Below are 72,089 nucleotides of genomic sequence, written 5' to 3'. Positions count from 1 at the left end.
AAGCAGTGGCTGTTATTTGCGAGGTTTTGTCTGTCTCCAATGCTTCCTTTCCTCAGTCCTTTGGGACTACTATGAGGGAACATTCTTTCCACAGCCATGTTTTGTTCATACAACATTCCCAGCCCTGTTTGCCTTTATAAGTTAGTGAATGATCAGGATTGGAAATTATTCACACTGAGAAGCCCAGCTCTGTAACTTTTAAAGATCATTTCTAGATCGTTTGGAACAGGAGTTAGTCTGCTTTGTGTCATGGAATCTTTCAGCAGTCTAATGAAACGTATGGATCCCTTTTTCAAAATAATGTGTTTTTAAATTTCATAATTGAAGGATGGGCTAAATTTTATTTAGAGGTCAGCAAAATTAAAATATACTTTTCCCATCCAAGCTTATGATATTATTATTATATTACAATATCATTCATCTATCCATGAAGAACCAGGAAGGAGAGGAGGTCTGTGGATCTCAGGTTAAGAAGCCTTAATTTAAATGGTTGGTGCCTGGGAAAGACCAGAGGCACAGAAACAGAAGACCCCTCCTTTTCACCTGAAAAGATGATATTTGGAAGGAAGCTCTGACACTTTTACTCTTCATGTATGAAAAAAGGATCTCTCTTGAAATATGGGTTCTGATCCCTACTAGGACTGTATCCCCAAGAGATCATAAAAATGGGAAAGGGTCCCACATGTACAAAAATATTTATAGCAGCACTCTTTGTAGTTGCCAAAAACTGGAAGTCAAGGGGATGTCCATCAACTGGGGAATGGCTGAATAAAGTATGGTATATGAATGTAATGGAGTACTATTGTGCCATAAGAAATGATGAACAAGAAGACTTCAGAGAGGCCTGGAAGGACTTATATGACCTGATGCTGAGTGAAAGGAGCAGAACCAGGAGAACTTTGTACACAGCAACGACCACAGTGTGCGAGAGTTTTTTCTGGTAGACTTGGAATTTCGTAATAACGCAAGACCTTCTTAAAAAAAAAAAAATCCCAATGGTGGTTCTCAAGGCAAAATGCCTTCCACACTCAGAGAAAGAAATATGGAAGTCACTCACATATGTAACAGATCATGTTTGTGTATGTGTATGTTTTTGTGTATCATGTTTTGATTTGTTATATGATTTCTTCCATTTATTTTAGTCCGACTACATAGCATGACTATAGTGAAAATGTACTCAATAGGAAAGTATATGTAGAACCTATACAGAATTGTATGCAGTCGTGGGGAGGGAGGGGGTTAGTGGGGGGTAGGTGGGGGGGATAAAATCTCAATTGTATTGCAGTGATTGTTAAACATTAAAAAATAATAAAAAAAAATAAAGTATATCATGAAACCTCAAAAAAAAATTTAAAAAAAAAAAGAAATATGGGTTCTGGTCACAACTTCCAAGTTTCTTTGGCTTTTGTTTTGTTTTGTTTTGTTTTGTTTTTGTGTGTAGTATAACTTTGGTTTGATTTTGTCTAGGGATGGGGGCAGGAGGGAAGGAGAAGACTTTGGAACTTCTGGGACAGAACTAGGACTGAAAGTACATAAATTCTCACATTTCAGAATACAAATAATTTGCATTCAAATTAGTCCTGAAAATTAGACAGAACTTTATAGAAAAGGAAGAAAGGGGAAAGCTTGTTTTTCAGTGAGGGCTTGCCATACCAATACCAAACAGGAGTGTGTTGTGACAAGGTATCACACAACAAATGAAAAAGTGCCTTGTTCAAAACTGAAAACAGTCAGCAAAAAATACTAAGAGCAGCCTGAAGGAAAATGCCTCCGATGGAAATGTCTAGAGGCAGGAGATTCAATGGGCTACAACTGATGGGGGGGAGAGGGGGATGTGGGGGGGGGGGGGGGAAGGCAAGGAAGGAAAATTTACCTTCATTATTATAAAATACTATTTAGTCCCTATATGTACAGCCTAAAGCTATTTATATAGATAGCTATAGCTACAGACATGGATATATATGAATATGGACATATACGTATAAGCACATATATGTAAAATATAGGATGTCTTGAAAGTTAGTACAATTTTAAGTTTTAATAAGACTTTTGAGATATCTTGTACACATTTAAATGCATATATCTATATAGTGTGCACACATACATGTATATATAAGTGTATATATGCATAGAGAGAATCCTAAACACCTTTGTGCTATACTTTAGGATACTGTGTATATGTTTACATACATACATACCTTTATGTATATACATATATATATGCATGTGTGCTTATATCTATATATGTGTGTATGCAAATACATATACACATATACAAACATATGGATATAAATCCTCACCTCCTAGGAATTTGCATTGTAAAACAGATGGCAATACTGTGAACATTACAAGTACCAAATACATTCATTATATTAATTAATAATGAATGTCTTATAGGTTTCCCTGAGTCTTGAAAGGACTCTATAGGAGTTAAAGAAGGAGAACATTCTAGGCTTGTGCAAAGGAAGAAATTTGGGTGATAAAATGTTGTATATAAGGAGTATCAAGTAGCCACCTTTAGTTCGGTTTCATGAGAATGGAGGACTTTAATCCAAGAAATAGGGAGCCACTCAAACTTCTTGAGCAGGACAGTGACTTAGATCTGTGCTTTAGTAATATCAGTTGAGCAGTTGTACAGAGAAAAGATTCGTTGGTGGAGTGGTGGAGAGATTGGAGAGTGGGGATCTTCAGGGGGCTGCTGCCTTAGTCCTAGGGAAGAATGTTAAATGCTTGAACAAGAGTGGTAATCAGGTAAGTGGAAAGAAAGAGATGGAGGTGAGAGGTGTTGTAGAGGTAGAGTTGGTAAGTTCTGACAACTGATAGTAGTGTAGCCCTTGTCTCAAAGGATTAATAGCATGAGAGTCTCTTCCCATTGGTGGAGATTGATAACTCAATCTTCCATGCCTGCCTGTGTGAGGCAGAGTCTATGAGAGATGCTTTCAGCTTTGAAAGAAGACATGGAGTTCCAAACTTACTTCAACTTGAAGGGAGAAAGACTCTAGGAAAAAGCTGACATATAGAGATTCCAGAAGTTTGATCATGCCCCTACTCCTAGCTTACTACAATAAAGATTTCGGGGATTTTTTCCTTGGGTAAGATCTGCAAGTCTGAGTTAAACTGAGGTATCTTGTTCCCAGTGGGAGAGCTCATTCACTTGGCATTGTCTGGTGCATTTTTTTCCTTTGTATACATTCTCTAATTTCTGTTCGGCTATTAGATAAATATATCTCAAAATGGATGTCCAGGAGACATCTTAAACTCAATATGTCCAAAACTTAACTCATCGTCTTTATCCCTAAACTCTCCTCCCCTCTGACCTTGCCTATTACTATAGAGGGCAATGTCATTCTCCCAGTGCCTCAGATTCACAACCTAGAAGTTATCCTGTATTGCTCACTCTCACCGCTCACCCCCATAGCAAAATTATTGCAAAGACCTGTCAATTTCACATTTTCAATTTTCACATCTCTCACATAAGCCCCAAAACCCCTCCTACCTTTACAGTCTTCTGATGTTGTACTCAATTCCAATTAATGACTTCCCTAGATTCCTTTAAGTTTCAAGTAAAATCCTACCTTCTACAGGAAGTTTTCCACAACTCTCATACTTCCAGTGCCTTCTCTTTCTTAATTATTTTCTATTTATTCAGCATATAGCTTGTTTTGCATATATTTGCTTGCATGTTGTCTTCCCCATTAGATTATAATATGCTAACTGAGGGCAGGTCAGGGACTGTCTTTTGACTCTTTCTTTGAATCCTGAGCTCACTTAGCACAGTGCCTTGCACATAGAAGGTGCTTAATAAATGTTTATTGACTAATCGATGGTGTTTCCAAATATTTGGTCATTATTAATAATGATAATAATAGTTCGTATATTTAGAGTTTATGAAGTAATTCTCATGATAACATTGTGAGATGGTAATTCAAGGGTCATCATTCCCATTTTTATAGATAAGGACATTAGACTTAGGTTAAATGACTTCCTCATGGCTATATGGCTAGAAAGTCTTAGAACCAAGACTTGGAGTCAGGAGGTTAGACTAGATGGCCTCTAGATGGTCTCTGAGATCTCTTCTATCTCTGAGGTCTCTACATCTAGTATCCTATGAACCTGTGATTCTAACTCCAATGCCAGAATCTTCTTCTATACCCAAATTATCCTTCTTCAATTTCTTTTTTTTAAATTAATTTACTTATTTAACTTTTAACATTCATTTTAACAAAATTTTGGGTTCCAAATTTTCTCCCCTTTTGTCCCCTTCCCCCCCAAACACTGAGCATTCTAATTGCCCCTATTACCAATCTGCTCTCTCTTCTATCATCCCTCTCTGCCCTTGTTTCCATCTTCTCTTTTGTCCTGTAGGGCCAGATAACTTTCTGTACCCCTTTACCTGTATTTCTTATTTCCTAGTGGCAAGAACATTACTCGACAGTTGTTCCTAACACTTTGAGTTCCAACTTCTTTACCTCCCTCACTCCCCACCCCTTCCCTTTGGAAGGCAAGCAATTCAATATAGGCCAAATCTGTGTAGTTTTGCAAATGACTTCCATAATAGTTGTGTTGTATAAGACTAACTATATTTCCCTCCATCCTATCCTGTCCCCCATTACTTCTATTCTCTTTGGATCCTGTCCCTCCCCATGAGTGTCGACCTCAAATTGCTCCCTCCTCCCCATATCCCCCCATCCATCATCCCCCCCACCCTGCTTATCCCCTTATCCCCCACTTTCCTATATTGTAAGATAGGTTTTCATACAAAAATGAGTGTGCATTTTGTTCTTTCCTTTAGTGGAATGTGATGAGAGTAAGCTTCATGTTTTTCTCTCACCTCCTCTCTTTATCACTCCACTAATAAGTCTTTTGCTTGCCTCTTTTATGAGGGATAATTTGCCCCATTCCATTTCTCCCTTTCTCCTCCCAATATATTTCTCTCTCACTGCTTGATTTCATTTTTTTTTTAAGATATGATCCCCTCCTCTTCAGTTCACTCTGTGCACTCTGTCTCTATGTGTGTGTGCATGTGTGCATGTGTGTGTGTGTAATCCCACCCAGTACCCAGATACTGAAAAGTTTCAAGAGTTACAAATATTGTCTTTCTATGTAGGAATGTAAACAGTTCAACTTTAGTAAGTCCCTTATGACTTCTCTTTGCTGTTCACCTTTTCATGCTTCTCTTCATTCTTGTGTTTGAAAGTCAAATTTTCTTTTCATCTCTGGTCTTTTCATCAAGAATGCTTGAAAGTCCTCTATTTCATTGAAAGACCAATTTTTCCCCTGAAGTATTATACTTAGTTTTGCTGGGTAGGTGATTCTTGGTTTTAGTCCTAGTTCCTTTGACTTCTGGAATATCCTATTCCATGCCCTTCGATCCCTTAATGTAGAGGCTGCTAGATCTTGTGTTATCCTGATTGTATTTCCACAATACTTGAATTGTTTCTTTCTAGCTGCTTGCACTATTTTCTCCTTGACCTGGGAACTCTGGAATTTGGCCACAATGTTCCTAGGAGTTTCTCTTTTTGGATCTCTTTCAGGCGGTGTTCTGTGGATTCCTTGAATATTTATTTTGCCCTCTGGTTCTAGAATCTCAGGGCAGTTTTCCTTGATAATTTCATGAAAGATGATGTCTAGGCTCTTCTTTTGATCATGGCTTTCATGTAGGCCCATAATTTTTAAATTGTCTCTCCTGGATCTATTTTCCAGGTCAGTTGTTTTTCCAATGAGATATTTCACATGATCTTCCATTTTTTCATTCTTTTGGTTTTGTTTTGTGATTTCTTGGTTTCTCATAAAGTCATTAGCCTCCATCTGTTCCATTCTAATTTTGAAAGAACTATTTTCTTCAGTGAGCTTTTGAATCTCCTTTTCCATTTGGCTAATTCTGCTTTTGAAAGCATTCTTCTCCTCATTGGCTTTTTGAACTTCTTTTGCCAATTGAGTTAGCCTATTTTTCAAGGTGTTATTTTCTTCAGCATTTTTTTGGGTCTCCTTTAGCAAGGTGTTGACCTATTTTCATACTTTTCTTTCATCTCTCTCATTTCTCTTCCCAGTTTTTCCTCCACCTCTCTAACTTGATTTTCAAAATCCTTTTTGAGCTCTTCCATGGCCTGAGCCCATTGAGTGGGCTGGGATATAGAAGCCTGGACTTCTGTGTCTTTGCCTGATGGTAAGCATTGTTCTTCCTCATCAGAAAGGAAGGGAGGAAATGCCTGTTCACCAAGAAAGTAACCTTCTATAGTCTTATTTCTTTTCCCTTTTCTGGGCATTTTCCCAGCCAGTGACTTGACCTCTGAATATTCTCCTCAACCCACCTCGCCTCCTGATCCTCCCAGCCAGCGTTTGGGGTCTGAGATTCAAATGCTGCTTCCAGCCTCAGGGCTTTTGGCGGGGGCAGGGCTGCTATTCAGTGTGAGATTAAGTTCAGGTGCTCAGGTGGGGGCAGGGCCACCTCACGGGCTCAGTTCCCTCAGGGGGTTTATGCAGAGACCTTCAACAATGGATCCAGGCTCCTGCCTGCTTGGGGAGCCCCTGTCTGCTCCTGCCTCCGCTGTTGCCTTCCGAGGGGGCCTGAGTATGGGGGCACCCCACTCCCCTCTCGACCCGCCAAAGAGACTCTCTCACCGACCCCCGTCACCTGTGGGTGGAGGGACCCGCGTGGCTGCTGGAGACTCCGTCCCTGAAGCCTGCTCGGATCTGCTCCTCTTGGTGCCATGGCCGCGGCAGGGCTGTACTTGGCTGCCAGTACGCGGCGCAAAGAACCTTTTGCGAGAGGTTTGCAGGTCCCTCTGGAACAGAAATCTCCTTTGCTCCAATGTTCTGTGGCCTCTGGTCATGCAGAATTCACAGTGAGTTGCTATTTACAGATGTTCTATGGGTTGTGGGTTTGGAGCTATGTGTATGTGCATCTTTCTACTCCGCCATCTTGGCTCCCCCCCCCCCTTCTTCAATTTCTATATGTATGTGCATGTACAACTAATCACTTTTTTCCAATTTTTTAACCATCTTTATTTAAGTTTTTGAATTCCAAGTTCTATCCCTGCCTTTCGCCTCTACCTTCTCCCCAAGACAATCAGCAATCAGATATGGGTTACAGATGTACAACCATAGAAAACATTTTTTTATTTGTCATTTTATACAAGAAGACTTGAATAAAAGAAAAGAAGAAAAAGTGAAAAATAGTATATTTCAGTCTATATTCAATCAGTATCAGTTCTTTCTGTCAAGGTAGATCATCAGTCACCTTTGGGATTGGCTTAGATCATTGCTGAGAATAGTAAAGTAATTCACAGTTTTTCCTTGAACAATATTGTTGTTGCTATGTACAACCTTCTCCTGATTCTGTTCACTTCCCTATGTATCAGTTCATGTAAATCTTTCCAGGTTTTTCTGAAATCATCCTGCTTGTCATTTCTTATGGTTCAATAATATTCCATTGCAATCATATACTATAGCTTGTTTGGCCATTCCCAAATTAATTGGCATCCCTTTGATTTCTAATGCTTAGCCACCACCACAAAAAAAAAAAAAAAAAAAAAAAAAAGAGCTTCCCCCCTCCTTGCCCTTTTTCTTTTTGATGTGTGTGGGATAAAGATCTAGTAGCGGTAGTATTGAATCAAAGGGTATGCATTTTATAGCCCTTTGGGCATAGTTCCAAACTGCTCTCCAGAATGGTTGGATAAATCCAGAATTCCACCACAGTGCATTAGTGTCCCAGTTTTGCCACATCCCCTCCAGCATCCATTACTTTCCTCTATTAGTCATATTAACCACTCTGATAGGCATGAGGTGGTACCTCAGAGTTGTTTTACTTTGTATTTCTTTGATCAACAGAAATTTAAAGCATTTTTATATGATTACAGATAGCTTTGATTTCTTTGAAAACTGTTCACATCTTTTGATGATTTATCAATTGGGGAATGACTTGTATTTTTTAAAATTTGACTCAGTTCTCCATATATTTGAGAAATGAGGCCTTTATTAGAGATACTTGTTGCAAAAGAAAAATTTCCCCAGTTTTCCTTATAATTTTGATTGCATTGGTTTTGTTTGTGTCAAAATGTTTAATTTTATATAATCAAAATTATCTATTTTACATTTTGTAATGCTCTCTATATCTTTTCTGGTCCTAAATTCTTCCCTTATCAACAAATCTGACAGATAAACTAAACAGATAAACTACCTCTCTTAATTTGCTCATTGTATCACCCTTTATGTGTAAATCATGGACCTATTTTGACCTTTTCTTGATATATGGTGTGAAATGTTACTCCAAAAAACTGTTTTCGAGTTTTCGCAACAGTTTTTGCCAGATAGTGAGTTCTCATTCCAGAATCTGGAGTCTTTCAGTGTATCAAATAGATCACTGACAGGGTCTTGTGTACCTAACTTATTCTACTGATCCATCTCTCTATTTCTTAGCCAGTAGCAAATACTTTTGATGATTGCTGCTTTATAATATAGTTTTAGATCTCATATGGCTAGGACATCTTCCTTTGCATTTTTCATTTATTCCCTTGATATTCTTGACCTTTTCTTCATCCAGATAAATTTTATTATTATTTTTTCTAGCTTCATAAGACAAATTTGGATAGTTTGGTTGGTATGGCACTGAATAAATATATTAATTTCAGTAGAATTATTTTTATTATATTGGCTCTGCCTACCCATGAGCAATTAATATTTTTCCATTTGTTTAGAACTGGCTTTATTTGTGTGAAAAGTATTCCTATAGTTCCTGGGTTTGTCTTGGCAGGTAGGTTTCAAGTATTTTTTTGGGCTACAGTTATTTCATTTTATTTTTGTAACTTTTTTTTTGTTTTTGTGATTATGGGGGGGTATTCAGTTAACAGAACAACAATATATGCTGCATCAAAGACAACTGAAGATGATTCTCATATATAACTAATTTGTTCTGTGCACCAACAAGAACCTGATTTAAATTTCCATATCAATTTGCAACCCCCATACTGTACCAAGCAGGGTTAGTGGCTATTGAAAATATCACTAAAGGACAGGGCTATCTAAAGACACATTTGGTAGTATGTTAACTATACAAAAAAAAGACACTATAGTTTAAAAACAAATCTTACACAGTCTTATATTTCATTTTTTTTCTTTAAAAGGAGTGAGTTGTGTACAGGGGGGTTAAATGTTTTATAAACAAGAAAAAAACTGCTCTAGAACCAACTTATTCATTGTTGTCATGATCTTCATCCTCATCATCTTCTTCATCCTCCTCCTTGTTTTCTTTGTCTTCATCCTCCTTCTCTTCCTTCTTTGTCTTGCTCTTCTCAGCCTTGACAACTTCTTTTTCACTGGCATCAGGTTTCCCATTAGCCTGGTACGTAGTAAAATTCTTTTCATGTTTTACCTTCAGTTTAGCTGCCTTCTTTTCATAAGATTGCTTGTCATCTACCAATTTTTTTTTTTGCCACATCTCCAGTGGAAAGACCAGGACGCTCCCCTTTGATTTTCAGACGATACTCAGCTCAGAATAAGAAAAAATGTTGGAAGAGGCTTTTAGGTGCATTGGAATCCTTAAACTTCTTTTTTGTTTCTCTGTCAGGTGTCATGTAGGTTTTTATTCCTCTTTCATAATGAACCTTATCAGCTTTTACCATGTCCTCAAATTTTCCTTTCTCTTTATCAGACATTGTCTTCCATTTTTCTGAGTCTTTTTTAGAAAAATCTGAGAAGTTCACAGAAGCATCTGGGTGCTTCTTCTTGTGCTGCTCTTGACAGGATTGCACAAACAAGGCATATGAAGGCATTTTTCCCTCTTGGCTTCATAAGATCATCTTTGCCCATTTTGATTGCTTTTCCCTCAGCACCACACAGAGTAGCCCCATGCCTATCTGGTTTTTACTTGCCCTGGTGCTGTCTCTATGGAGCTCAATGTACTGCAATAGCTGTGAGAGCAAGCCAGATCCAGCCTCCTCACTTTTTCCATTCTGTAACATCTGTCTACAGTTATTTTAAATGGAATTTCTCTTTCTATATCTTGCTGCTGGACTTTCTTGGTAATATACAGAAATGCTTGATGATTTATATGGGTTTATTTTGTATCCTGAAACTTTGCTAAAGTTGTTAATAATTTCAAGTAGTTTTTTGATTGATACTCTAGGATTTTCTAAGTAAAATATCACATCAGCAAAGGATGATAGCTTTGTTTATTCTAAATCTTTAAATTTTTCTTCTCTTCTTGCTACAACCAACATTTCTAGTACAAAATTAAATAACAGAGATGATGATGGGCATCCTTGATTCACCACTGATTGTACTGGGAAGACTTCCAGCTTATAATAATAATGAGTTACAGGAGGAAATAGTAATAAAACAATACTAGTGGGGGACCACAACTTTCCCTTCTCAGAATTAGTAAATCTAACCAAAAAATAAACAAGATAATGTTTGCTGAGAGTCTTAGATAAATATTACCTATCATTTTAAGGTAAGATCTATTTATTCCTATGCTCTCTAGTGTTTTTAATAGGAAGGAATGGGTGCCGTATTTTGTCAAAAGCTTTTTCTGCATCTATTGAGATAATCATATGATTTCTGTTGGTTTTATTATTGATATGGTCAATTATGCTGATAAGTTTTTCTAATATTGAACCAGTCTTACATTCTTGGTATAAATCTTACCTTGTCATAGTATATGATCTTGTGATACATTATTGCAATTGCTTTGCTAACATTATTTAAAATTTCTGCATCAATATTCATCAGGGAAATTGGTTTCTAAATTTTTTTGTTCTGACTTTTCCTAGTTTGGATATCAGCAAAATATTTGTGTTGTAAAAGGAATTTGGTAGGACTTCACCTATTTTTCTAAATAGTTAATATAGTATTAGGATTAACTATTTTTTTAAATGTTTGGTAGAATTGTAAATCCATGTCATCCTGGGAAATTTTTGTTAGAAAGTTCATTGAAGGCTTATTCAATTTCTTTTTCTAAGATTGTGTTATTTAAGTACTTTATTTTTCTTCTGTGAATCTGCTGATTTATATATTTGTAGATATTCATCCATTTGATTCAGGATGTCAAATTAATTGGAATATAATTGGACAAAATAGCTCCTAACAATTGTCTTGATCTTCTCCATATTGATGGTGAATTCACCCCTTTCATCTTGATAATAATAATTTGGATTTCATCTTTTTTTTTTCAATCAAATTAACCATTGGTTTATTTTTTTTTCACAAAACCAGCTTCTAGTTTTATTACTTCAATGATTTTCTTACTTTCAGTTTTATTAATCTCCTCTTTGATTTTCAGGATTTCCAATTTTGTGTTTTCTTGAGGATTTTTAATGTGTTCTTTTTCAAGTTCTTTTAGTTGCATGCCCAATTCTTTGATCTGCTTTTTCTCTATTTTATTGATGTAAGCAATCAGAGGTATAAATTTTCCCACAAATATCACTGTGGTTGCAACCCATAAATTTTGGTCTGTTGTCTCACTGTTGTCATTTTCTTTAATGAAATTATAGATTGTTTCTATGGTTTCTTCTATGACCCATTTTTAAAATTAGATTATTTAATTTCAATTAATTTTTAATCTCTTTTTTCATTGTCCATTATTCATACAATTATTATTGCATTATGATCTGAAAAGGCTTACTTACTATTTCTGCTTTTCTGTATTTGGTTGTGAGGTTTTTATATCCTAATGCATGATCAATTTTTGCATGGGTGCCATGTGCTGCTGAGAAAATGATATAGTCCTTTCTGTTCCCATTCACTTTTCTCCAGAGATCTGTCACATCTAACTTTTCTAGAATTTTACTCACCTTTTTAACTTTTTTGTTTATTTTTTGGTTAGATTTACAAATTCTGAGAAGGGAAAGTTGTGGTCCCCCACTAGTATTGTTTTATTACTATTTCCTCCTGTAACTCATTCAACTTCTTCAAAAATGTAGACACTATACCATTTGGCACATGTATGTTTAGTATTGATATGACTTCATTGTCCATGGCACTTTCAGCAAGATGTAGTTTCCTGCTTTATCACTTTTAATTAGATCTATTTTTGCTTTTACCTTGCCTGACATAATGATTGTAGGAATCCCTGCAGTCTTTCCTTCAGCTGAAGCATGACAGATTCTGCTCTAGATCCTTATCTTTACCCTGTGTGTATTTCTCTGCTTCAAATGTTTCTTACAAACAACATATGGTAGCATTTTGGTTTTTAATCTATTGTGCTATTTGATTCTGTTTTATGGGTGTGTTAATCCCATTCACATTTATAATTGTGGATAGCTAATTGTGTATTTCCTTCCATGCTATTTTTTCATTTGTTTCTCCCCCTCTCTCTAATCTGCTACCCTTTTCCTCCTCACAAGTGTTTTACTTCTGATCACTGCCTTCCCCAATATACATTCCCTTTTATCAGTCCCTCCTCCCCTTCTATTATCCCTGCCCCTTTTTACTTCTGTATGGGGTAAGATAGATAGCTATATCCAAATAAGTGTGTGTGTTATTCTCTCCTTGAGCCAGTTTTGATTAGAGTAAGGTTTAAACTTTGACCGCCACTTTCTCCCTCCCCCAATCTTCCCCTTCATTATAAGAGCTCTTTCACTCCTCTTTTCTGTGGGATAAATTGCCCCATTCAATCTCCCTCCTCCTCATTCCAGTGCAACTTTCTTTCTCACCCCTTAATTTTGTTTTTGGAGGTATCATACCATCAAAGTCACTTTATATTCACACCCTCTGGCTACATATGTTCTTTCTAATTGCTCTTAGTAATAAAGTTGTTAAGAGTTACAAGTATTATCTTTCCATATAGACATATAAACATTTAACCTTATTGTTACATTTTTATGTTTCCCCTGAGTCATTATTTTCTTTTTTTACTTAGCTCTGGTTTTTTAATTATAAATGCTTAAAAGTTTCCCATTTTGTTAAATTTCCATTTTTTTTTCTGCTGAAAGATTATATTCAATTTTGCTGAGTAAGTGATTCTTGCTTGTAATCCTTCTGGGACATCATATTAAAAGTCCTCTGGTTCTTTAATATGAAAGCTGCCAAATTCTGTGTAATCCTGACTGTAGCTCCACAACATCTGAATTGTTTCCTTTTGGTTTCTTGCAATACTTTCTCCTTAATCTGTGAGCTCTGGAATTTGGCTATGATGTTCCTCAGAGTTTTCATTTTGGGATCTCTTTCAGGCAGTGATCAGTGGGTTCTTTCAATTTCTATTTTACCCTTGGGTTCTAATATGTCAGGGCAGTTTTCTTTGATCATTTCTTGAAAAGATATTGTCTAGAACTTTTTTTTAAATCATGGCTTTCAGGTAGTCCAATAATTCTTATATTATCTCTCCTAGATCTATTTTTTTACTTTTTAAATTTTGTTTTATTGTACCTTGATGTCTCATAGAATCATTAGTTTCCACTTGTTCAATTCTAATTTTTAGGGAATTATTTTCCTCTGTGAACTTTTGTACTTTCCCATTTTTCAATTTTATTTTTATGGAGTTATTTTCCTTGGTAAATTTTTGTACATATGTTCCCAAAATGCTATTATATTTGTTCATGATTCTCTTGCATTACTCTCATTTCTTTTCCCACTTTTTCCTCTACTTCTCTAATTTGCTTTTTAAAATCCTTTTTAAGCTCTTCTAGGAATTCTTTTTGTAACTGAAATCAAATTACATTTTTCTTTGAGATTTCACATGTAACCAGGTTGACAATATTGTCCTCTTCTAAGTTTATGCCTTGATCCTCCCTATCACCATAGCAATTTTCTATAGTCAAACACTTTTTTTTTTTTCACTTATTTTCCTGCCTTTTTTGTGACTTAATGTTTTCATGTGAGAATTGAAATCTGGTCCTGCACTGTCAGAAGTTTTTTTATGCTGGGACTCTGGGTCTTACTGATGGCTTTCACTGGGCTTCAGGGCTTAGCTGTTTGCTTTCTCTGAAGGGTAGGCTTCCCTTCAGGCATGTACTGAGGTTGGGGCCTCCCTGTTGGCCTCCCCAGGTGTAGGGTTTAGTTCTAGGCCTGTTCCAGCAGTGGGGCCTTGCTGCTGGGTTGCTATGCTACTCTGCTAGTAGGCCCTTGGGACAAGGTCTCACTGTTAAGCAGCCCTGGGGAGGGGGTTTCACTACTAGTCAACAATGGGGTCAAGACCTCATTTGTGACTTGTGCTGCGAATAGGGTTCATGAGGATGGGCCTTGCTGAGCTGCTCAGACTGTTCACTTGCCAAGGGGGCTGCTGGTTTGCAGGAGAATGGGGCCTCACTGATGGATTGCTCTAAGCTTGGAGACTTGTTGCAGTCCCCTTGCAGTTAGGATGGCTGCTGCTGCTGCTGCTGCTGCTGCTGCTGCTGCTGCTGCTGCTGCTGCTGCTGCTGCTGCTGTTGGACCTTGCTCCCTTCCTACCTGAGCGAGACAGACCTTTCCAACTGAACTGGTAAGCTACTTTCCTGATCCTAGATCAATTTTGAGGTGATTTTATACTTGTTTGGAGGGGAATTTGGGAGGGTTTCAGAGAATACCTTCCTCCTTCAGCTATTTTAGCACTGGAAGTCACAAATAATTCTTAAGTATCCATTAGCATTCATGGTATGAGTGCTTTTTCTATGACATAGATCCATCCACAATTTAGCTGATATTCTACAAGTATTGTTGGGGCTAAAAAAAAATGTCACCTTAGCCCAATTTTATGATAAGCCACTCCAAATATGACCAACCTAGTCCTTAGTCTGAGATACATAGAGAGGATAGACGTTGTTATCAGGCCCAAATTCCAAATCCTGCCAAATTGACAGAAATTGCCAGTAGTTATTATCTGCTCACATTCCTTTTGAGAGTCCAGGATTATTATATGATAAGGTAGTAGAACAAGAATTTAGTGGAGGAAGGAAATATAAATGTGCAATTTGCATACTTTGATCTATGGGTAAAAAAATCATCTTTTTTAAAATTTAATTTAATTACTTTCTCTGATTGACAAGTATTTATTTTATCTCCCCAATTGTATTGAAAAAAGAAAATCCTACTAAAATATGCATAGCCAAGCAAATGAAAATCCCACACTGTTCATGTCCAAAACTCAATGTCTCCTTCTGCATCTTGAATCCATCAATTTTCTGGCCAGAGTTGAATAGCTTCCTTTATTTTGAGTCCTCCAGAATCATGGGTTTTCATTATATTGACCAAAGTTCTAATCTTTGAAAGTTGTTTTTTTTTTCTTTATGATAATGTTATCATTGTATCACTTGTTTTCCTAGTTACGCTCACTTCTCTCTGTATCAGTTCATACAGGTCTTCCCATTTTCTTCTGAAGCTATTTCTTCATTCATCTACCATAATATGCTTAGCCATTCCCCAATATTTAAGCACCCACTTAGCTTCCAATTCTTTGTTACTATAGATAGAACTTAAACTAGTTTTCCAGTAGGATGTATTTATTATCAAGAATAAGTAAGTAATAAGATGAAATTTCTTTCCTAGTACCCTACATAAATATACCTTTATCTATTAAATTAAAAGAGAGCATTAATTCTGTAAATACCTTCAGAATCATTTAAAGTAAATGAGATATACAATCAACAAGTAAATACATATTTATTAAGTGCCCACCATGTGCCAGGCGTTTTGCTAACAGCTAGGGATATACATTCAAAAAATAAGACACTTCCTGCCTTCAAGGAACTTACAATCTAACGGGAGAAGACAATACACAACGGGAAATTGAAAAGGCAGGAGGGAATGGGCAGAGGCATGCCGGAGAAATCCAAAAGAGTTTGGTCAAGTGGGAAATGAAGAGAGAGTCAGCCTGGGCTACCTCAGCAGGGTAGAGGGTATTGATCAAGTGTGAATGCCAGTGCTAATGGGGTCTTGCAGGATGGCAAGACTTCCTGATCATGGAGTTTCTGAGACATAATGGAATAATAAAAAAGAAAAAAAGAGATGGTTGTCCTGGGCCCATCCTGAAATAAAAGTTGTAGAATTCATAGTGCTCCAAATCAGTATCCAAAGCAGTAGGCACATTATCCTTCCTAGTGAGACTCTCTTTATATGGGTCTCACTGTCAATCATATGCATTTAGATCAGGGCTGTATTGTGGAAAGTATAGAAAAAGCTTAGACTTGGAAGGCCTGAGGTGCAAATCCCTTAAACTAAGCAAATAATTTCAACCCTTTGAGTTTCATTTTCCTTATCTGTAAAATGGTAGTTTAGGACATTTCTAAAGTCCCTTCCATTTATAGTGGTTTATCAGAAAACAAAGCAAATAAAAAACAACCTGTTCTCACAGACACAGGTTAATTGAAAGGGGAAAAATAGATTGAAGGAAAAAAAAGCAGAATATTAAGTTAACGCATTTGCATACAAACATTACAAATTTATCTATTCATTTAAAAAAAAGTGTTCCAAAGTTCTCCATGAGACCACACTTGGCCTGTTCACAGTCCCCATCATGCATGTGCTAGCCAAGGACAGTAACAGTCTCAAAGAATTAAAACAGGCATGTATCTTCCACTGAACACGGAAGGTACAAGATTGTCATAAAATACTCAGAAATGGTGTTTATTGTGCCCAGACTCTAGAGTATCATAACAACTTAACTATAGACATGAGACACCATTCCTAAGGGTTATTATGCACACCATTTGCTGTCCTGAATACTTTCCCAAAAGCATCTATTCTCCAGAAGAGAACATGATATAAAACAGTTGCAATAACATGCATGTGGCTACAACCAGCATTCTTTCTCTGCCTCTCTGCATACTCTTGTTCTCTTAGTGAACAAAATTGTAAAGGGCCAAGTTCCACGTGCAAAGGTTGTATTGCCATTTCCCCTTAAATACATGGACCATGGGCTTTCTGTGTAAGGACAGAAATGTTAAGCAATCTACCAGGGCAAACTCTTACATGCTCCCTTCCCCACCCCCTGCAGTACTGCTGTGTTGTCTTACCTAGGAAAGGGAAGTGTGTATGGCTGAAAATAATTAAATTCTTCTTATTTTTCATTATTTTAGAATTCAAATTTTTCTTACCCCAAATAGTCTGAATGACAAAATTTAATCATATACCCAAAAGCAAATGACAATTTGCAACGTTGGTCAAAATTTTAAACTTTTATGAGTACAGAAATATTAATCTTGTCCACCACCAAATACAATGTAATATAATTTACATTTGATTTGGAAAATGGACACAGGCTTAAACATGGTATTAAGACCACTTGAGCTACTGAATTCCAGATTTCAAAGGATCATACGTTGGCAAGAACAAGGAGCAAAAGTTGCATCTTGGAATGAATAGATCTTGAAAGCAAGCAAATTTTATAAAACTTTCAGCAAGAGGTTATAAAATATGTGAGGAGAAAATAGGATCATCTATCTATCAAAAATTATAAATAGAACAAGATGCATGGTATGGAAGTCCTGGAATCCCAGACTAAATTCAAAGGGTGGGGGAATAGAATGGAACATCCCAGACCCCCCTGGTACGTATGTTTTGATGTTTTCCTTTTGTGTACAGTATTGATGAGTGTGTAGTATGCTCATTGAAAAACCAGCCCTCAGTAATTGTCAGGGATCTTCATTCTGAGTGCAGACTCTACTGGAAATTAATTGCTTCGGTGCAATCTGAACCACATCATAAATGCCATGTAGAAGTTGGAGGGAGTGAGGAGGCACTGACAGCTCTATCCGCGCTGTTTCATTTAAAGGTGGGTAAAACACACTGCGACAGAAGTGCTCTTCATCAATAATTTAGTCCGCAGTGTAAAGCCAAGCCGTGCCAAAGATGCCAGGGGAGCCGCTACCTCCCTGGTTTTAATGACACCAGCAGGGAGGGGTTGAGGGGCCAGCTCAAATCAACATTCACTGCACATCTGGGCATGTCGGCAGATGAAGATATCAAGGACTGAGCTGACAGGACAAAGGGTTGAAAAAAGAAGTGTAACCTAGAAAACCTTTACTTTGAATTCTTTGTATAAATTCAAGGGAGATGACAGTTCCTAAGGTCATCTTATATGATAAAACTTCAGTGATCTATGTAGACAATTTTAACCCTTTCCACAATGTAATCAAAGAAGCCACAAGTTAAGTTTATATTATTCACTTTGGGACTAAAATATTCCTGTTAGTTCTCCAAATAAGACTTCTTTTTAATGAGCCAAATGCTAACATGGATGTGTCTGACTTCATCTCAAAAACCCTAATTATAGTGCCTCAGAAGCCCCACTATAGTTGAGGTTCACTTAGAGTTTCTCCTACCGTAGAGGAGCTTAATATCTTTGTTATTTCACTTCTCTGCACCAAAAACTTAGAGTTTTGTTTGGGAAGTCCCATTGTAAAGAAATAATACAAAATTATGTTAACACCCTCTTTTATATCAAATTCTCTTTTTTTTTAATGGACACTGATTTTTCAATATTCAGTTTGGCTAGGGGGTGTGGAGGTAGACTCCATACGAAAGTTTAATGATGGTTTAGGAGACATCAGGATAGATATTTATAAGAAGAATTTTCTCCTATTCTTCTGAGGACATCATGCATTCTCACTTTGTGGTGTTCTGAGAGCCCAAGAGACCTAATTTAATTATCCTCTCTTGTGTTTTATATATTTAAAGGATATCACAAGCTCACTTGTGGCTGACTGCATTCTCATATTAGGAAAGATTCAGCCAATCCTTATTGAAGAAATTTAAAACATTTCAAATCCACCCCCACCATGGTTTTCACTCATGATTCAGATAAAGTTATCTTTTATAAAAAAAAAAAAAACATTAATATAGTTGATATTTAGGGATTCAAGATATTTTGTTGTTAATGTAATGAACCATATTTGACCAATATTATAGAATATGTGTAGGTTACAAGTGAGATCAAAGTGATATTTAATTTCAATTTTCTAATAATGCTTCCTCTCAGATAAGTAAAGTTCAAATTATTATATTTTATAAACCAGAAGTGAGAAAGTACTATTCACATTTCATAGTATAAATTCATATGACAGTATAGAGTAAGATGTTCCAAGAGTTTAGTGATACCAGTTGGCTAATCTTTCTGGCAGGATGAGAATTGTGTAACACATATTAGAATAATTTCTTTAAAAATACCTTTGCACAAGTCAGTCTGGCTATAGAATTCTACTAACCACACAGAAAGTTTATAGCAATAATGTTCAATACCTGACTTTGATGATTCCTTGAATGACTGATTCTCTACTATCAAGATCTAGTAGTATATAGCATACCTTGACAGTTATTGGGCCTATTTCTAAAAACAAACAAATGATTGAACAAAACTCTATCCACTTCAATTAAAGTATTGATTGGAAATCCTAATGCCAATGATAGTTTAGCTAACCCAATAGGGTTTGGCTATAGCCACCCAGATTACCTTGCTTGGTTCCTATCAATATTTTCAGTTTAAAATTAAGGAATTCTAAATGTGTTATTTAGCAGAAAGAATTGAGGACTTAGAAAAGACCTGCCACTGGGAGAAAAAAGTGACTTTTTGGTCAAATCCACATATTAAAGAAATTTCTCTAAAGTAACTGATTGGCACATCTGACCTATATAAAAAACTAGTTAGTTTGCTCTCAAAGCAAAATCCCTAAACTACTTAGTCATAATTTTCCCATTTTTATGACTGAAAAATAGGTAGAAGGTGGATGAATGACTTGCTCAAAGTTATGTGCCAGGGGAAAAAATCTGAGTCAGGATAATTTTATAGCCCTTGGCTTTCTTCATTGTATCATTGCTGCCTTTCTAGATACAATAGATAAGTGTCCTACTTAAAGAAAAATCCAACATACAAAAATCCAAACTTGAAATTACATCTAGGAGAAAATTTACCTTATCAACTAAACCTTACCAAAAAAATTTATATAGGAGTTCTACATTTAAACATTTGTTTACAGATACATTTATTAAGGCCAGGGAGTACTGTACTCATAGATGACTATAAATTGCTTGTAGAATGTTAGTTGTTCAAAATCATTCTATGAAATTTCATTGATAATTAAAGATACAAATTAGCATAACTTTGAGGTATCATCTTTCCCCCATAAAATTGGTCAAAACAAGGAAAATCAGTGAAATTCAATGCCAGAAATATTATGTTTTTTAAAAAAGGAACACAAACTCACTGCTGGTAGGATTACAAGATAGAATCTTTTGGGAAATCAGTCTAGTAGCACACAGTGTAAATTTCAGAACAATCAAGCCCTTTAACCTAATAATTCCATTGTAATTCCTAATAATTCCAATACCTTGAAAGTATTACCAAAAACAAACAACTCCATCATCTGTGATCTATGCAAACGTTTCTCCAACAAAATTACACGCAATTACAAAAATCAAGATATCCTAAATAATCACCAATGGGGAAAGGTTAAATATATTTAATGCTATTAATGTAATGGACTTCTATGATGATATCAAGATCAACAAGAGTAGAGAATAAAAAGAAATTTGGAAAGGACTTTATGAAATAGTGAAAAATGAGAAAATCAAAATCATGAGAAAGCTATGCACACTAACTATCCCCAATATTTTAGAAAATGGATAAATAATTCTGATATAAACTGGTAGTATTTGAACAGCTGTGATACTTTATGTATTGAAATTAATTTGGATAGATATAGTTACTAAGTAAGTCTGGTTGATTATGCTATTGGCTAATATTACATTTTTAAAGTAAATATTTCATTTTAAAAGTTTAAAAATTGATAAAATGTTTCAAGAATACATTTATTATATATACCTGTATAAGAAATCGTTCTTACCTACTACCCCAGATTGGTTGAACAGTGAAGAGAAGCCTGGGAGAGGAGTTTTTATAGACTAAGTATTAAAATTATATATGGCTCGTGCCATATATTTCTCAAGTTAGAGTCCACAATCCAAATCAAAGACGCTAACAACCTCTCTAGGTTAGCAAGTAGGCACATACTATTTCCCAATTCCCAGAATAGAAACTGATGTAATAATTAACACTAGCCTGTTGTCATCTTAAATAGAAGTAGAAGATAATGTATTGGAGTTCAGATCCAAAGGATGACATTTTTTAAAAGCCATTAAACAGTGTTATTTGGTTTAAATAGTAGCACCATAGGAAAAGATTTGAAAATGTAGCTGCCAATTGTGCTCTGCTGATTTGCAACTTTCTTTGAGGAACTAGAAAACATGAGTTGTTTAAAATACCTTTATAAAAAGCTCCTAATTTCTTTCTGACTGAATATCATTCTTTCTCCAAAGAGGGGGAGGAAGTTCAGGGAGCTGGAAGTTGGATCACTCTTTAAAATGAACTTAGATTATAAGGACAGCCTGCCCTATATATGCAAAGGGAATGTGGGAACAGTCAAAGGTATGGATTCCAAGTCATAAGTAATAGAATTTCCATTCAAAACTGCAAGGATAAGCAGAATGAGCAGCGTCACCTCCAGAAGCTGATGAAATACACCAAGAGGAGCATATTCCTAATGAGAAAAGGAATTCACATCAGAAAAGTCACCAGGGCTTGAGTATAACATGGTATTTCACAGACCTCAAGATCAGTCTGTTTATTTTATCTACACTCTTCCCCTAAGACACAGCAGTCCATAAAAGTGACAGTAATGGGCATATTTTTAATTAAGCATTCTTTTATCTAGAGCTCCACAAAATTAGCTTCTACCTCCCCATAAAAGTTAGGGTGACAGCTTTTTTTTCTTACTCTTATTAACGAGGTAAATGATGCTCAGTTTACCTCGGACCACCATCAACTGCTCTGAGCTAGTCATTAAAGTTCAGGGGTAGCCAAAGCCCTGCCTGAGTACATAATAAGGAGAGAATGGAAGACAAGTTGCTTTCTTTCCATTCTAGAACCTGCCACAAAATTCACTCCTTCTTTTAATGGTAGGAAGCATTTACTTCATTTTTGCATTGTATCATGGAAATTTCTTGGGATTAAAAATGAATTGTAATGATCTTTTGCCCCCAAAAGGTAAAGATGAGCTTCTATCTTGCTCAGTTTCTACTTTTTTTGCCTTATGTTTTAGAATTGTAGGTTTCTATAGGCCAAATAAATTTGTCATACAAGTTCAAAGTGAAGCAAAAGACAGAGTTTGGAAAGATGACAGATGAGAAACAAAAAGAAGGTGAAGAAGGAAGAAAAGGGTGGGAATGTTAATTGCAAGAAGCAACTCTTTCTAGATTAATCACTTTGTATCGAGCCAGTATATTTAATAATCTGAAATAAAAACCATATATGTACATAATTGAGAAATTTTCTATAGGTTAAGCAAACAACTTGGGACTCTAAGTAGGTGTAAACCTCATTAGGCTTGGACTTATTAAGAGTCAAAATAAAACCACTTAAACATGGCATAAAGAGTAATAGGGTATGTTGGAATGCTGGACCCCCAAACTAACATCTACCACAAAAACCAATGGATTTAAGTTCCTATAGAAGTCCAGTGCCTCTCAAGAGACAAAATCATCACTCTGAACATTCAGTCCCCTCTCTTTTTCCTCTGTATCCATGGTGGAAAATTACAAGAAATGTTCATGACCATAAGTTGTGTAACTAGAAGAAAGGGTGCCATTACGAAATGTAAATGGCAAAGATGACTAAGTTCTCAACAGCTTGGACCATTCTGTGAGGCCTAGGAGAAAGCTGGCATTTTGGATTTCTGTGAGAAGGTCAGAAAACAGTGCAAATTGAAAGGCTAAGGGAAAGAAGAAAGCGCAAGGGAGCAAAAAATTTTAAATACACTCTTTCTTGTTCACATAGATTTGCACAACATGTTTTCTTGAGTTTGAAATCCAATATATAAAAAGCTGACTATTTATATATTTGATTCTTTAAAAGCAATTAGGAATACAAAGCAGATGGTCCAGCATTGTAGATTTCCCTTTTCATATTGCTTAAACACTAGAGATCAATAAGTCTAATATAAACAGATGATTTCCATAGCAGGGTTTATAATTAGCTGGCACTGAATGTGTCCAAACTCTAAAATAATTAGCAGAAGCATGTGGCACACCATTAAAACCTTGTGGCTTGTCTGCATTTACATTTATAATTATTAAAGTTAATTATGATGCTTGTGGTGTGGTTCCAAGCTCCTTTACAACTTAGATTAAAAAAAAATTTTTTTTAAATCCTATAACTTCTTTTCTAACCTTCCTTGAGCCTCAGGAAAACACTGATCTCAGACCAAATTAGGCAATGTACAGTAGGGAAAAAATATTTTTGGAGAATGAAGGCTGACTTTGTCATGCAGGGGAGTCTCTTCTTCAAGAGCCAGTAGCTTTCTCATCTGATAGAAAACATTTCTATCCCCAGTCTAAATTTTATTCATAATTATGGAGATAGCTAACATATCAATACATGCCAGCTTTCAAGGTAAAACATGATTTGAAAAATTGGAAAAATATCAAATGTATCTTGCAGTCCATATAAGAAAATAATTTTGCTCATATTATATTGGTTCAGAAATGGACCACCCTCAAATATATGCCACATTCTGTATCAATGTTCATTCTAGTCTGCTGGCTCATCTAATAGATAAGACACCCCAATGTATAAAGTACTGAATAAAAAGTCCTTGCTAAATGTTAACCTGTTTACAGAACTTATAGCATGATTTAAGTCTTGTGATGGACTTAGGAGAGATAAGAGTTGAATCAGAAACAAATTTAGTAGCATTTTTATACTTCGTATTGTCCTGAGGTCCTTTATGAGGTAATGAGCATCTGTATTCATACATAAGCCCTTGGGATCTGGGAAAGTTTCCTAGAATTCAACTTAAGCCATGAAAGCAGCAGTCAGTCATCCAGTGACTCATCTCCCTCATTCATCCTCTCAACTATGATATCCAAAGATCATAAAGAGCAGAACCATAACTAGAGATGACATATAATAATGTTGCTTTCCCCAGGAATCAGTGCCCGAGAAATCCTAAGAAGTAATTACAACTGGTTAAATTCCATTGATACAGGTCAGAGACAGAGCCATCTATCCACTCCCCTATCTAAGCTATCCACTCCCCTTCCCTCATGAGTTGATCTGACAGACTTAAAGTTTTGTAGCATCCCAAGCCTCCAGTTCTCCTTCGACTTTGGATAGCTGGAAAAAAATCTATCCTTCCTAGAACTTATTTAGATATATAGATTTTATGTTTGAATACTCTTTTCTCTTTACTAGTGCAAACATTTATTTATCACTAAAGTCACTCATTTAGAGAAGCATTTGCCACTCAATGTAGGAGGCAAAATGGATGAGAACACCTATCGGTTCTCCATTATATTAATAATCCTATGTGTTTCAAAGCTATTAATAATTCGTATCCCTAAAAGAAAAATTATTTGAAAGGGGAAAATATAGATATATATATATATATATTGCTATTTGCATAAAATAACTATCATATAATTGGAATATTACACACAGCTATCACTGATCCACAGCTACCTCAGTCAGGGCAAAAGGGAGACAACCTGCAGACCACAGACAAACTTTTAGACCAAGTTATGGGGAAAAGTTCAGTGAGGACCAACTACAAATTCCATACTCACCCCTTCTGTGGAAGGCATCTGCTGAAATAAACAAGACAGAAAGTAATTATATGTTGCTTTCAGATATTGGAAAAGCAAAGTATGGGAGGAGAAGAGATGGGGCAGAAATTAAAGCTTATTTTTAGACCAATATACTGTAATACTCTTCATCTAAAATCTCAAAATAATTGTCACTTCAGGGTGCCAGTAATATCTCCCCAAGGTAAAAACAAACAACTTTTTTATAGGAAAAATTTAAACAATGAAGGAAGATTTCTTACTTAACATTGCCTGACAAGGCATGAAAGACATTCTTATTCTCATGTCCAGGCATAGAATTTCAAATAATTCTCTGATCGTCAAGCTTATGCTCAGGTGTTGTATGATGATAATTATAAAAACCAATGACTTGGGGGTACATATATTTTTAAATTTGAAAGAACCGACTAGTGTTAAATAATCTTGCACTGTCAATCTTTATAAGAGCATCAGGTCTGATATACACTTAAATATTCTAAATCAATGTTTCTTAAATTTCAGTCAGAAAGTAAGTAAATGAATTTTAATGCATTATTTTCTCCCATTTGTCCTTTACATATATATACCTGTACTAGTCATTTATTCACCACTCATTAATTCCTTCATTTATTAATTCCTCCATTCAATCAACCATTGAAGAAATACTTATTAAGCACCTACTATGCACAAAAATTAAAAAAAAAAACAAAATAATTCTCAATCATAATATTCATTTTCCAAATACATTTAAATGACTTATAATTCTAATAAAATATCTAGTGGCTTCTAGTTATAAGACCATTAGTTAGTTATTTCTATTACTGCCTTTGAGTTACTTCACTTAAAATTTTGATTCTTCCAAGACCAAGTTGCTCCATGAGTTGTATCCACCAGTATCACTAGGAGAACACTAAGGTCAAGGGATACCCTTCTTTAGCAGTGAGAATTTGGGGTCATTAAAAGTTTTATGAGATTTCCCAAATGCAATAAAATTTACTCTCTTCCTGATGGTCAATTTTGGACCTAGCTCACTATCAAATTGCAGTATACATCCATCACGTTTAAAGTGATGGAATAACACAAGGTACTATCCATCCATCCGGTGACATTTTTCATCCAATTGGCCTTTCCAATGTAAATGGTTGGCTTAATCTTTTTTGCATTACTCTGGATCACATTGAGAAAGTTAAGTAGTACATTAGAACTCTATGTAATTAATGTCACCAGCAATTAGCATTTGGAAAACCTCTTCATTAACAAGGAAATTTTGTATTTGAACTCTGCAGGTGATACCTTCCATGACACTATCAAGAACTTTTGATAAGAACTGTTTTATACTTTGCTTAATATTATTACTCAGTGTGTTATTGAATAATATTGCTGTTGTAGTAACAATCATAAAAAATAGTAAAATTCTAATATATGTAGGAAACAACTCACTGAATGAGGTGCATTTTATAATTTTTTTTCCAAAAAAATAAAGTTAAGAGATGAAATACAGCAGGATTTTATATTCGATATAATATACCCCTTAGCCAGTTATAAGACTGTGAAGATTTGGTCTGCTATGGAAAACCATCTTCTTATTCTCTTTTTATATTTTCATTGAGGATTTTCCCAATATATACATAGACTATCCTCATAAATATTTTTTAGCAATAAGAAAGTAAATATGTGGAATGGTAGTATTGGGTCAACTTTATTTTTGTAAAATAGTATTCTGTGATCTTTTCTTTTTTTTTTAAGAATTTCTTCTTTAAGATTCAGAAAATTAATCCCTGGGTGCCCTTAAAATTGTGTCACCATAAAAAGAGTTATGCTATGTTTTTCTTTAATTTCATCAATTGCTAAGACTGAATGTGCATGGTAAGAGAAGAGATAAAAGGGGAAAAGATGAATCAAGAAAATTCTTTCCTTTGTAAACTAAGAGAAATGGACCAAATCATTCCTAAGATATTTTTTGACTATAGAGTCTATGTGATTCTAGTCCAGTTCTTTTATTTTACAAATGAGGAACCTGAAGCCCAGAAGACTAGGTGTCTTGCCCAAAGAAACATTAACATTAAGTGACAGAATCAGGATTTAGATCGATAGAAAATATGAGCAGGTACAGACAGTTGCATTCTTAGAGAGAATATCTATCTACCAATAAGAACAAGGCAGTTTTCTTTCCATTACACCACACTCTCTCACTAGTATCTTCAACAACAAGGGTTTCCTAAATACCTGCTATGAGCAAGGCACTTTTCTAAGCACCAGGGGATTCTAAGGTGATTTAGATGTGGTACCTCCCCGCAGAAAACTTACAGTTTACTTGCAGAGCCAATGTATCCATACATCCATATGCATATACAAAAAAAAAAAATACATAAGAGCTGACACACATGTAAATACATGCATATAAATGATTTATACACACATATGATATCACTTTGGGACTTTCAATGTTCTTTACATATATTATCTCATTTGATCTTCACAGCAATTCTTTAAGGTAGATGCTATTACTACTCCTATTTTACAGATGAGGAGACTGAGGCTCACAGATGTTAAGTAACTTGCCCAACGTCACACAGAAAGTAAATGTTAAATCTTGCAAGCCTAGGTTTTCAAAATTCAGCATTAGATGTACACTAAGCACACACAGAGAGGCAATTACAGGTGCACACACATATATGCACACTAAAAATGCAAGTTAGAAAATGACACCTGACTATTGAGTGGTATAGGCAATATGCTTTATCAGAATTCAGATGAATTTGGCTAAGACGGCGAAGGCTTCATGGATTTGAATGAGTCTTGAAAAAAGTCGGTAATATAAATTTTATATCTAGTAAATAGAAGAGTATAAAGAAAAACTGGATGGCAAGAATGGACATTAAACTTCTGGGGTTGTGGTTAACAGAGTAGATCATGTTGGTCTTAATCATGGGCTAGTACTGGGAAGCATCAAGTGAAATTAGGAACACACTATGAAGGGTAATGAATTCAGGGTTTAGGAATTCTGGTTTTATCCCTACAGGCAATAGGGAACCTTTGTAAGTTTTCAAGAAGCAAAAGTGGTAATAAGAGACACAGACTATTTTTTCCCACCCATATTATCTGGATAATGATTTCAACTGTCAACATCATTCTGCCTGTGTTTGACACAGCCTTATTCTTTAGAAGAAGAAAAAACTGAGGTCACATCCTTTGCTTGGGTATTTCCATTTCTAAAGCCATCAGGAGAAAGGCATATCTCTCAGCAAGCAAATCCCCACCTTTCTCCCACCATATCTGGGTATATACCATGTCCATCATACACTTTCTGGCCCACACTCCTGTTTCCTCTGGCTCAAGCCAGACCAGGAGATGTCTGGAATGTAACAAGGTAGCATTAGCCTGCCAACTCTATTCTGTTAGCAAATTTATTTTCTTCTCTTAGACTGATGATAAAAATGTCACGGTATGATGCTTTAGCAGGCCCAAGAGCTCCCACCTACAGCTGCGGGGCTCGAGTAGAACTCGGAGCCAAGAATGCCATAAGGAGAACAGACACTGAGTCTACCAACGCTGCTCCTTCTGCACTGCTCATTCTCCTGCTAAATGATGCAATGGGACCCCCTCAGGGATTCTGAGTCTGATCATGTTTTTCTTGCTATTTTTTTCCTGCTTCCATCTTCCCTTTACTAAAGCAACCCAAACTGCTGAATTTTTCATGAAAGAGATAATATCATTGTACACAAGATAATGGCATTCAAATACATCCATCTGCTTGTTAAGCTCTGACTACATTGATTGCAATTCTCCTGAAAGAATATTTATAAAAATGTTTTTTCTGCATTTGTGGTGTAAAATATTCACATTTTCATAAGTGAACTATAGAGAGACCCTTATATGTACCTAAGATAAGAGGGGAAAATGAACTGAGAAATTTAAAAATGGATCTTGGGATTTACCCAAGAACAATCATTTACACCATTCTACATGATGAATTAAAAAGCCAGGTGAGTTTTATGACCAAATGATTTTGTTCTCCTATTAGTTATAGAAATTATAGTAGAAAACTGAATTTTAGCTCTGAGAAATGAAAACTCTTATATGGTTCAATCAAAGTGGTGGGCACTTTAGAGAGCTGTGTCATTTGCTAAAATGACAAGTAACACATGCAAAGGACAGTTCTAAGCTTCAGATGAAGGGGAGGAGGAAGACAGAAAGCTTCCCCAATTAATCTTTGATAGTGACCCTATGTCCACAAATGTTATAGAGGAACTAGGAAGGAATTCTATAGGCGGGGAGAAGCCAGTGTATCATATCTCTCTCTGACCTAGAATTTGGTCCCAGCTTTTAGAACGGTTAACCATCAAACTGAGTTAATTAATTAATTTCCACTGTATTGCATTTGAAAAGTCAGAGTTTCCTGTGTCCCCAACCTAAGATACAATGATCTAACTCCAAAAAACATCCATCCCCCACCCACTGTCTTATATACACTACTCTTGTTCATTTATTTCACTCACTGTTCTAATTCTTGTTCTAGACTTCAGAAGTCAAACAGAAAATTAATTTTGCATATTGGTAAAATATCCAGCCATTATGCCATAAGACATTGGTTTCTCTGCATTTTTTTTTGTCCTCTTCCACCATAATCATGTTGTGTTAACCAGACTAGATTCTTATTTGAATAATTGATAAGACATTTTCTAACTGGCATGAGATTTTTAATTGAATGTTCAATTAATTCAATTACCCCTAGCATTCCTAAATTCTAGACAAAGATATTTTTTGTCCAGTATGAAAACAGAATAAGAAGTTCATTTCCCTGAGTACTGTTTTCAATCCTTCAAAATAAAGAGATGACATGTTGTACTTAACCTAAGTAATCTCCCAGTAAGAAACTCCATTAGGGTCTTTAACACTCACTGACTATCACAAAGCATTATACAAATTTCTTTTTAACCATTCAAGAGAGCTTCCAAGGAGCTATTCATGTGTCTTATATCCAAGAGTTCCTCCATTAAGGTGAGATGATTTAGAAGGAAAAAATAGGAAGTATTACAGGAGCAATAATCATGCATATCTTTTTGACTGACATACAGAGCAAGACAAGGGAGGGAAGGGAAGAGAAAGAATACATGTTTTACACATACTCACTATTAGAAGCTCTGAACTAATTGATCTGCATTTGTCTTAACCAAAACTCAAGAGCAAGAAAGAGAAAAGACCTTTGATGCCATGAATTTGTCTTGCTTGTATTTATGTGTACGCTTAATTAAAAAGAAAATTACTTTTGGCCATACCAATTTCCTTTTATTCTTTCAAATGGAAGCAAACCTCTTTTTCTTTATAACATTTTTTGATCTTTCATGAAAGAAAAAGTGTCCAAATAACTGCCAGTGATTTAAAACATTTTTGATGTTGATAAATATATCTTTTTACTTTCATGAATTTAAAATTTTAATGGGGGTTCTATTTAAGACTACTTTTTGGTCTAAGTTCTCCAGTTTTTCCAGGAGTAATAAAGACCATATGGAACATGAAACCCTCAATGCACAACACATAGTTCCCATTACTGCTAATGGCAGCTCTGTACACCAACTAAGGGAAACTAAGTCCCCGGGACATTTGTTCATATATTTCTATTTAATGATTCAGCATTATGAGCAACAGATTCCCCTGGCATTGCACTAGATTCAAATAATGCCCCACTACTTAGTCCAGAAGCTTTGGTCAAGGCAGGAACTGTCAGTATACATTTCTGTTAACAGATTTAACTGTCATCGGCTCTAAACTGAAGAATCTAGGTGACTGAGACTGCAGTGGCAATAAAATGTTTCCATTTTATTTTAAATGTCAGTGAAAAGTATAGTAATAACAATAAGAGCACTGACACTACACATCCGGAGGTTAAAAAAACAAAAGTAGAAGCCCTGTGAAAAGAACGTGAAAGGCAGCTACTGAGCTTATGCCCACACATGGAATGCAGAAAAAGAATGCATCTGCCATATTTCCTTTTCAGCTCTGAAGCACAATGTAGGCAACGATATAATATAAAATAATGAGGAAAACTCCATTATTCTTCCCCTTCACATACCGTGTCACGTTTTAACCACTAACCAAGTCTTAGCACATCTCCTAATCCCGTCATGTCTTTGCTCTTATTCATCTCCCACAACTAATTTTCTCATATTTTCCATCCCCAACCAGGATATAGTGATGTGTAAATTACTTATGGCAAGCAAATTTTTTTACTTGGTTTCATTTTGTAACAACTCTTCACTTTGGGAGAGCAAATAATAGAAATATGAATATAGAAATACAGCATCGATGGTGTTATCAGCCAAGAATTATCACCTGGACAAAGAGTTATTTTCAGAAGTGAACTTTGGGACTTCAGCCCAGCAGAAGGACTCAACCAGTATGCAGAGCACATGAGGACATAAACTGTAACCGATGCCATGCAAGTTCTGAGCTAAGTTTTAAGCCTACTTCCTCAGAGATCAAAAGGGTAGGGGGACAAAATACAGCAAAGAAATATTGGGGGGGTTGTATCCATGAAACAAATATTCCTTTGTGAAAAAAATTCAAGTAATTAAATGGACCTAGGGTGCTACTCATTGGCATGCTAACAAATATGGTAAAATAGTGAATGGGAACTGAAGCAAACAGCCAGTGAGGAAAAAGACACTTTACACTCATCAGGGTGAGCCAAAGGGATAAAAATTTTCCACATGCTTCAGGATATATTCTCCCATATACTCTGTATTAAGTTACTCCTGAAATTAAGTCAACAAGCATTTATTAAATACCTACTATGTTCCAGGCACTTTGTTAAATCTTAGGGACACAAAGAGATGCAAAAATAGCCCCTGCTCTTGAGGAGCTTACAATCTAATGGAGGGAACAATATGTAAACAATGACATATAAATAAGATATATACAGGATAAACTGAAGGTATCTCAAGGGGTATGTACTAGCATAAAGGGGGATTGAGAAAGGCTTTTTGCAGAAAATTAAATGAAACTTGAAGCCAGGCAAATCATGAAATAGAGGCAAGGAAGAGAGAATTCTAGACATGAGAGATAGCCAGTGAAAATGATTGGAGTAAGGAGTGTCTCTCTCATTACTGGTGAGAAGACCACTGTCCCTGGATATGCAGTACCTATAGGGGAGTAAACTAGGAGAAGAATGGGAAGATATGAGGCAGTCAGGTTATAAAGTCCTTTGAACAATATACAAAGGATCCTGGAGATGACACAGAACCACTGAAGTTGGTTGAATGGATGGGGTGACCTGTACAGAATTATGCTTCAGAAAGAACAATTTGACAGCTGAGTAGAGGCTGGACTGAATTAGAGAAACACTTGAAGCAGGGAGAACAAGCATCAGGCTACTCCAATAGCCTAGGCATGTAGTGAGGAGAGTCTACAAGAGGGCAGAGGCAGTGTCAGAGAAGAGGCTGGCTAGGTGGGACAGTAGATAGAGTGCAAGACCTAATTTCAAACCTGGTCTCAGAGACTTACTAGCTCTGTGTCCCTGGGCAAGTCACTTCACCCTGTTTGCCTCAGTTCCTCCTCTGTAAAATGAGTTGAAGAAGGAAATAGTAAACCTAACTGGGGTCACAAAGATTCAGAAACAACTAAAAGCAACAACATATATAAAAGATATTATGACAGCAGGTAAAATTGATAAGACTTGGCAACACATTAAATAGGGAAAGGGGGTGGTCAAAGGCTAAAGACCAGGAGATTCCCCCTGGATTCCAAACCTAAGTAACTTGGAGGACGATGCTCGCACTGACATTAGCAGGGAAGTCAGAGAAAGGGTAGGGTATTGAAGGAAAGACATTAAACTTGGTTTTGGACATACTGAGTTTAAAATGTTTATAGACCATCCACTTAGGGGTGTCTAACAGGTAGTTGTAGACATGAGACTAGAGATCAAGAAAGAACTTAATGGATCTGAAAATCATCTGTGAAGAAAACAATAGAATCCATGGGAGTTGATGAGATCATAAAGAAAATTTTGGAAATAGTATAAAAGGAGAAGAGAGAGGAACAACCACTGTCAGCAAGAAGAGTCTGGACAAAAATCTAGCCAAGGAGACTAAGAAGGAGCAGTGAGATAGGAGGAAAACCAGAGAGAAATGTCACAAAAACCTAGAGAACAACGTATGAAAGAGCGGATGGCAACTGACAGTGTCAAAGACTACACAGAGTCAAGAAGGATGAGGACTAAGGCAAAAACATTGGTAAATTTGAAGAGACTATTTTAAGTTGAATAATGAGATTTGGAAGTCAGCAGAGAATTAAGAAGACAGTGATATGAAAGGAAGTAAAGGTACAGAGTGCAACCATGCAAGAGAGGATAGATATAAGGTGATGGGTACCATGGATGAATGAAACAAGTTAGTGTACTTTGAGGAAAGAGGTGGATATGTTTTTATATAGGATCATTCCTTGCTTCTCAGGGCATAGATAGTGAGCTGGTGGCAACACCTGATCTCGATTCTGACTCCCAGATCACTGTGGGTCATTCTTTCAACTATAAGAGCTAGAGATTCCAGTCGCTGCACCTAGAACAGAAGGTAAGAGAAGGAAGGCAACAAACATTTACATAGTGCTGCTATGTTCCAAGGGTACCTTGGCGGTGTGAATGGAGATAGCTGGCCTGGAACTAGGAAGACCTGATTTCACATCCAGCGTCAGACACTTACTAGCTGTGTGGTCCTGGGAAAGTAACTTCACCCTGTTTGCCTCAGTTTCTTCATATATAAAATAAACTTGAAAAGGAAATAGCAAACCATTCCAGTATCTTTACCAAGAAAACCCCAAATGGGGTCACAAAGACCGAACTGACTGAAAAATGGCTGAAGAGCAATAACATGTACCAGGCATTGGCCTAAGTCTTATGTAAATTTTATCTCATTTGGTCCTTAAAATAACTCTGTGAGGTAGGTATTATTATTATATTCATTTTATAGACCAGGAAACTGAGGCAACCAGAAGTTAAGTGAGTTGCCCAGGGTCACTAGTGAATGTCTGAGGCTGAATTTTAATTTGGGTCTTCCTGACTCCATGCTCAGCATTCTAATTACTGTCCTTTTTGTAGCCTCTAGAAGAAGAACAAAACCACAGATAAAAGGGGAAAAAGAAACAGAGAACAGAAAAGAAAAATCAAATAGGTCAATAGCAGAACTCATTTCTGCGCTCCATTTGGCCTTATATAGAAAGAAATCTCAAGGCCCTTCCCCTTACAGAATAATTTTTAACAAGATATTTGAATAAATGATTTAACACACTCCTCCATATCTATCCTAGAAAGAACCAAAGCAGTCTCATACTCTTTGCAGACACTATTAGTTATGACTACATACCCTGTGTGAAAAAGCTTCCTTCAGATCATGCAGTTAGATAACCAGAACCACTTACAGAATATCCAAATGTGCTCCAGTTTTTCCACAGCACTTGCCTTACACATCACTACTATTTCCCTAGAAGCTATCTCCTCAGCATCCTCCACATGAAGAAGTGCCAATTGTGCAATCTGATGGGGTCTCCACATGCACCAGACCTCCATTACAAATTAATATTACTACAAGGAAACATGCAAAAACTGTAACTCCTAAAGAGCACACTTCAATGACTGTTAGAGGTATTGCAATAGCTGTTGGTATGGGGAAGTGAAATGTTTCAAGGATCATTAAAGACCATGATGAAAAAAGATTAGTCGCACTAAAGTGCAAAGGGAAGTATATTCAAAAGTTAAAAACAATAAAGTATTTAAAAACCAATTGAGCAAAACATTAATTAATCATCAGAAAATATACAAAGGTCTTCATAAGGACCTTGTAGCTGAAGGGAGTATCATCCATCCCTGTACAGTAAGGAAAAGGCTTCTTGAAATTTAGAGAACAGTAAAAAAGATTATTAGAAAATAGCTATTCATCATTAGTCAAGAAAAAATCGTCAAGAAAAATACAAATACTAGAATATTGAAGTTTAGAAAAAAGGTATTTTTTACTTTTATTTATGAAATTCACTTTCCATTCAAAGATATACCAAAACCATTATCATAAGAAGTCCACGTGAGTCTGCAAGATCATGGTATGATTATTCAACTATAAAACGTCCACCTCAAAAATGTTTGGGAGATTGTTTGCTTCTGGATACCTGGAAGTCTTATCCCCAGTGAGGAACTAAATGAACTTTGAGAATAACAAAATAGTTAATAATAAATAGCATTTTTATAGCACTTTAATGTTTGCAAAGTGTTTTACAAATATTCTCTAACTTAGTCCTCACAACAATCCTGAAAAACAGGCACTGTTATTATCTCTATTTTATAGATGAAGAAACTGAGGTAAACTAAGATTAGATGACTTGAAATATATTGATATGCTTAGGAAAAAAGCTGTTCCAGACTTGCAAAAATTCCCATATGGAAGAATACTACCACATAGCCATATATTATGTCACATCACAGGTTAAGAAATTTGTCCAAAAGATGGTGATAAAGATGCTTCAGTGGTCTAGAAACTAAATGGATTTAAATACCAATGAAAACCCTTGGTCTATAATTATAACTAAGTCTAGACTTGGAGGTTTTTGTAGGGTAATAATGAGATATAAAGTTGAAAGATAAATTGGGGCCAGGTTAGAGAGTTTTGAATGCCCAGGTAAGCATTTTGTCATTTAATGGATAATCATGGTCTCTTAATGAAAAGAACTACCTTCTAGAACCTATTGCAATAACACAAATACCTTTTGTGACCCCTTTAGGTCTTTCTGAATACAAGTGGATATGAGAGGCATAAAGGAAGATTGTTGAATTCTCTGGAATTCTCCCATCTGATTCCAACACAAAGATTACCTAGTTTATGCTGTGATTCCTAAGTACGTATGAAAATTGGTGACTTAGGAATTAAACTTTGAAGTCAAGAAGGCATATGGAAAAGTTAATATCTTAGTCTAATTTGAATGCACTTGTACATACTTGCTTATCTTTTCATTACCCTCCAAGTACAATTATGATCTATATCCTATTCTTGCACCCCATGGAATTCTCAAAAGACTTCTAGTTGAATTACACCTTTTGGGGCAATTGTACTCAAATTGTCTTCTGTGCCATCTTTTCTCAATTCTTCCTTCTTATCTCATTGCTTTCATCTGTTTTGTGGCCAAGTAAAAAATTTGTCTTTACAACTATTCTCACAGAACAGCTAAAAAGAAGCTTTCTAAAAACTTTACTTAAAATGATATCAGAAACAGATCACATTATGAAGAATCAAGAAGTTTTTTGGAGGGGCAGGGGATACAAGAATAAGTCTAATGAAAAGGGATTGTATTTTATTCTTGAAAAAAAGAAAGTCTACAAATTTGAGAGTCATGAAGTCATGAATGTTGGAAACTCAAAATTAAAGAAGAAATAATTTTCATTTTTCCATTTACCATTTTGGTAATTAATGCATTTGAGTAAGGCAACCTAACAGGATGAGTAAAGGACTGATTTGTAGTCATTGGGGATAGAATTAAAAAAATTTTAATACAGAAGAAAATAGTTGAAATGTTTCTAAATATATGGAGCTTATATTATATATTTTTATATATATTATCACTATCAGTCAAATATTACATTTAGTATATTTTAATGTTTATAAATTAAATTGGGAGGAAGCATAGTTGATAAAACTTGGAACTTGTAGTTAGGAAATCCTGTTTTTGAGTTCTGATTGTGACATACTAGTAAGATGACCCTGGGTCTAGTAACAAACTCTCAATGTTCCAGGTAACTCTCTCAAGTGATAACTTACTGGAGAGTTACTGATGCACAACAAAGGAGGAAAATTTCATAAAAGGAAAATCTACCCATGGAATCTGGAACAAAAACTAAGTTATGATGTGTTATATCCCTAATTCATACATGTGAACCTTACAGAAAACACCTTGTTTGATGCCATTTTACAAGTTCAATGCTTCTCAACAAAGAATTGCTTAGGATAACAGTGTATCCTGATCTGGTAAAGATTTCAGTCCTAGAATGAATAAGCCCTATTTCCATTCATGACCTTACGTCCATATCCCAAGAGACATCTTCTTAATGTCTAGTAATGGCTTTAAGGGATTAGAAACCTGTGCTATATGACCACTAGGTAAACTTCTTGGAATTGTATCTCAAGTCAATCAGTGAGATGATGTTTTGGGAAGGATTATCTTGGTTCTCACCAGCCTTGATCAAAAATAGAATATTCTTTAAAAAAAATTCTGTGCAAGAGACATAAACACAAAATATATCCAACCTTTAGAAAATATTTAACAACCTATGGAACAAAGTTTATGTATGAGAAGCAGGGCCACCTTCCAGACTGCAAATGCAATACAATTCAATTAACAAATGTATCATGACTAAAATGTATATGTCATTGTGGTTAATGCTCATAATATAAAGATGAAAAACCATATACTTTCTGTCTTCAATGAGCTTAAATTTCATTGGGGCAATTCACTGTAAAAAGATGAGAAAGATTTGTGATTTAATCGCCATGATGAATTCAATTCAATGCAACAAACATTCATTCATGTTACACCTACTATGTGCCAAGCACTTGATGAAAAGGGCTGACTTACAGGACAAATAAAGTCATTTCCTTGAGGTACCACAAAGCATTACTCAATTAGGTTCACTGAATGCAAATTTTATAGGCTGGGCTTTGAGCCCTTATCTTTCTAAATCTAAATACAGCACTCTCTCTACTGTGCCATACCACTTCTCTTTTACAGAAAATAAGGCAGAAAATCAGAGGTAGAAGCATATTACATTGACAACTGTACAACGATACCTGACAGTGGAATAAGGGAAGAGATAGAAGGAGAAAAATCATCCATGAAGCCTGTAAGAGCACAACAACTTGAAACCATTTAGCAAGGCCTCCCCCCCACACTTCAGTAGAATGCTGATAACAACAGACCACAGCACAGTACAGCACAGTGACAAAAATAATTAATATTCCTAAAGATAACACTGAGCAAGTCTGTATCTTCATCCTCATCGCTCATTACTCCCCTTCACACACTCTGTGTTCCAGCCAAAATGGCCAATCTGTTGATCCCTATATATGACATCCCATCTCCATCTTTGCCCCATGGCACAGCTGACTCTTGGAATCCCTAATCCCTTAAAGAATACACTCAGATTCTGCAGTAGGCCTTTGCTGATCCCCCCTAGTCTTAATGCTATCCTCAGCAATTACTTGTGTGCATTTCATATTTGCTTATTTATCTGTGTACTTGGTGTTTTCCTGCAGTAGAATGTAAGTTTAAGAACAGAGAGTTTCATTCCCAAAACACCAATTGCCTATTGGAAATTTCACACTTGATGTCCCAGAGATGTCTTAAAAACAACATATCTGAAACTGAATTCATTATATTTTCCCCTAATCCCTTCCTTCTCTTCCAAGCCCTATTGTTTTGAAGGAACTATTATCCTTCTAGTTTCTCAGGTTCCCTGCATATCCAGGCAGTTCCCAGATATTTACTTCTACATCTCTCACATGCTACCCCTTCTCTCTGCTCATACAGCTACTACCTTAGTTCAGGTCTTCATCACATCCCACCTAGACGATTGTAAAAGGCTCCTAATTGTCACTGAATCAAGTCTCTCATGACTACAGTCTATTCCACACATTGTTGCCAAAATAATTTTCCTTAAATAAAGATCTGTTCATAGTACTTCTCTACTAGACCCAGTGACTTCCTATTGTCTCTAAGATAAAATATAAACTATAAACACCTCTGTTCATCTTTTACAGCCCTACCTAACCTAGTATAGTGCTATCTCCAAATTATTTATGCTTGAATAAGTCCCAATTTCATAGTTTCACTGGTGAAGTCAACTTTAATTTTTCTGTTTCCTATGCTGATATGTTCATATCTCAATGAATTGTGTGGGAGGACTATATGTATATGTATATATACATGTATATACATGTATATATATATACATATACACATACACATATACACACATATATATACGCGTGTATGTATGCATACATATATATGTATGTGTGTATATATCTGGAATCACTTTATAAAAGATGTGAATTCCCCCAAAAAGATGGTTATAGATTATACTGTATATTGAATCATATTTTTAGCACTATGAATGGTTTGATTTTTTTAAAAATACTACTGTAAATTTTTTTGATACATTAATAAACTGCCCTAATATATTATCCATGTAAATCAAAACTGAGTTTACAGAACACAAAATCTGACAATTTGGTTCATTCCTTAAAGAGATCAGATTTGGAGGATTATGGTTACCTTTGGGTTTCTTTCCTGGTAAAATTCTTCTATGTTAAATTCCCATAATAAGGTTTCATGTGTGTAAATTTTATTTTCCTCCTTAAGAAATCAAAGTATTATGGGGTTCTTGCTCTGGTAATCCCGGATTTACTCTGTGAAGTTTGGATTCAAAGGGCTATACTTGAGGACCTAGAGGGCATACGTGACTTCAAGGCCACAGGTTTCCCACCTCTGCTATGCTTTCTCAACCTCTGTGATTCTTGTATATGTTGTTCCATAGAGGATCTTCCCAAAGTTCTAAGGACCTGATCCCTTTTTGTTACTTATCTACATTCCACTCATTCCAAAAGAATCCAACTCAAATTCCACTTCCTCTATGAGGTCTTTTGAGATCAATTTAATCTGCATTGCATTTTCCCTTCTCTGATAATATAAATTTCATAATTACTAGCATTTGGCTTGGTTTGGTTTGGTTGTTGTCCTTTGTTTTTGAAAAGGACCAAAATGACATCACCATGATAAAGTGAAGTTTCAGTGTGTCCTACTGTGGCTGATCAGACCAAAATGAGCTTGGAATGCTCTACCACAGATTGGGCAGAGATAGTCCCTGTGAATATTTGGGGTAGATACCCCAAATTTGCGCATCCTACATTCACTTTGTGCTGTCTCAATTCTGCTTTGCTCATAGAGCACAGAACCTGGTGGGCACACCATGCTGAGTGGTCCTGTGCCAGTGTCTCCCATTCACACAATCAAATCTAAAGTTCTTGAGAGAGACCTTGAGAGTGTCCTTGTATCACTTCTTCTGATCACCATGTGATCACCTGCCCCATGCGAATTCTTCATAAAATAGTCTTTTGGGCAAGCTTACATTTTGCATTTGAATAACATGACCAGCCCATTGGCTCTCTGAAGCATAGTTTGAATCTTGGCAGTTTCGTTCAAGTAAAGACCTCAGTGTCTGGTACCTTATCCTGTCAGGTGATCCTCAGAATCTTCCTAAGGCAGTTCAAATGGAAGCAGTTCAGTCTCCTGGCATGGCGCTGGTAGACTGTCCATGTTTCATAGGCACACAACAACAAGGTCTGCACAACAGTTCTGTAGACCTTCAGTTTGGTAGTCAGTCTAATACCTCTTCTCTCCCAAACTTTTCCTCAAAGTCTCCCAAACACTGAGCTAGCTCTGACAATGCATGCCTCAGCCTCATTGTCAATGTGTACGTCCCTGCAAAGTACTTTACCAAGGTAAGCGAACTTATCCACAACATTCAAAACGTCTCCATTTGTTGTAACCAATGGTTCCATGTATGGATGGTGTGGCAGTGGCTGAGTGGAGCACCTGTGTTTCTTGGTGTCAATCATTAGGCCAAAATTAGCACAGTTTAAGGTTAACAAAAGTGCTTTATGTACTTTCTCATTTTTTTTATCACATATTCTATTTCCTATAACCACCCTATGAATTAGACACTCCAGATATTATTATCTCCATTTTGTAAATGAAGAAACCAAATTTCCAAAAGCCTTATTTCGTTGCCTACTGTCACTTAGCCAATACATGTCAGAGGCATGATTTGAACCCTTATGTGCCCTGATTGATGGTAAGTAATTCCCTCTTTAAGGATACCAAAGCATTATATTTGCTGACAATAGGGGGAAACCATTGTCTTTTGATGAACTGTGTCCAATACATAACACAGAACCTTCTAAGGCTAATAAGTGTATTACTAACACTCTCTTTTGATCATTCATGTAGGAACAAATGATACCGTCAAAAGGAACCTAAAAGAAATTCCTAAGGATTATGAAGTCTAGAGCAAAAGAAATGGAAGGCATTGGAACATAGGCTATGTTTTCCACATTTCTTCAAATTGAAAACAAGCGATGCAGAGGAGAAAGATTGATTTGAGAAGTGAGCAACAGGCTAAAAAAAATGGTGTTAGAGAATGGGATCTGGATGTCTAGACCAAGTCTTAAAGAACAGACTCTTGGTCAGGTATGTAGACAAAGGCTGATAAGACTATTACTGCATGTCTAACAATTCTGATCAAAAATGATTTAAACCAAAAAGAATGGAAGAGGAAGAAAATTGCCTATGCATGTCCACCAATATAGCAATAACGAAGAGTACAGTGACTAAGATATCCAAGAGTCCAAAGGTAACAAAATCCAGGCAAGGAGCCAATAGTAAAGTTCATGGCTTCAAATTTCTTTAATAAAAATGTTTAGACAAAAAGAAAATTTGAATTCCTAATGCAAGGAGGCAAATTTGACTTCTGAGGTATCAATGAGAATTAATGAAATGAGGACCACAAAACATATATGACTTTTCTCATATAAAAGAACCAGGATGGATAAAAAGAGGGGAGGGGAGTTTTAAAAAGGCATAATTAAGTGAGGAAACAGAGGACCAGATTGGGGAAATATGGGGGAGAACATTTTGGTGAAAATCAATGGTAGGAGAAATAGAAGAAATATTGTCACTGAAATTTACTACAGAGTATCTAGACAGAAGGATACCATAAAAGTGTTCAGAAAACAGATCACAAGCTAAAACAATTGCGATATAGTTGTAACAGGAGTTTTTTTGTTTTCCAAACATCTGTTGGAACTTTTTCATCCTATCAATGATAGCCTTAACTTAATGATAATTTAGTCTTTCAAAAGGTTGAGGAAACAAGATGAAATCTGATGTTGAGTCTGATTCTTCCTTTCCAGGGTGGAACTGGTTTCTAAGGTGGAAATGATGGGAATCTTAGAGATAACCACTTTCTCCTAGACTTTGTTATAGAGAGGAGGATATCTTTCTTTCTAATTCCAGTGCCTATACCTACCTAGACATAGTCTGACATGTGCATTAGATTTGGGAAGAGAGCTTTTCAAGAGGATCAGGAGGATAGTAGAGTCCCATGTATTAAAATTCTAAAGGGAAAGTCAGTACAGGGTGGATAGAAAATTCTCAATAATTAAATTATGAAGACAAAAAGGGAAATAATTCCAACACAGAGAAAAAATGGGAGTTGTCTAAAGAGATGATAACAGAGAATGAATATAACAGCATGGGACAGCCCTGTAAAATAATTGTGTAAATTACACTAGAGCCAAATTAGTGGGGCATAAAAAGGGAAGCTAAGAATAAAAAAAAAAAAAGATTTGTGTTATTTTTTAGCTACAATGGTAAAAAGAAAAGGAATAAAGACTAAACCACCGCTTGAGGGATACCAAAAGGAAATGGGAGAGGACAACAGAAAGAAATCAGAGCTGCCACATTTTTACTTTGCTTCTGCTTTCTATAGCAAGGAGAATTACGTTTGGATTGAAAACAACAAAACAAAAATGGCTAACAGGTAGTTCATATCCAATATAAATAAGGGCCTAGTGGCCCTTGTTGAATTCAAGTCATCTGGTCCATGTGAACCACATCCTCTGGCCATAAAAGGACTAACAGAAATGACTAGGAAAGCATTAACAGGGATATTTAAAAGAACTAGAAAAGGACAAATGCCTGGATTAAAAAAAAAAAAAGAGGAAAGATAACAGAATCTGAAAACTATAGGCCAGTAAGCACAACTTCAGTTCCTGGGGAAATTCTAGGACAGATCATTAAAGAGACAGCCAGTGAACATCTGGAAAAAATGAACAGTGATCAATCCAGCATGGCTTCATCAAAGAAAGACCATGATGAATGATGATAGATTTTATCTTGTTGCTTTTTTGGACAGAAAAGTGCTAGTAAGATAGTTTACCTAAATTTTAGCAAAGCATTGGATAAAGTACCTCATATTATTTTTTGTGGAAAGGATGAAGAGATGTAGAGTAGATAATAATAAACTAAACAGATTTAGAATTATTGAATAATCAGAGTAAGGGAGTAGCAATTATTGATTGTCAGCTTAGTGGGAAGTCTCTAGTAGAGTGCCCCAGGCAGTTCTGTTCTTTGTCCTATGCAGTTTAACTTCTTTATCAATTATGTGGATCAGGGTATACAGGGTATACAGGTCGTGTGTTTCAAATTTTCAAATGACACTGACGAGAAGTAGCCAATACTTTGGATGACAGAGTTGGGGGTCAAAAATGGACCAACAATGTTTGTAGGTGTAGCCATTAGGATGAATCTAAGAAATCGAAATTTAATAGGACTAAAATGGAAAATCTTAAATTCAGGTACAAAAATGAACTTTACAATCACAAGATGGAAGAAGTATGATTACGTAGAAGATTGTCTGAAAAAGGTCTTTAGTGGACCCCAAGTTCAATGTTGGTTGCAAGAACCAACCAAAAAAGTTAACGCAATCTTGGACTTAATTATAAGGATCACAGTTCCCATAAGGAAGTGATATTTCTATTCCATTTTGTCTTTGGGAAACTTTATCCATAGTATTGTTTTCATCCTTAAGTGCCACAGCCTACAGAGGACATTAACAACATAAAGAGTGCCCAGAGAAGGGCAAGTACTGCTTCTCTTTTGTCTTGTACCCCAGCTCCTACAACAATGCCCAGCATGCAGAAAGCACTTAACAAATACTTGCTGATTTATTGATTTATCTGCTTGATCCCCTGTAGTGAAGAGTAAGATTTCATTTCAAAGCAGGGGAAAAAAAATCATAACAATTAGAGCTATACAAAAATGTGATAGGTTTCTTTAGGAGGTGGGAGCTTCCTCCTTACTGGAGATCTTTAAGCAGAGAATGAATAACCATTCCTGTGGTGTGTCATACTGGGGGGTTCTTTTCAGGCATGGGATGGCTGGTGAGATCCCTTCCAAATCTAAAGTGCTATGACTCAAAATCCATTGCTCAGAGCACTGTAAACACATCTCTTACACTTACTGTCTGTATCAGCAATTTTGACATTTAACAATATATTTTCTTGACTGGTTGCTTAACAGTTTCACATGTAAATTTCTATCTCACCAATTACATTATAAGTTCATGTACAAAGGTAAACATGCCTTACATTTCATTTATAGCCCCCTCATTGCCAAGCACAGTGGGAAGCATCTAGCTATATTCCTATCATCTGAGTTTCTTTTCTGTAGAATTCAGCCATAAGTTTTGGAATTCACCAATATTATTTTCCACCTGGATATTAATTGTGGTAGCACTTCTTCAATGCATACTTTTTGGTGAATGATGCACACTATAGTATAGTAAAAGTACCTTGTAAAGCTCAAGGGGTGATATAGATGTGAGCTATTTTTGAAAGAGAGCTAGACCAGGAGGTCTCCTAACAGGGCAGGAGGCAGGAGACCTGAGATCTTATTTTGACTATGATTCTGCTGTGAAGTACGCGTAATATAACCTTCAGCACACCTTGTAGCCTCTGTTGTTATTGTTCAGGTATTTTAGTCACATCCAAGTCTTAGTGACCCCATTTGCAATTTTCTTGGCAAAGATACTGAGCTAGTTTGCATTTCCTTCTCCAGCTCATTTTACAGATGAGGAACGGAGGCAAAGGGGGTTAAGTGACTTGTCCAGAGTCATACAGCTAGTGAGTTTCAGAGGCCAGAATTGAACTCAGGAAGATAAGTTTTCCTGATTCCAGGCCTGAAACTCAATCCATTGTACCATCTAGCTGCCTCTGTAGCCCGTAAGAGCTTCCATTTTCTCATCTATGAGTTCTCATCTATATATATCCTAATGTCCAGTTCTAAATAATGATTCTCTATGACATCAAGTGTAGAATATGTAGACTTGCCTATGAGGAACATTCTTTGAAATATGTTCATATATTCACTACCTGATTTCAATATAAGGAACATGGTTCATAAGGAACATGTGGAAATTGGGGGAGGAGAGCGAAGGAAGAATAACTGCCAGACATGATGACCCAAGCTATGTAAGTGTTTATTGAAGGTTACAATCACCAAAAAGGCAGCTAGATGGTTCAGTGAATAGAAGGCTGAGCTTGGAATCAGGAATACCTGAGTTCAAATCTGGTCTCAGACACTTACTAGCTGTGTAATTCTGAACACGTCATTTAACCTCTGTTTGCCTTAATTCACTGGAGAAGGAAATGGCAAACCACTCCAGTACAAAATGGCAAACCACTTGCCAAGAAAACTCCACGGGCAGCATTAGTGTGGCATGGACCAAAGAGACATGAAGAATCCGACACAACTGAATGACTGGACAACACTCACTGAAGAGTCAAAAGTCCTAGCCAGTCAAAAGGAAAATGAGAGCTGTATTGTGGGTATAAGAAGGATATAAGTTATCATAAATTATAATTTGCATGCCAGAAATGGCATAGAAGACATCGTCAATGGCATGTATGACCAGGAAATCAAGTAAGCCAGTTATTTAGCAAGAGCAAAAGATGACAGAAAAAATAGCTCAACCTGTGGCATCGGTGTCCATGAAATATTAAAAATTCTAAAGGAAGATTTCCAACAGGTTGGGTGGATCCTCTTTGGTTGACTTCTTGAAGGACATGGATAAGAAGTATGCAAAAGGAAAAAGAAAAGAGGGGCTTTACTCTGCACTAGTGTAAGGAGTACTCATGTCTATGAGATCATGAATCTGTCAAAGTACTAAGTACCTACCATGTATGAGCACCTAAGCATGTCATTCTCCCTTCCACAGCACATCTCAGTCAGGTAAATCTCTTGATTAGCTCCCTAAAATAAACTTACTTCCTTTTACCTGGACACCTTGGCTCTGGGCCCATCAGAAAACATAAGTTCTCTTAGCAAGTTCAGAAAGTGGCCCCAGTATCAAGTTCTCCTAGCGTTTTATGTCTCATCTCCTAACTTCTTTGTCCTAGACTTTCAGTTTCCTAGCTCTTCCTGGCTCTCAAGTGCCTGCTTGGTTTTGACCCTCTGTCTTATTCTGACCAACAGCATATGTGTTTGTCCCCACTCCAGATTGCCCATCTGGCTCCAGACCAGTGGCTTCCAATTACTTCCCATCTTCTCTCTGTGACCAGTCATTACCCACAGGCCTAATGCTGACAATATGTACCCCAAACTGTTAGCTACTATAGGTGATGCAAAAACAACAGGTTGTAATTTCCTAGAGGGCAGGGTCTACAGCTCTGAATATTCAGAGCAGTGACAAGCATGATGAGTGCTCTTAATAAACCACATTAGTATAACAAAGAACCCTGAATAGAAAGCTGAAATGTAATTCTGGAAGCACTAGCTTCTGGATAGAGCAACATACACAAACAACTGCTCCAAACTACAATGCAGACACTAAAAATAAAAGTGAAATTAGTTTTTTAAGCCAGTTAGACGTCCAACTGTCTTTGGCTTACGTAGGTCATAATCAGACAACCGACCTTCACATTAGACTCAAATTAAATCTCCAGTCTTATGATTTTTCAAGGCACAAAGACATAGTCTGGGAGTGATAGAAATATACCCTCCTCTCTTTGAAGTGATTTTGGAATGCTTATAAATGTAACTATGCCTTAAAATATATTACTTGGAGGAATCATAACAGCAACTTTCACTTTCTTCCCTTTTTTCCTTGCCTGATTTGTTCTTTTTCTATCACCAGCCCTAATCAATGCAGGAGGTCAACTTGAAAGAATGGACAGCCTCAGAGACACATACATTTAAACCACTTTAATGCAAATATTGATTGAAGGCACATAGACACAGGCTGGGACTGCTTTTTTTTTTTTTTAAATGGACATGTTTTCCCTGGGTTTGCACTTCATGTGATAAAATAGATCACCATAGATCAGGGACTCAACTGTCTCCCTCAGCACAAGGATGAATACGCAAATTAACAAATTCAAAAGATAGGCCAGTCATAATGCCAAGCTCTGCTGGGAAACCAAGATGCTGTCTGCATCCAAAGCAGGTACTTCACCAGTCTGTTGGGCCATATTTTCATAACTGTTTTCACTTCTGCCTTCACACTTCCTAGTAGAGCTGTTTTTGCAAACAAGGTGGGCTTGCCAGGATGGGTGTTGCACCTCCAGTCACTGGGAGTAGTTGTGTAGCTACTATGCATACTATGTTGAGACACTTAATTCCCATGTACACAAGATTATCAAAGCGTTTTATTAGAAAGCCACTGTCTGGGGCTTATATTTAGCAACAGTGTGCTAGTCCGAGCTGAAATCCAAAAGGAGAGATCAAGGGAGGGAAGGAATTCTAAGGACCGCTTTGAAATTCAACACTAAAAAGATCTGACATTCTTCTATCTGTGGGCATTTTTAGGCTGGACTGGGGTGGGGGGGGGGGAGGAGAAAAAGAAAACCTGTTTGTACAGAAAAAGCTAGTCTGGCACATGGCCAAGACAGGAAGTCTATCGAAGCTGGGGAGTGTTAGAAAGCAACAGAATATTGAAACAGCAAGGAGAAAAAATGAACAAGTTGATCTCATATTGGACTTTTTCAGCTCTTCTTTCTTTTTATTCTTGGCCAGTCATAGCCCTAATCATAGAAAGAGGAAGTCCATGTATTTTCTGGTTTGGGTTTCATAGGGTAAAAAACAACCATCTAGGCCTGTAACAGGAGTGAAACCAGACTTGGTATCTACCGCACCAAAAAGATGCTAGATCCCTCGGGTTCTTCCTCTAGGGCCCAGCTAGGCCAGTGGGTCCTTGAGCAAAAGAATGACTGTCATCATAAAGAGCTGCTGAGGTGTGCTGCCTGTAGGCTTATCAGCCTGAAGGCCTGAGATAACCAGAGGTGAGGGGGAAGGTAGATTGGAAGCAAACTGGGAGGGAAGCACATGCCTCTTTTTCGCAACCAGATGACAGAATGAAGCTCTTGACCTTGGGAGAGCTTGAGTACTTAGGGGGAGGGGGAGGTGAAGAAATGGAAAGGAGGGGAGGGGAGAAGAATGATATTAAGAATTTCTTGCAGTAATATATTCGGGTAAAAATGGGGCTGTCATCTTGAGCTACAAGTTAGAAAGTTATTACTTTTAATATGCCACTACCTTAGGCCTATACTGTTATGTAAAAGAAAAATAACCTTGTGTGACAGTTTAACATTGATCGATGTGCCTGCCAAATGCAAAGAGATAAATAAGCAGGTGATGAATAAACAGCACTTCAAGTAAAGACGTTACGCGGCATGCATAAAACGGCGCCAGGCACCTAGGAGCTGTGGGTGGCCGAAGGTTAGCCATTTCATGCCCACTCAGTAAAGCAGACTTAATCGCTTCCAATATTTTCTGTTAAAAAGCACGCTTAATGAGCCAATTTCACAAGCCCGGAGAAACTGATTATTATCTCTGAGTTCCAGCAGAGTTGGTTGTTTTCCAAGAGCCAGTTTTTTTCCTTGACGGGATAAAAACCTTTTTTTAAAAAGAGAGAGAGTGAGAGAGCAGAAGAGAGAGAGAGAGAGCAAAAAGAGGGAGGGAGAGAGGAAGCTTAAGAAGAGAGAGGGCAAAGAAAAAAAAGACCCACAATAGGAGAGGTTGGCAGTAGATGGCAGTGTTACTCTGCCGTCCAGATTTCATTAGGGCAAGGAGCCTGGCTGATGCTGGTTTGGAAGATGGGACTTTAAATAAAACTGAAAGCAAATGCCTGAAGGTTCTCTGTCCTTCCTGCGGCCCACAACTTTTCCCACCTTCCTCCTCTCTAAGCATGGCAGTTAAACCTGAAAGTTTAGGGAAAGAGCTAGAGGGGAAAGGAAGATACACCCGACATGCCACTCCTCCGTGTGGCGCTTAGTCTACACTTGATCTTACACTGTCTTATAGGGCTTTCCAATCTCTTCACAGCCATCAGTCCTATCTCCTTCTTAAGAAAACTGTCAGCTTGTGAAGGAGATAAGGTCCTGGAGGAGTCTGAAATTTCTGGTATCCCTTACTGAGTTTAGGTATACAGAAAAAGCTCAGCAGATGCTCTTTGGGTGACTAATACATACCCATGATTTCCCAGGCTCTAAAAATCCCAGGGGAAGGTAGATACCTGTAAGGGAAGGCTCTCTTCTCTTCTGATCCTTTCGGTTCTCATTAAGAGGCACTTACTCCTAGAGCCTTCTGAAGCAGAGGCTAGATTGAGTAAGGGGATCTACCCTAAACCCAGAACCTGCTTGGGGAAAAGGTTGAGGGGTGGGGGGAGGGAGAGAGAGACACTTCTCTGAAGGGCATGATTATGTGCCTTCCTCCAGCTGCACAGCAACATTGTGAAAGCCACAAAAACACAGGGTTATTGTCACCAGCAGCAGTTACTCAATCGCCACTTACCAAAGAAACCCCAGCAACTAGACCTCAGCATATAATTAACTCAGATATAAAAAAAAAAAAAATCAAATTGAAGTGAACTGTTTATTGGGCTCTAAATCGAGAGGCAAGTTAATTATTTATTATGAATATTCATAGAAAACTTGTACAATTTCCAAACTTGGCCTTCAATTACTACTAATCAGTTAGCTAAATAACCGATGTCAGTTCCTTCGTGGGATGAATTGTTTTAGATCTGGAATAGACCTTTAAAACAGGTTATGAAAAATTCTTTCAACAAAGGGATTTTTATCCCAAATTTACTGTCAGTATTCCACCTGCTGTTGAAGAGGAATTTTCTAGGAATACACATAGAGGAACAAAGATAAAATGGGGGAAAAAAAATCCATACAATACCTCCCTCCTTCCCAATTGTGAGACTCAAAGGAGAGAGTGTATATAAAGTACTTTGCAACTATAAACTGCATAAACATAAGCCATAATTATTAATAGATTATCCTTCATTCACAATGTGATGTAAAAGACTGATAAGTCTGAAGCCAGCTCTTTAGGAAAATTTGCATTTTCATAGCTTCTAAACAACAGGGATTAACCTCCAAGGCTGAAATTTTGAGTGTTGGGCAACAGGTGGAAGAGAATTACTATATGCATGGGGGTGGAGAGAGGGTAGGCAATCTGGGGTGGCATCAGGGCTCTGGGCCCTAGAGGTTGAAGTAGCTATGTGGTCTGCTACTCTGCCACAAAGTTTGACTTTTTAACCTCCTGCGGTCTTTGAATGGATGATTCAGCCACTGGAGATTCAGGAGTAAGAGACTCAAGGGAAATAAAACACTTTTACTGGACTTTATCCCTTGTTTGAGAGATAACTACAGTTATAATTGGGTGAGAACTGTTAAGAATTGAATTAGAAAGTGTTTCAATGTGTAACTTTGATTAATTGATTTATGTAAGCGGTATTTCTGCTTTATTATCATATATAATGTGCATGGACAAATTGATTGACAGGTCCTCTGCATAGGGACTAATCATTGGGGAGCTAGATGGCAGAATGTTTAGAACGGGACATGGAGTCAGGAAGGCCTAATTTTGAGTCCTGCCTCGGACTTTTTAGTTGTGTGACCCTGGGCAAGTCTCTTAATCGCTGCAAACCTTGTTTTCCTCTTCTGTAAAATATAGATAATAACACCTCCCTCACAAAGTTGTCATGAAGATTAAATGAGATTATATTTGTAAAGCACTTTGCAAATATTTTAAAGTGCTAAATAAATTCTAGTTATGATGAAGATGCTTCTTACCTGGGAACCTTAGTCAGCAAATTTGATTCTAGTCTAGACTTTCCTTCTAAACTGTTCTATGACAGTAGACAGATAATTCACTCCAAAATCAGGGAGATGAGATGAAATGATCCCCAAGATCCTACTAACATTCTATTATTTCAAGTCTTTTCTCTTGTCTTTTATCTGTTTCCCACTAAAAAAAAATAAAGAAAATAGACTAGGGCTCTACAACAATTTGGCTTGTGAGAATGAAGGAAAATTGGGAGTTTGTGTAACTTTTCAAACTAGACACAAGTCGTCTGCATTCAGCTATGAAGAAATTCAGTGCAGGGAAATGGTACACCAAGGTAGCCAGAGAAGGATCCCGTCTTATAAGACCCACTTAGCAGGAACTGCAGACATTTCATGGCTCTTCATAATGAAACTAAAGTCTGCTGCTTGATTTGAAGAGTAAAATCATTTCAGGTAGATAAAGGAGAGACACAGGCAAAATCCCAAAGCTGATTCTTTCTACTACCCTCCACAACGCTCTTTGGGTTCCTTCTCAGAATCTGATGTCTTTCTCTCTCTCTTCCTCCATCAAATTTAATAGCCCCACATCTCATTCCCTAAGAGAAGGCATACACTAGTTAGTAAGACAGGTACATCTTAATGTGTTCAGGGGGTGCTCTCTCACTTTTCAAATTCAATCAAGTATTTTTTTTTTTTTTGTATTTTAGCTGGGGCCCATAAAAAGGATTTGTTGGAAAGAAATTGCAAGGACTGTAGTAGAATGTCAAGGAAATATTTTAGGACACCTGCAAGAGTCCTGTGTCACCCTCCAAACCATCGTGTATATCTGCTTGTTCTCACTCCAAATAAATCTGCTCTAGCAAGCAGGACAGCAAGGCAAAGAGATACCTGAGATGGACAAATCCAAATAATGGAAATAGCTACTGAAGGCTGAATATTAAGAAGAACTATAAAAACATAGGGAATTTCAATCTACATGTAAGAGTATTTGTGTTACTGAATAGAGCTGTCATTTTATGTTCCCCACATAAGCCATACGTCCTAGACAGGTCAGGTTTATGCAGCAAGAACCGAGGTCTGAGATCCTTTAAAAAAGAAGGAGCTAATCTATACTTCTTTTACCCTCACCACACTGGCACTGCTTCCATTCAAGCAATCATCCTGGATCTTATATCTACCACCATATTTGTGGCTAAAGTCCCACCAACCATACAACAGGGTTCTTCCTAGGAAAACTCTTCCATCAATATCAATGCCCTTTTTTAATGCATGAGGTTATTGAAAAGTTCAAATGTGATGACAATGTGAAAATCACTTGTAAAATATGAAACCACACAGATTCTAGGCATGATTCAAGTTCTAGCCTTCTGCTTAATTAGAATTTAAATGTATGTTGTTTCAAGTTGGCTAAATCTGCAGAAAAGACTGTGACTAATGCAAGATGCTGCAGTCACCCTGTCCTGGCTGATGATGAACATCCGAGGGCTTCAGCTGTCCATGGCTGATCCCAAAGGGAAGAATGGAAGCATGACTGGTGGTAGTTCTAGTGTACTACCACTTCTTATTTTCCTGAATATAGAAATCATTGTAAAACATGCTTTATTTTTCACTTTCACAATCTCTCACTGTCACGTTCTACCCAATTTTGTGCATTTTATGCATTAATTTTCTGCATTTTTCACCAATTTTCTGTGTTAATTTTTTGCCAACTGCAAAGAGTGGTTTTTCCCTTCTTTGTGGCTTATTTTGAGTTGTCCATTCTCTCATGCACATGAAAAACAACATTCCAACACTTAATGGGTCACTGGGGTGAAGTATTCATCCTTTTCCCAAATGTTTAAATAATGAGAGAGGGCCACAAACCTGCAGTTCGTTACCCTACAGACACAGAACAACTGCTGAAGTCAAGAAAGACGGGAACAATAGCCCTGCTCTAGACCAAATGCTTCACTTAAACCAAACCTCCAAATACATTAGTAAAGACATTCCTCTCCTCCTGACTACTGCGTACCTTTCCTTACTGGCAACTTTCATGTGCCTAAAGTACTTTTAGGAGCTTCAAACAGAAGCTGTAAGTGCTAGGCAGTCAGAAAAACAACCTCTAAATCCTTCTTAAACTAAACATGGAAAGATTATAATCACTGCACAATTAAATAATGCATTAGGACAGTGCTGGTCCCTGAGTCAGTAGTCAAGTCACATCAACAAGCATATATTAAGTGCCTGCTATGTGCCAAGTACTGTGCTAAATAGCAAAAAAAAAAAAAAACAGATATAAAAACAAAAAGCAAAAACAGTCCCTGTCTTCAAAAAGCTCACACTCTAATGAGGGAGATGCAAAGAGCCTTGTGCAAACAAGATTTGTGCAGGATGATCTGAGACAATCTCAGAAGGAAGGCTTCCTGTAGGAGGTGACATTTTGGCTGAGATTTGGAGAAAAGCAGGGAAGCCAGGTGAAGAAGGAGGGACTTCTGGGCTTGGGGGTTAGCAAGTGACAATTCATGGAGTCAGGAGATAGATTCTACTGTAGGAGAAATGAGGTCAGTGTCTCTGCAGCCATACTGGAGTATGTGGGAGTAAGGTGAAGTAAAACTGGAAAGACTAAAAAAAGCGGTTGGTGGTGAAAGACTTTAAAAGTCAAACAGAAGATTTCATATTTGATCCTGGAGGTAATAGGGAACCACTGGAGTTTGTTGAATAGGGGAGTGACATTAGTGATATTAAACCAAATAGAACAAAAATTGGAAGATGTGTATATGCACAGATTAATGAGATAAGTGTAAAACTATCCATACTTTATTTGTAAGTGGTAAAATGGTATTGGTCACTGCTACTTTTTTCAAAGTTAAAACTCATTTGCAACAGACTCTGAAACTAGTTTAAATAAACTCCCTGGTTTTGGGAGAAATTATTGAAACTCAATAACTTCATGTTCTCGATGAGGTCAATTCTGCAGTGTAGGATCCAAAAAGGGCAGAAACTAAAAACAAATAATATGTTGCTATAAATGTGAAAGAGAAGTGATTAGTATACTTAAAGTTTCCACTATTGGTCAATACTTTATTTATATGAACAGAAAGGACTAGAAAAGTATGATTCTTGTGCACTGAGATAGCATGAAATAGTTGCGAAAGCATCAACCTTGGAGTCCAAAGTAGGAGTTTGGAATGTCAGTTCTAATACTACAGTAACTGTGTGATGATGGGATAATCAATCTCACCTCTGGGAGTATCAGTTTCCTTACCTGTAAAGTGGGATAATACTACTATTTTGCAAGATTATGGCCAAAAAAACCTATTGCAACTTGGAACATGCTCTATACGTGGGAGCTATTGTTATGAAAAGCTTAGCCATTATGCAAAGAGCACATAACTGGCACATTAACAAAAGAACACTTCAGGATTGAGCCAGAATGAACAAATTTCAGATCATGTAGCAGCATACGATGGATTTGCTACTTGTGCTCTTTAAATGAAGGGACTTCCTTGAAATTTCTAAAATAAAGGAGATGTAAATTCCTCCACATTATTAAAACAATTACTCACAATCTTTTATTTACAAAGTGAAAGTAGCAGATGCTGTTGTTTTCACCAGCTTCTCTTTCAGGCAAGTGGAAGGATCACTGGTATCAAGGGCAAACAAACTGATTGGTCAAGAGAGTGCCCTTGTATTTGGATAAAGACTATAATTAAAGAGTAATCCACATTCAAGTATAATGATAATCAGGATAATAATATCTTGGTTAATATATTTTGAAAGCAAAAAGTAACAACAGCATTACCAATATGAAATTAAGCTTTCATAACGTTAATAAAAAAATATTATTACTCTTCATCATGCCTGCTCACTTAGGTGTAAACCAGAAGGATTTCCATGTGTAAATAGAATCATATGTGCATTCTAGAAGAGGTCACGTACAGACATTTTTTACAGGATATAACAAAATGATGCAAATTAAAACTAGGGAAGAAACAGACTCCTGGCTTCTTCCCAACTCCCTTATCAAACCCTTATGTTTTCTTGTTGTTACTCAGCTAACAACATGGTCCAATGGAAAAATCCTTGGTTCTGGTTTCAGAGGACCTAGGTGTAAAGCCTACCTCTTATGTCCAATACCTGTGCAACTTTTGGTAAATCACTTGATCTCCCTGGGCCTCAGTTTTCTTATCTATCATACAGGGAAAGAGATTGGATTAAATGTCCTATGAGGTTTCTTTTAAATGTAAGTCTATAATCCTATTCATAAGAAACTTAACTAAGCCAGAAGGATGGAAAGGTCCATTGCTCATCAATCTCTAAGGTCAAAGAAAAGGTCAGAGTTCTGCCAATGCCCAGAATATTTCTTCATTTTCATTAAAGTAAATAGGACAGATAACTGACCCGAAGAAAAATTGTAAATTAAGTGATGTTTTGCATTTGACTCAAAAAGACTTTCTCCACCATTGCAACATCTACAGTAGTAGTTCCTAGCTGTTCAGGGCCCACAGGAAACTCCCCAATAAGACCTTTCCTTCCCTAAGTCAATCAACAAGCACTCTTTAAGTGCCATGATCAAAGACAGTTAGGAAATCACACCTGGACCTTGTACCTTTAAGTCCAGTGAGAATACTTCCCCATCATTACAGCTCACGATAACAGCTAACCCTGGAGTGGTCCTTTACGTTTCATGCAACTCTATGAAGGGTAAGAGGAAGGACACACTGGCTTTGGAGTCAGAGGCCCTGGGTTTGACTTCTGGCTCTTTCACTCATAATGTATTCTAAGAATCAGTTGAAGTAGTTTTCAAAGTAAACCTCAAAGGGCTGCCTAAATGTTGTCTATGGTCATAGTAACCTTTTTTTCATCTGGTTGTGAATTAATTGTTAATGTGTTAATGAGAATAGGTTCGACCCCCCCAGTTTTCCCCTTATAGGTAACAGTATACGTTATATGGCCCTGAATATTCAGAAATACTATCTGACAAGGATAACACACTCCACTGGTAGACAATGTAGTCAAGAAACATTGGCAACAATATAGACAAGAAACATTTACATGTAGATATGGACTAGAGTGTTTTCTAGAAGTATACTTTCTAAATAACTAAAGCTCATCCCTTTAAACACATTTTTAAATTTTTACTTCAACTATTTTAAATGGAAATTTTCCTATAATAGGATACATTTTTCCTATCTTATTAGAGTATATTAAATATGATTTGATTCATCTTCATAATCATTATTATGAAGAGCAGTTACTGTATAGTGTTGCACAATAATGTCCTCAGGGGATATTGAGATACATAGTTTTTTTGTTATTGTTGCTGTTCATATATTAAATGGTCCCAGAATGTTATGGTTTTTAAAATTCATGTACTTTTCCTAAATTTTTCAGATTCTTCCTTTTTTAATTTATCTGTTGTCTTTTATCCTTCTTCATCCAGTCCTACCTACCATCCATCCCTTCTATCCTCTAGAATAATTTTCTGCTTCTAATATTGTTGTGGGCAGAAAAAAAACCCTCCTATTTCTTACACCTGTTAAAAATAAATGTGCAAAGATTGAGGGTCATAGGACTCTCATAAAGAAAGTACATAAAATTTATACACTAAATACAGTTCATTTCTTTTGGCTCCTCTGGAATCTTTTGGGGCTTATTTCTAGGTTTTCAGTCATGTTCCATAGGATTGCATTTGCTGGATAAACGACCCCTGAATAAGTGTATATATACATGCAAATGAGTGCACACACATGCGCGTGGGCACGCACACACACAATCAGCTACATCAGCTATCCCTTGTGCCTGTTTCACGGGGGTCAAAGATTGATAAAGGAGATTGAGGAAGCAAGAATGCCATGGTGCTTCAAGGGTTTGTTCATGCTATACCAGCACTGGCTCAGTTTCAGAATGAAACAGTGGCCTACCTCATTACAATGTGTGACTTAGACAAATGGCTTAGAATCTTGCTCACTGAATTATTTTCTTGATAAGAAACAGGTTCACCCACCCTCATATCTCTCTCATTTAGCCCTTAAACCCACCCAGATTCTAAATGTGCCAATGCTTTGTGTCCCCAATACACACAGAAGCCACTTAATCAAGGCTGGAGGATCATTATGATGATGATGATGATGATGATGATGATGATGATGATGATAAGCAGCTTTTAGCCTTCCAGAAACTCCAAGGACACAAGATTATGTGTGTGTGTGTGTGTGTGTGTGTGTGTGTGTGTATCTATACTCTGTATGTATATAATACGTGCAGCCCCCAAAAAAGTCTACTCCTAATGAATGAAACATATTTGCATTAAATCTTAAGTACTAAATTCCTCAGAACCTGGCAAGAGGCTGCTAGCTTTTCCTCCTTCAGACAGTGTTTTATTATCATGGAGATATAATATATCTGAGATTTGTCCATTTGCTACTCATCACATGAAGGCAACAATGAGTTCTTTGTCTAAATAGGCCTTTCAGTTCATTGGAGAATGGGTTTCTTTGATGTGTTAAATCCCTGAGAATCAAAATAGTGGAGTTTTCCACTAGGAGTAACTCAGTTCAATTTCTAAACATATTTTCCTGAAAGGAGCAATTACAAATGAATTGAAAGCCTAGGCTTGAAATATTAGAAGTTATAACATCCAAACTAAAGGCTAAAATAAAAACATCATATTTAACAGGAGAGGTGGCCTGTAAAAGCCACATATTTGAAAAAGTATTTAGAATGGAATTAAGCAGCTGAAAAATACAATTTGCTCCCTGCTACATCAGTATTCCCATTCATGCATTAGGATCACGGAAATGGAATTATTGAGTGCCCTAGTCATTTAGTGATAAGTGGTGGCAGAACCCAATGGTTTTCCAATTCCAAGCCCACATAATGCATACAGGAGATAATTCAGTGTCTCTTGAAAAAAAAAAAACTGATGAGAAGATATTTTCACTTCAGAGAAAAGCCCATGTGTTTATGTAGTCTGTGCCTCACAGAGCAGCTAGTAAACATCGGCTCAAATACCTGCGGGTAATTCACCAATTAAAATTAAATAACATGTTAGTTTCACTGTATCCAACCTCTTTACTTACTTTAAGGTAAAGGTCTGTAATACCCAGGAAGCTCTTACTGTTACTAACTGGCATTTGTTACCTATGAGTCAATCCAAAGGAGGCCCATGTTGGAAGGCAGAAATGGACCTCCTTGTGTAGAAACCATGTCTTTCACAGCTAATGAAGTATTTTGAAGGACTACAGAAAAAAATACATATTTTAAGTGTATAGGAATCTGAATATTTCAAATGGGAAAAATTTTCAGGCTATTTAACAAAATATCTTACTAGAAATACCCCAGTTTCTTTTGAAGATAACTGGTCTATCACACAGACTACACAAGAGAGGACTGCCCTGTAATCTCTTTTCTTTCAGAACATTCTGATTTGCAAAGCAGCCAAGGGTTTCCAAGAAAGGCCTTCTACAGGAAAAAATATGTTTGCCTGGAATGGTGACCATTTTTCGAAGAATTCTTGTTGTTAAGGAAAGAAACTTTCAGGAATCAGGTCACAGAGTGGCAATGAGTCTGTGGCTTCTCATTCCTGGTATCACATGGCAATTTCTACAGAAGTCCCATCCTATATTGTAATATGCTATGGTGATAACACTCTAAGACCAACACAGACTCAGCACTCTGAAATGTTACAGTCAGTCACTGAATGGCGGCCAGATGCTGGAGTCAATGCATCTCTAAGAAAGAAAAAAGTCTGCAGAAGGAATATTCCTGAGGCCTGCACCAAAACAATGAATTAGAGCAGTCCCCAATGTATTTCCCCAATTTAAATTAAATTGCAATTGGTTTCAGATCCAACTGAAACGTAGACATGATAAAATATGACGAGCAAGGCTCACTTTGGGACAAAGGTTGGTTTGATAATCATAATTACATTTCCACTATCACTATTTTCTTAAGTGTTCATAGATTTATTATCCTTTTCCTGAATAACCTATGGCTGATTTGCAACTTCTTTGGTAATTTCTAAGGAGGCACTAGCAATTTCTTACATCTTCAGTAATGCCTGAAATGGACATTTTTTATATTAATGATCTCACCAGGAGAAAAGTGTACTGTGAATGCATGATGGCCATATGGAAAAGACAATGAAGTTTAGTAATTAAAACTGAAAAGGGAAAGAACTGTGCAGTAATTAGAACACTGATTAATCAGCTGATAATTTTATCTTGATTAATGCTGCTGATTTTCCTCTTCTTATTGACCTAGGAAAGGTAGGTTTAGACCAATTAAATATAAATTATTCCCTTTTTTCACATTCCAGGCAGATTTGAGTGTTCTAAGTCATACTACATTTAAGATGAGCCGTTGAATTGCTTTTACTAAATTGGGCAGCTCCACAAAAGATGGAATAAGATTTATGTTCCAAACACCCTGATGCTTTTATCTAAGTCTGAATGGTACAGAATAGGTTTATTTCACTATTATCTGGGGAATATTAAAATTAGAGTAAATTGTGACGAAAAAAATAAATAATTTTCCTCTGCTAAAACTCCAGCAGCAGAAAGAATGAAGAATTCATTCATTTTTATCATATCTAAGATATAGAGCACAATAAGAAGCTGAAATTTGGGAACGGCACTAAGACTAATCATATAATGTCATGTGTAACACTTCACAGATAATTCCAAAAATATGGTATTTAATAATAACAACGAGTTTTTCTGAAATTAAATGGAGTCCATCACCTACTCTAGGACAAACAAGGACAGAGTCTTAAAAAACAAAGTGAAAGAATGCCTCATTTTATATTCAGCACCTTTGGGAGAACTAGTGCACCCAAGAAAATGGCAACTGGCACTAACAGATAAAATCTGTCCTCAGAATCAGGAAGACCTGAGTTCAATTCCAGCATCTAACACACAGCTGAACATAACTGAAATTCACTGAACAAAAAAATTGATATAATGGATACTGTTGTAATTTGTATAATATAAAATATACAACTTATAATGAACCTAGTCTGCATGACTCTGTACTACGCCCCCTTCTCTTTTCTTTCAACATAGTCTCTCTTGGTGATCTCATCATTCATTCTAATGGTTTCAGTTATCATTTCCATGCAGATGACTCTCAAATCTATAGAGAGAGCCTCGTCTCTCTTCTGAGCTCCAAACCCATGTATACAACTGACAGAACCAGTTAGTGGTGGGGTGGATAGAGCACTGGGTCCGGAGTCAGGAAGTTGTTGTTCAGTCATTTTCAGGTGTGTCCAACTCTTCATGACACCATTTGGAGTTTTCTTGGCAAAGATACTGGAGTGGATTGCCATTTTCTTCTCCAGTTCATTTTATGGATGAGGGAATTGAGCCAAATAGGGCTAAGTGATTTGCCAAGGGTCACACAGCTAATAAGTATCTGAAGGTACATTTGAACTCAGGTCTCTCTGACTCCTTACCAGGGCTTCTATCCACTATACCACCTAACTACCCTGAGGAAGGTATGAGATCAAATCAGGCTTCAGTAAGTACTAGCTGTGTGATCCTGAGTACATCACTTCACTCAAACAAAAAGTACTATTTGCCTCAGTTTCCTTAGCTGTAAAATGGGGATAAAAATAACATCTATCTCTCAGGGTTGTTGTAAGGATCAAATGAGAATATTTGTTAAAAAGTGCTTGGCACATAACTAAGGGCTATATAAATGTTTCTTCCCTCTTCCTTCTTCCCTCTCACCCCAAACCACTTAACATTTGGAACTGTATGTTGCTGAAAAATTCAAGCTCAAAATTCCTTTATTCTTCACAAAAATCTCTTGCCCTCTCCCAAACTATGCTACTACTGTAGAGGTCACTACCATCCTCCCAGTTTCCCAGGTTTGTGATTTCAGTATCCTCTGTGATCCTCATGCAACTAATCATTTGTCAAATTACTGGTGTCATCTGTACTTTAACAGCATCTGTCCTGTACATACCCTTCTCTTTGCCTACACAGCCACCATTCTAGTCCAGGCGCTCATCACCTCCTGCCTGGGCTGTTCCGATGCCCAGAATCCTCTCCCTCCTCATTTCCACCTCCAGACTTCCCTGGCTTCCTTCAAGTTCCAACTAAAATCCCATTTTACAGGAAGCCAATCCCTGTCAATCCTAGTTCCTATTTTTCCTGTATATGACTTGTTTGCATATTTTTGTCGGCTTGTTTCTCCCATTAGATTATGAGCTCCTTGAGGACAAGGACTGTTTTTTGCCTGTTTTTATATCTCTAGCACTTAGCACAGTTCCTGGCACACAGAAGGTGCTTAATAAATGTTTATTGACAGACTAAATGTCTATTTCAATAACTTTCTAGTTGCTTCCCCTGCATCAGATTTCTCTATCCTTGCCAAGGTGATTTTTTGTTTTCTTTAAAAAATTTTTTGATTATTTATTTATTTTGAGTTTTTAACATTCACGGTTATAAGATCTGATTTTGAAATTTTCCCTCCTCCCTCTTCTCCTTCTCCCCCAGACAGCATGCAATCTGATCGTCTATACATGCACAACCATATTAAGCATATTTCCACATTAGTCATGTTGTGAAAGAAGAATCAGAACAAAAAGGGGGAAACCAGGAGACAAAAAAACAACAACCAAAAAAAAAAAAAAAGAAAATAGTCTGCTTTGATCTACATTCAGACTGCAGAGCTCTTTTTCTGGATGTGGATAGCATTTTCCATCAGGAGTCTTTTGGAGTTGTCTTAGATTTTTGCATTGCTCAGAAGAGCTAAGACTAAAAAGTCAGTTATCACACAATGCTGCTATTAATATATACAGTGTTCTCCTGGTTCTGCTCACTTCATTCAGCATTAGTTCATGCAAATCTTTCCAGGTCTTTCTGAAATCTGTGTGCTCACCTTTTCTTATAGAACAATAGTACTCCATTTTATTTATACACTACACCTTGTTTAGTCATTCCCCAGTTGATGGGCATCCCCTCAATTTCCAATTCTTGGCCACTACAAAAAGAGCTACAATAAATATTTTTGTACATGTGGGTCCTTTTCCCATGTTTATGATCTCTTTGGGATACAGATCTACCAGTGGTTTGTTGGATCAAAAAGTATGAACAGCTTTATAGTTTGTTGTTTACTATTTAAAGTTCTTCACAACCTGGTCCCTTTCTATCTTGATAGTCTTGCCTAATCTGCACCTCTCCGTATACCCTGTAGCCTATCAGTACCTAGCAGCCTACTTGTTCCTCCTCACCCAAAAAGCCCCACCTCCTATCTCCATGCCTTCATGCTGGCTATTTTCTATGCCTGAAATGCACCTTCTTTGTCACCAACAACTCTTGACATACCAGGCTGTTTTCAAGACTTGATTCAAATATCACCTTTTACAGGGGGCCTTAATGTTCCCCCAGTTACATGAGTCTTCCCCTGTAAGTTTCCCTTCCTACTGTTCCATATCTATCACATATGTATATAGCTGAGATTGAAACCATCCTAGTTTAACTCAAACATCATACTAAGAATTACATTTTGATTGAATCAGTCAGAACTGAGTGTGGATTGAGCCTGCATACCTCTGGAATCAATCAAGATCATCGTGTGAGAAACTGGTCATGCCCTAAGCAATTTTTATAAAAAAGAAGAGAAGGCATCTCAGATCCAGAGGGAGAGAGTGTGAGATTCAAGGCATCAGAGCAAGTGTAGAATTTCCAGCACAACTTTGAGGAGCACAGGGAAGACAGGACTGTAGTAGAGAAGGTAATTATCAAGGAGAGTCAGAAGGGGTTCTCTCAGTATCTAGAAGACTCATGCTGACAGAAAGCCCAAGACAAGTTCAGTTCTTCCATAATTTTATCTCTCAATGTCTGTCTGTCCTTAGACACTATATCAGTTGCTATTTCATTACATAAACTATACTAATCAATTGAATTTACCTCAGTCACAAAGAAAAATAAATGGAAGGTTAGACAAAGAAGTCAGTCTTTGTTGGATGTCAGGAATTTTCCTGACTGGTTGCTAAGAGCAATTATGTTTTTACTAAGAAAGTTTCATTGAAATAAACTTCCTAAAGCTGTTTAAAATGAGTGAATTATTGTAACTGGGTGTTACACATATGGTTACATGTCATTTCCCCAATTGTCATGTAATCTCCTTGAGGGTAAAGATCCTTATGTCTTTTTGCCTTTCTTTGGCTTCTGTGTTTGAGGCAAAGTAAGGGCTTAATAAATGCTTACTGAATGACTTATTGATTAAAATAAAAAGACTGCAGAGGAATGAGGCAGCCACGAGAAAGGCAGAAAGACAAGAATATTATCAGTAGGAGGAATTTCTGAGTTTCAGTGGATAGAGGTGAAAAGATTTTACTTGATAATGGGATTAGGGTTAGGCTACGGGTAGCCAAAGTTGTACCTAGACAGAGGCTGTGGTCATCAAGGACATTAGAGAAATTGGAGACCAAGGTGTTTAAGAGGTCATCAGCCTGGATACTGAAGTCACATAGGATGATGGCAGGGAGAGAGAGAAGGTACTGAGTCATTGCAGGAGAATTAACCTGGACAAGTCAGTATTTGACAGCAGCAGGGACAGATGGCATAAAGGGGATGGCATGAACTTTGATCAATCATTCAACAAAACATTTATTAAGTGCCAGGTTCTTTAATAAAGCAGGGTTTGAAGAGAAATTCTGGCAAAGGAACTAATATTAGAAAGTGGGACAGAACAAGAAAATGATAAATGCTGGAGAGGATGTGGGAGAGTTGGAACACTAATTCATTGTTGGTGGAGCTGTGAGCGCATCCAACCATTCTGGAGAGCAATTTGGAACTATGCCCAAAGGGCTACAAAAATGTGCATACCCTTTGACCCAGCAATATCGCTACTAGGACTATATCCCCAAGAGATCATAAAAATGGGAAAGGGTCCCACATGTACAAAAATATTTATAGCAGCACTCTATGTAGTTGCCAAAAACTGGAAGTCAAGGGGATGTCCATCAATTGGGGAATGGCTGAATAAATTATGGTATATGAATGTAATGGAGTACTATTGTGCCATAAGAAATGATGAACAAGAAGACTTCAGAGAGGCCTGGAAGGACTTATATGACCTGATGCTGAGTGAAAGGAGCAGAACCAGGAGAACTTTATGCACAGCAACAACCACAGTGTGTGAGAGTTTTTTCTGGTAGACTTAGATTTTTGTAATAACACAAGAACTTCTGAAAAAAAAAAAAAATCCCAATGGTGGACCTCAAGGCAAAATGCCTTCCACACTCAGAGAGAGAAATATGGAAGTCACTCACATAATGTAGCAGATCATGTTTGTGTATGTGTATCTGTTTGTGTATCATGTTCTGATTTGTTATACGGATTCTTTCATTTATCTTAGTCTGACTACATAGCATGACTATAGTGAAAATATACTCAATAGGAAAGTATATGTAGAATCTATACAGAATTGTATGCAGTCGTGGGGAGGGAGGGAGGTAGTGGGGGGTGGGTGGGGAGGGATAAAATCGCAATTGTATGGCAGTGATTGTTAAACATTAAAAAAATAAAAAAATTAATAAAAAAAAAAAAGACAATTAGAGAAAAAAAAAAAAAAAGAAAGTGGGAGTGGGTATAAAGGTATATACCAACTCTTCTTCCTGGTCCTATGGGTGGGGGCTGTCATTGTATTTGTTTATAGAGAATATATTACCTTAAAGGGAAAGATACATTTTCATTAATCCCAAAAAATGAAAAGAAAGAAGAAAAAAAATCAAGGATTTTTTAAAAAATAGAGTAAGAGTCTTAAGAATATGCAGTGGAGGCACCCTACAGAAGAGGATAAGATCTGAGAATGGGTCAGGGTTGAGTTGGATAAGTAGCAGTAGGAAGGAACACTCTTAAGCATAAACATGCTGTCCATTGTATCCTAGGCAATGGGGGAACAGAAGATCAGGATTTGCTAGCTGTAGTGAGCAGAAGTTTATTCAGAAGTAAACAGAATAAACCAGCTCCAGAGTTCTAATTAAAGTGTTGGTAGGATATATATAGGAGGCAGCTAGGTGGCTCAGTGGATATAGCTCTAGGCCTGGAGTCAGAAAAACCTGAGTTTACATCTGTCCTCAGACAAGTTCTAGTTATATGACCCTGGGCAAGTCACTTAACCCTGTTTATGTCAGTTTCCTCATTTGTAAAATGAGCTAGAAAAGAAAATGGCAAACCACTCCAGTATCTCTGCCAAGAAAATCCCACAGAGAGTTTGGTCCATGTGGGTCACAAAGAGTCATACACAACTGAACAACAACAGGATGAATTATAAATTTAGGATAAATCAGAGACTTAGAGCTGTATCTGGAACAAATTGTAAAGGTTTACAATCCTTACTTCACAGATAAGGAAACTGAGGACCTGAAAGGTTAAAAGACTTACCCAAGGTCACAGAGGTAGTAAGTCATGGAACAAGGATTGGAACTCAGGTCATGTGGTACCATGTTGAACATGTATTCCACAGTACTGCCTCCCTCTTGTCTCTGTTGATTTTGGATCCCTTTCAGATGATTACAAGTGAGAAAGAACAAAGCAAGTGGCAGCCAGGAGGGTCCTAAAGAAGATTCTATACCACCAATACATCATTGCCTCTCCCAGGTGAAGTTCATTCAGATGATTAGGGTTAAGGGGGGAGAGGTAACAAATAAGAAATAGTAGCTAATTTGGTTCCATTTTGCCTCAAAATGAAATTTATTAGTCCATTTTTGCAGAGAATGTGGTAATACACCCAAAAGGAATTTATTAATTATAAATTCTTAATGAGTGATGTTGATACAACAAAGTTGACAAACTAAATATTCAAGTGTATCCTTGAATCCAATTCTAGCGAATAAATTTGTATCTTGCTGTCCTTCTCCAGACTATAAGCTCAATAAAGTCTGGGCTATGGTCTTTTCTAATACTTCCAGCTCCCCCTGCACCTCACCCAGTGCTCTGTTCAGAGTTGGTATTTCATTCATGAAGAATTCACTGAATGTGGTAAATGCTTTAGGGACTCCAAATCTAGTTGTAAATTGATATCAAAGCCAAGAAACTATCCCCAACAATGGAGCAACACAAAGAGGGTTGATTCCATGTATACAAGGCAATGAAATGAACTGAAAAGTTCAAAGTAGATCTCAAAGACAGTAGAGTCTCCTCATATTAAAGGAGAAGACTGAATTTCCCACTGTTTCTTATTAATACTATTTATTCCTTGCTAAGGGTACAAATTAACCTAGATCTATACAAATGCCTATTGGCTGATTAATTTGAGTTCAGGGTTTTCCAGGAAGAGGTTAAATTATAGACCTGATTAAAACAAACAACAAAAAAAAAGATGTGCAATGTCAGGAAGGAGTCACTTATGCACTAACAGAGAAAGAATCAAGTTATTTGAGAATGCCTCATTGGGACTACAGGACAAAAAAATAGATATATGTACTAAAATATGGAATGAGCAGCAGTGTGGCTAATACTATAATTAGTGATACCCTGGAGCAATTTCTGGACATGATGCTATTTCTTAGAGGTCACAGATTTTATCCAATCCAATCCAACAAGTATTTATTAAGCACCTACTGTGTTCTAAAAACCAAGCTAGAAGCAGGAGATTAAAGTACCAAAAAACCAAAAAATATCTTGCCCCTTCACCGCCTCAAAAGGCTTACATTCTAAACCAAGGGTTCTTAACCTTTTTACATGTCAAAGACCCCTATGTCAATCTGATGAAGCCCAAGGACTCTTCCAAAAAAAATGTTTTGAAATGCATAAAATACAAGCTTACAGATATCAGGTAGAGAAACCCTTGTTCTAAACTGAAGGTAACATTTTTTTACAAAAGGGCAAATCTGGAACTTTATGAAGGGCTGTACTTAGCTAAGAACCATGGCCAGAGAGCACTGACTTTTGCCCTAAAACCTCTACGAGGATCAGAGACATCTAAGCATTTTATACATTAGGATATAAAAGCAGATTATCTGTACCCTAGGCATCATTTTAAGACTATAAATTGCAGAAAAGATGCTAAACTGTATTGATAGAAGTTCCCTCTACCAATGAAATCACAAACATGGTCCTTAATCCTAACACACCAAATTCTCAGGATAAATTTTGGCTAAATAAGAGCTATGTGAATACCAATTTGGATCCTGTTTTCCCTTGTCCAATTTTAGAGCCAAGCCTCCACGTAAAATATTTGGACTTAATAAATGCTCTTTCTCTCCCTCTCCCTCTCTTCCTTCTACTTTGAGAGCATCTGTAGATGATCTAGTCAGTAATGAAATTCAAATTCTTTTAAAAGTATTACTGAATTCCTACTAGCTTTCTGTCATTATACATTTTCTCCATCAACAGAGTACAAGTGCTATCATGTGGAGACTGGTGAAATTTTCGGACATCAAAACAGGGTACTCAGATCTGAAAAGGTTCTGGCTTAGCCTTATTTAATTTTTTTTACATCTTTCAACTACTAGAATATCAAACTGAATACAAGCAAACGTTGGGTTGCAGAAAATGAAAGAAAAAGCAGCAAAAGCCCTAAGTACTATTTCCACCAGTATTTCTCTCAAAATACAAGCTCCTAGAGGGTGGGACTATCTTGTGTATATTGTGCCCAATGCCTAAACTATGTCTGGTTTACAAAAATATGAATTATGGATGTTATTTATGATGGTGGATAGTAAGCAAAAAAAATAAATCTTCTAAAATGGGTACCTCTCCATATAATTCATAATCTATCTCCCTCCTAATTGAAAAGTGCAAGGTCTATTAGTGGTCAGAGTGCTTGAGTACAAATCCATGGGATTCTTCCAATCTTCCAAAGATACTTAGCTCTAGATTTATAAGTTTCTATATAGTGAAACACCAGAATGGGGCATTTTAAAGCTAGCACTCTCTTTATCTCAATTCTGCAATCTGAAAATCACTTAAGTGTTGCCCAGTTCAGCAGCATAAATTATTTCCAACCTCAAGGGCTATAACTCACGCTCCTCTTCTAGTGGCTCACAATATGTGTTCCTTCCTTGCAAAAAATATTAACACAATGTTTTTCATGACATATAGGTCCCAGTGCAAACTTTACTACTGAAGAGGAATAACTGGAAGGGTTCCCGGAATGAGAGTTCTCCAGGGCCAGCTGAGGGAGACTGATGACTGCTCCAGTTTCCGGGGAAGGCAGTAGACAGTGGGCGATTCACAGTCCCCGCTTATGAGACCTGCCTTCCTCTCTCATACTTTGCTTCTTGAGTCACTGATGCGGAGAAATGACATTTTACCCATGTCAAGTCCAGGTCAACACTACCAGGGCAAATACAAGGCCACGGTAAATGCATTGACCCAGGCTTTTTCACTAGTCCCATTAGCTGCTTATATACATACATATATATATATATACATACATGTATACTCATACATATATACATATATAGTACACTATATAAATACACATGTGTATGTGAATTACACTTCTCAGTAATGAACTCAACAGGGGAGTGGGGCAGGAAAAGGGAGTTTTATGAGATGAGAGTTTAGCGTACCAGTCATTGCTTAGATAAGAGGAGAATTGAAACTTTTACTCATGATTTGTACTATGTTGATTCAATTCTGTTTAACTAGTATTTAGTAAGTACCTACTGTGTATAATATAATACACTATAATTTAGGGATGCAAAGACAAAACAAAAATGAAAAACAGTCCCTGTGCTAAAGAAGTTAACCTTCTATTGTAGGAACTCAAGAACTACTTCCTTTTGATGCAAAGACTAGCATGTGAATGTGGTGAGGGACACCTGCTGACTTCTGGTTACGTGTGTACATGGAGAAAATGATACAGTTTCACAAAATTCAAGGAAAGCATCAAGTGCTGAAATGCAGACCAACAAAGTGATCAGTAAATAATAATGGGGCATTTTATTCAGGGTTAAGGAATTGCAATCCAGGCACTGAGTTGCCTTTTCAGACTGCGGTGATAGGGTGGGAAGTTACAACAAAGGTTATATTCACTCTGGAAGCGAGGCTAGGTAGATAGATGGAATAGCGTGTGGGCCACAAGTTATTTAGTGTAGGGTGATAGAAGCTTCCTGGAAAAATCACAGGATTGGTTTAAACCTCCTCTAGCCAATGGAGGCAGGCCATTGTCCTTGCCCCGAGTCAGGGTCACCTGTAGGGTCAATAGAATGGCTGAAATGCAGGGAGGTCGGGGTTACAGAAGTGTCCTTGGATTTGTCTCTGTCCTAGGAAAGGGCCAATTGGAAACTGTTGGTCTCAGCAAAGTTTCCCAGGACTTTACATTAGGGTAGGTGCAGGAGATGTTAGAAATTGCCAGTCAAAACAGGGTAGGGGCCCAGAGTTTTCCAAGGGTTGACAAAAGCAAAAGAGATCTCTGATTTAAAAAATAAAATAAAATAATAGAAATAAAATAAAATAATAGAAATATCATTCAGTCATCCAAATATTTGGTTGTGTCAATTAAAACAAGCAAAGTTGTTGGCCTACATCATGTCATAAGGATCAGACTCAATCAACAAATCAGGATGTTAAAGTTAGAAGGGATCATTCTGTTGCCCCTAGGCTTAAATACAAACTAATTCTTGATATTGAATGTGGTTCATTATATCTCCAGAGTCAATACTGGGCCATGGAAGGAGGGGTGGTAACTACTATAAAGCTACCACCGTGCAATCTTGTCAGCAACAACAGCATCCCTTAGTGTCACATTCACTCAGATGGGCAGCTGGGTGCCACAGTGGGTAGAGCAGCAGGCCTGGAGTCAGGAAGATTCCTCTTCCTAGTTCAAATCTGCCCTCAGATACTTATTAGTTGTGTGACATGGACTGGGCAAGTCTCTTTATCCTGTTTGACTGTTTCCTCATCTGTAAACTGGAGAAGGAAATGGTAAATAGCTCTAGTATCCTTGCTAAGAAAATCCCAAATGAGGTGAAGTCTGACATGACTGAACAACTAGGACAAAAACCCACTCATATACAAATAGGTTCCTTTTATTGTAGTCATACTTTTTTATTTGATTTTATGTTACTCAATAGGGAATGGGAAAAATTACCATAAGGAGCATGATTAGATGGAGAAAGTCTGTATCCTAAACACAGGAAACCAGTTTTCTTATCAGTTTTTGAGAAGCAATTATGTTCATTTACAGATAAACCTTTTATATTGAGTTCAGATGACTCTCAGACTGAAAGAACTGCCCCCTAGGGGAGGTTGAGAGCTCTCCATTTAAATATATATCCCTTGGGAACAATCCATCCTCATCTTCATCATGTCCCACCCAGGATAAACTCATTATCAGATAATCTAATCATCTGGATTACTTCAACTGTGCTACTCACACCTCTTCACTACCCTCAGTTGTCTCTCTGATTGGAGGGCTGGAGGGTAAATCACAAAACTCCTCCCATGACCTCTCCTTATAGAAGGCTAAAAATGCCAACTATCCCCTTAGCTGCCCAAGAACTGCTCTTCTTGCATTCAACTCATTATCCTTATCTTCCACATCCCCCTGCCCTAGTCCTTTCCAGTAACCCTCACCTTCCTCCCCCCATCTTCCTCCCCCTTTCTTTTTCTTTTTATCTTTCCTTGTTAGATTATAAATCCTTTGAGGGCAAGGAATATCTTTCTTTTCCTTACTTATATCCCCAGAGCTTAAAGTACCATTTCATAAAAGAGGGCTTAAGGGTTAAAATTATCTCCCAAGAGGGATACTGGGATTAGTAATGGGGAAGAAAATAGACACCATACTGTGTAATCCCTTCAATTCGCTAATTAGAAAAAAAGATTAAGAGTTTAAGTGACTTACTTGAGAAGATGGATCTGGTGTTTTATGACTAATTCTAGTGCTCTTTCTACTACATTATGCTTTTTTCAATACCAAGCCCCCATCACAGCTCAGACATAATAGAACAGTGTTGCTTTTTTCATATCCAGAACTACATACTCTTTACATTAAGGCATGTGGAAATTAGAAATAATAAGGTTTTAATCATCGCTTGACACCAAAGCCCTCCAATCTGTTGAAGTGGAAGACTAAGTAAGAGGGTGGACAGCTCTACCCATGACTGAGTCTCTCCACAAACGTAAAGTTAGTAAAAAAACAAGGTGTTCCCAAATCTTTCTCTAAGGCTATATTCTCATAAATCTCATTGGTCAAGCATGCTATAAGGGGCTGAACCAGACAGCTGGAACAAAGAGGGATACATAAGTCAGTATTCATTCAAGAAGGTCCTTACAGTTCTAGAATTCTATGATGTTCCCTCCTCCATGAACAAATTCTATCAAATATCATATTAGCAACTTTAGAAAATCAGGATTTATAACCTACTTCACACAAAGAAATCACCCTAATAGACTTATTTCAAACCAGTGGTGACATCCATAATTTGGAAGTAATAAGGAAACTATAAACTTTTCACAATGACCATAATTAAGTAATCCAGAGTAGAACTGGGCGAATGCCCAAAGCAAATAAACAGAAATACTGTGTGGCAGAACAAACAGCACATTGTGCAGATATCCCATAAATCTGCAGTTAGTAAGTTGTTTTTTTAATGTTTCATAAATGTTCCCCTCCCTTTAAAAAAGATGGAGGAGGGGAGAAGTTTACATAATCACATAATCAAAAAGCCACAAATGGTGAAGATTAACAAATCTGAGAATGTATACAATGACTTCGCCCCAAATAATTCATATTCTCTCAAACTATGTGTGATTATGATATCTTGTAATAGTTTCTGGGCTATGAACTGGGTTATAAGAGTCAAATTTTAAAAGCAACATTGTACAAAAGGAGTTAATATACCATCTGGTTTGTATCTCAAATAACATTAGGATGTGTCCACATCCCAGCCATTTGGCTGAGACCAAATGGCAAGCAGCCAGCACACTAAAAGGAGCCTCCCTCAGTATCTTGCAAATGAGGGGATTCTCCCCTAAATGGTATTTTTTTACCCCTTGGGAGTCAGCCCTATTATATAACAAGTCTCAGCTAAAGTGAAGCCTTTCCTGCTCCTCTTTAATCCTAGTGCCTTCCCTCTGAGATTGTCACTAGTTTACCCTGCATGTATCTTGTTTGCATCTTGTCTCCCACCCCTTCTACTTTGAGCTCCTTGAAAGCAGTAAGTATCTTCTGCTTTTCCTTATATGCCAAGAATCGAGCACAATAGGTACTTTACCATAAATAACAGTTGACTGACTGCAGATGACCAAGCAGGACATAATCTTTAGAGGCAGACAGAACAATCTAGAGCTGTAATTCTGACTACAGCCAAAATATAGTAAAATCTTAAGTATGCCAGATACTTGGGGAATAGGATACTCTATTTAATTTAATTTTCTTGTTAAAGAAAAATTCTCCTCCCTTTTTTTTTTTTTTGCTTTTTACTGGAGCAATTATAATGGCTCCAACCTATTTAACAGTTTATATAAGTAATAGGCTATGAAAAATGAGATGTCCTTAAATGCTTTTGACTCTATTGCCATTTGTGAGATGTTTAATCAGTGTAAAACAATCACCATAACAAAGAGGCCATAAGAGCCCAGAAACCAATTCAGCCAGTTAACATTTGATCTCCTGGTCACACAAAAAGACAAGGTATCCAAGGGCAACACTAGTTTAGAATTATTCATTTGCACAAATAGAATAGGGTGTTAACAAAGAACAACTAACAGTGCTGCTTCATAAAATAATGAAAAGGAATAGGGAAAAAACAAGCCTGAAGAAAACTTAGTTTATGTTAATACCAAAGAAGATCAAACTCTGTTTATTACGTAGATCAATCCATAAAGGCTTCTTAGATGTAGATGGTATCAAGGACATGAATGACTGGAAAAAAAGGTAGTGTGCTCGTGTAGTAAGAAC

The 72,089-nt window shown here is 36.9% G+C and overlaps 1 long non-coding RNA gene and 1 pseudogene across 4 annotated transcripts; one reads left to right on the top strand and one right to left on the bottom strand.

The window, feature by feature from the left end:
• Nucleotides 1-9,111: 9,111 nt before the first annotated feature.
• LOC140528093 (high mobility group protein B1 pseudogene) lies at nt 9,112-9,872 on the bottom strand (annotated as a pseudogene).
• A 4,341-nt stretch (nt 9,873-14,213) lies between these two features.
• Nucleotides 14,214-51,218, top strand: LOC140520990 (uncharacterized). 4 transcript variants are annotated; one of them, XR_011972746.1, is made up of 4 exons: nt 14,214-14,413; nt 17,491-17,680; nt 35,281-35,394; nt 40,558-41,190. It is a non-coding gene; the product is annotated as an uncharacterized lncRNA (long non-coding RNA). The 4 variants fall into 4 exon arrangements; XR_011972744.1 differs by lacking the exons at nt 14,214-14,413; nt 17,491-17,680 and adding exons at nt 30,275-31,006; nt 37,279-37,390 and having other exon boundaries at nt 40,558-41,055; XR_011972745.1 differs by lacking the exons at nt 14,214-14,413; nt 17,491-17,680 and adding exons at nt 30,281-31,006; nt 50,951-51,218 and having other exon boundaries at nt 40,558-40,797.
• Nucleotides 51,219-72,089: the final 20,871 nt, after the last annotated feature.

The sequence above is a fragment of the Notamacropus eugenii genome, chromosome 1, assembly GCF_028372415.1.
Source record: "Notamacropus eugenii isolate mMacEug1 chromosome 1, mMacEug1.pri_v2, whole genome shotgun sequence".
Classification (NCBI taxonomy): Eukaryota; Metazoa; Chordata; class Mammalia; order Diprotodontia; family Macropodidae; genus Notamacropus; species Notamacropus eugenii.
The sequence above is the reverse complement of the archived record's forward strand: the minus strand, read 5'-3'. Positions and strand labels throughout refer to the sequence as shown.